The sequence below is a fragment of the Tyto alba genome, unplaced genomic scaffold (assembly GCF_018691265.1).
Source record: "Tyto alba isolate M040663 unplaced genomic scaffold, T.alba_DEE_v4.0 Super-Scaffold_17, whole genome shotgun sequence".
Lineage (NCBI taxonomy): Eukaryota > Metazoa > Chordata > Aves > Strigiformes > Tytonidae > Tyto > Tyto alba.
Genome location: NW_024881279.1, coordinates 5556377 through 5628465, shown reverse-complemented (window position 1 = coordinate 5628465; position 72089 = coordinate 5556377). Strand labels below are relative to the sequence as shown.

General features: G+C 40.4%; 2 protein-coding genes and 1 long non-coding RNA gene across 4 annotated transcripts in view; 1 reads left to right on the top strand and 2 right to left on the bottom strand.

Moving 5' to 3' along the window:
• LOC116964911 overlaps nt 1–16972 on the bottom strand; it is a 17364-nt gene extending 392 nt beyond the window's left edge. Inside the window, exons 1-3 of the long non-coding RNA XR_004409027.2 lie at nt 16900–16972; nt 15163–15252; nt 13423–13578 (exon numbers count right to left, since the gene is read on the bottom strand). This is a non-coding gene — a long non-coding RNA (uncharacterized LOC116964911). The remainder of the gene's footprint in view (nt 1–13422; nt 13579–15162; nt 15253–16899) is intronic.
• SMIM32 (small integral membrane protein 32) lies at nt 12851–14944 on the top strand. The gene is made up of 2 exons (XM_033006187.2): nt 12851–12937; nt 13769–14944. Exon 2 carries the CDS (start codon nt 14448–14450, stop codon nt 14766–14768), a length of 321 nt encoding a protein of 106 aa, XP_032862078.1. The 5' UTR covers nt 12851–12937; nt 13769–14447; the 3' UTR covers nt 14769–14944.
• Nucleotides 16973–26002: 9030 nt separating the features above from the next.
• On the bottom strand, nt 26003–53933 carry SMAD5 (SMAD family member 5). 2 transcript variants are annotated; one of them, XM_042790187.1, is made up of 7 exons: nt 53651–53933; nt 35363–36015; nt 33853–34104; nt 32548–32667; nt 31674–31895; nt 29004–29260; nt 26003–28071 (listed from the first exon to the last, which is right to left on the bottom strand). In XM_042790187.1, the coding sequence occupies exons 2-7, from the start codon at nt 35763–35765 to the stop codon at nt 27928–27930; spliced, it is 1398 nt and encodes a 465-aa protein (XP_042646121.1). In that variant the 5' UTR covers nt 35766–36015; nt 53651–53933; the 3' UTR covers nt 26003–27927. The 2 variants fall into 2 exon arrangements, with proteins under 2 accessions (XP_042646121.1, XP_042646120.1); XM_042790186.1 differs by lacking the exon at nt 53651–53933 and adding an exon at nt 45616–45776.
• Between the last annotated feature and the right edge of the window lie 18156 nt (nt 53934–72089).

Below are 72089 nucleotides of genomic sequence, written 5' to 3'. Positions count from 1 at the left end.
ATTCACCAGTAGAATATTTGAAATTGTGAATAATAAAATATTTATCAACCAAAGTACAGCAGATTACAGCCTTTTATTCCTAGAAGAAACAGTTCAGACAGCTCCTTTCTATATGCAACGATGAGTCCTGTAAATCCAAGTAAAGCAATATCATAAGTAGGCAAAGCATAATACAAAATTAATTCACGAGTACTAAGTAAAGAGTTTAAGCATTATTGCAAAGGGTGACTTCTGATAGTTTAAAACATAGAAGGCTATATCTTACTGTAACAGAATACTTCAGTACTGATCATTTGGGCTGTATTGTTAAACACATGGTCTATAAATATCTTGAATTTCACTCTACCACTCCTGTACAAATCATCTTTGTAATTAAAGACACACATTTTTTAAAATAATGGTATATATTATTATACAATAGTTCTATTTTCCAACAATATAATGGTATCCAAATTTCAAGCTGATAAATGTGCAATAAGACTGTAATGTAACCCAAAGTTCCATTTTCAGGGAGGAAATTACATGCTGGACTAGCTCCCAGAGAGAGTTTGTAAATTAATTCGGGGTCCTTAAATCACTATGAGTGCAAGTTGGTTTTCCAGTGCATTACTAGGTTTGACATTAGGTAGTTTAGGGGAAAAACAATTCCCTGTAAAAATTATGGGAGTGGATAGTCCTTCCCTCAACTTCAGCCAGTTCCCCTAGCACCAAGGCAGGCATGGAGACTCCCTGTGTAACAAGGGAAGAGGTTCCTCACAGGTCTGCTGAGCTGTCCTCTTGAGGAGCCCTGTTTGCTTGTGGATGACAAGCTGTGATCAGCACCTTTGGTTGGGACTTGCAAATGCACAGCCTGATGGACACACTCAAGTCTTTATATGAGTGCTGTGATGCTTAATGGAGATAAGACTTTGAATATGTAAGGGCTGCAGAACAGATTTCCAAGGCAGGTCAGCAACAGTCAGGTTCTTTAAAAAGAAATTCTGACTAAAATTGTGACAGTGGAAACAGCTACATGTTGGGTCTTCTGCAGACTTGTCCCATCCCACACACTGTCTTGTAGTGTCCAACTCAACATTCACTGTTGATAGGACAAAACATCCTAATTTTTCATTACCAAGTGATCTGTTCTGTCTGTAACTTTACAGATCTCCTTGCTGTAAGTTTGATCTACTCTGATGACTTCACCCCTAAGGAAGTATAAGTGCTTGTCTGATTTGGGCATAAAATACCACACATTGAGAGTAGGAGGATTTTTGAAAGTCCACAGCTTACCCTTCTGTCTTCTGACACACATTAGAAATTTTCTCTTGACTGCAACGAGAGCAGAGTTAGACCAGCACAGGCTTCCTTTTACAGCCAGTCTCTGCAGTCACACATTTGCAAATCATTCTTAGCTGTGGATATTTATGCTGCAAACTTCTCTTCTTTTATCAATAAACACCTTCTAAATCCAAGCCTTTACGATGTAACAAACTTAAATTCAACAAGCAGATTTTAGGCGTTTGTTGAAGTGCCAAAAAATATTAATATGCAGTTAAGGACCTTTATCTTTGGGAGCAGTCATTTGCCATCATTTCCCTTCTCTCTACTTGCATGTTTTAGCAGTGCTGCATGATTTTATGTCTTACATAACATAGACTGGATAACTACCAAATGTCCCATATGTTGCAGGTCATTCCCACGTCTGTGGGTGCTTAATCTCTTGTTTCTCCATGAGCAGGCATCTCACCAAGTTTTGATGCACATAATATAGTGGGTAGAGGAAAAGGATTCCTTTTCAATAATAAAAAGGGAAAGGTGGAAAAAAAAAAAAAAAAAAGGAAGGGGAGGGAGGGAGAGAAATGTTTTGAACTAGCAGAACAAAACATTTTAAATGAGTTGATAAAAAAAAAAAATCAGTCCAAAAAAGTATCAAAATCTCACAAGATAGCAAAATTTTTCCAGCTCTGAATTTGAGAGGTGGATGCTGAGGGCAGGCTGGAATCAGAAGCAGAGGCAAGAAATTATACAAACAACTGTAGGGGAAGAGCGGGTATTTACATGAGACATGATAAGCAGTGCAGTGCCTGACAGACTGATTCCCAAGGAAACCACTGCAGGACCGTTTGTTAATGATTGACAATTCAGATCCGGAGGTGAAGAATTCCTGAGGTTCCGACAGTCTCGTGTTTGGGGGAAGGTAATGAGAGCATTTTGTGAGCAAAGTAGGTCATGGCTCAGCAGGAGAGGCACGTTGTCACATTAAAATACGAAGATGCATAGCTTCCAAGAGAGTTTCTTTTTTCCTGCAGTTATTTCCTTTAGCCAAATATAATTCGTATTTTAAGGAAAACAAGATGGTTGTAATTTATGGGTCACCCCATTGTTCTTGCAACGCCTTTGTGAAAGAGGAAAGTGATTGCACTGTCTCACTACAAAAGATGGTGATTTGACTAAGTAAGCTCAATTGTCTGAACAATATTCTGCAAATGAGTGTAAAAAATTGTGTCAGAGAACAAAGCGTGAGTCACACAGAATCACTCAATAAAAAACAGAAAGTCAACTTTCATAGGATTTGGATAATGTGGATATCTCCTGAAGTTACGTTTAGCTGCAGCAGCAGTCATAGTGGGAACAAGACACACAGAGCAATAAAAATATCCAGTCATTTCAAGAGTGGTAAGTGGAAAATTTCAGGTGACAAAAAACAAACCAAAACAAAACTCAGTTACATTCTATTTCTGATAGCTCACATAAACTCTACAAAGTGAGCCCAGAAATTATCCAGAGAGGTCTGAGGAACTGTGATGCTTTGCCCACTATCCCGGCAGGAACAGGAGACTAATGACAGAAATGATTGAGGCTACATTTTGACACTTGAGAGTACATAGAGTAGGTGTAGAAAAGATTACAGTTATGCACACAGATGGAAGAAGTAGATCACTGGAGAACAGAAGTGTGACAGTATTAAGACAGATAAAGTAATTTATTTTATAGGAAACGATTATACAGTTGAGAATCATGGGGCTTTTTTTTCCATCAGAGTGAAAAGGAGAGAATATCTGATTTTATTCCACAAGATCCACAAGATGTGTCATGTGCTTCTGATTGTGTCAGAGAGAAATAAAATGGTTTAGAGAGTGGGAGAACATTTGGATTTCTACCTGATTGACAATGTGCAAGTCAGGGAATTGGCCCATCATCAATGAGTTTCTAATTAATTTTGGCAGTAAATACCACCAACACTGCAGGAAAATAGTCATGTAACAGGTTCAGAATCAATACATTGTCCTATATTTAAAGAGTCACCATTGAAATTCATAATAATTTTACTAATTCTCTGTCCCAGGTTTCCCCCTGTAGAAGCTGGAACAAATTCTAGGTTTAGGAGTGTTTTTTTTATCAGTGTTTCTCAGGGTTCATTTAATCTAGTGACCAAATATACAAAAACTACCAACATGTTGACTGTCACCCACTGGGAGTTACCCAGACCTCAGCGAGAACTTCCTCCCAGATTTGGCAAAATATGGTGTTCTGCTCTGAATTACACGATTTCATATTGCTTTGCAGCAGTGGCTCCATGCACAGACCAGAAAATATTCTGCATTCAAGTACCAACACTTCTGTCTTTTGCACCAAATAAAGGCATCCATAAAGCAAGATTGATTTCCTGATGGTTTGTACTCTGACATACTGAGGCCAAATCCTCTCTTACAGCCAACTCAGGAGTTTCACATAAACTAAAAGATAAAATCTGAAATTCTCTTAGAAAAGGATGGAAGAAAAAAAAATATTTAAGGAGGAGAAGCAGTTTGAGATAGCTCAAAATTATTTCAAAAATTAATTGACTTTGAAGTAATTGGCAATGCTATTTAGGCATCAGGTAAGCAATTATTTATTTTATAAACTAAGGGCTCTAATGGATGTTAAAAGTGGAGAGAAGAATACTTGTATAAAATATGTTTTTTCCTGCTAATCTTCCATAACATTATCTCTAAAACACATGCAGAGAGTAAAAAGGTATCAGAGCCTCTCAAAGTCTTTTGTATATTTTTCCTCCGCACATTAGAGATAGAGACATTAAGAGTTGAACGAATCATCAAAAGAAATGTATGTGCTTAAATTCTCTTTGTTTCAGTAGCCTACATATTTTCTGAGGATCCAAGTCCAGAGACACCAGATGGTCGTTTTTTCTCAGATATTTAGGCACCTACACATGCAAATAGGTGCCCAGTGGTATTTTCAAGCATGTCCAAATGCTTTGCTCTCTAAATAACCATTAAAAATACTGATGCAACATTTTCATCCTACAATATTTTTCTAAAATATCAGAGGGAAAAATACTTCTATAGAAATATGTCAGTAATTGAAAAGACGTGCAACTCCAGGCTAAGGAGTGGGTGCCACGTAGATCTGCGATATCACAGCCAAATGCAATACTAGACAAGGCAAAGGAATGACAGCAGCTCTAGGAATAACCTGGCACTGGAAGAGTTAAAAACTCCAGTTAAAGCTAGAGAAAAGAAGACAGGCAAATTTCTTTATATCACAACCATTTCGTTATCACTGGCTGTGCACACAAGGCATCTGCACTCCTGAAGTTCAACAGCCAAACGTCTTCAGCCCTCCCTGCTCTCCAGGATTCCCCAAAACAGGTGGGGACATATAAAATACACTTAGGAAAGCTGCTTTTAAGAAATTCAGATGAAATTTACCCTATAAACATTCAGCAAAGTGTCTCGAACCACAAAAAGAGAAGACTGAGGCAGATCAGAGTGGAGAAGACCTGAAGTATAAACATTAAACAAAAATAACAAGATTTATCCCCCACTTTCTATGAACATGGTTTTTGTGTACTCCAATGCCAGCAGAGCTCTCTGTCAAACCAAACAGCCTGTGCTGGGATTTATTAAAGAGTAATAAGGTCTTGCTCTGCTTCTTACGAAGAGTTTATGTTAAGAAAAATATATGACAGGTTTTGTTCTAGAGATTTTTTTTTAGGTTCATGACACTTCAACAAAATTTACAGCAAAATACAACAGAAGACTGTCTTGGGGAACAATTAAAGAGTTTTAAAGTGCAACAAAAAGTTACAAGGAAAAAATCTGTTATCTGTAATACATAGTTTTGTCTCAAAGGGAATTAGCAGCATTTTATGACTTTGATCTTCTAAAGAATGAGTTTCTTAACTTCATTAGTCATTTTTCTTAATTTTCAATAAGGATGCTATGAGATATAAAACCCCAGCATTTTAAAAGGGACAGTCCCATCTATATTTGTCAAAATTGCCCTATGAATTTCAGTTCAAAGGTTCAGTTAAAGAGATTTTATGGCAAACAATCTGTTATAAATAATGAGCATTCATAATTAAAGGCTAACCTGATGTGACCTTTGAGAAGGATCACAACCTTTCTCTTTAAGATCTCAATGTAACAATTTCTCTTTATGATCACAACCTTTCTCTACTTAAAAATTTAGCAATGGGTTAAATGATAACAAGAGTTAGATAATTCCTCTATTAACCAAAGTTAACTCCTTTAGCTTGCTGTTCTCAGAGACTGTACTAACTGTACTGATTATAAGGCATGAATTTTAATAACAATACCGTACTCTCTCACCAGCATAGGTTCAGAACTAATTAAAATGTATTTGCCTTTATCTAGGCAAGGAATATGACCAAGTAATATTATCCTCTTGCATTGCCTTAAAAAGAAACAGCACTTCATAACACCTCTTTTCTCTACAAAGTTAAAAGACAGGTGAAGTTTTATTTTACAAGGGGGTGGCCATTACTGAGATTTGAGGTATTTCTATTTGCTTTATGCTTCATGAAGTTTTCCTTTTATGAGCACTGCTACTGATGTGAAAAAGATAATATTGTTATCCTAACTGATACTGTTTTTCAAGCTTTTCACATTTATTTCCAAGAACTTATGGCAACAAAATTAAAACCAATTTGTTTGCTCCATGAAAGAGCAGATGTTCCAGAAGCAATAAGATTTTAGATTATTAAAATAACCCTTGTCACACGCTGATAGATTTTCTTTCTAAGTGTATTCAAGAAGCATAAGTTTCAGACCATCTTTGCTGAGGGCACTTTACAGCTTCCCTGGGCGGTGGCCAAGGGAGCACCAGTATGCTGCAGACTCAGACCAGCCACCACCCCACGATGGAGCACCTCTCCAAGGCTCCCCGAAACAAGGGCTGGTCTAGCAAGGCACAGTCCCATCCCATTTGGCAACCGTGGGCAGCGACCTTGTCTTGACTAGTAATAAATACAATCTTAGGCAGTGAGAGCCAAAGCCACCGAGCCATCAGAGTTAATGAAGAGGGTGAAGAGGACTTACAAGGTTGAGCTGTGCTAACAGGAGAACCAAGATGATGAGTAAGAGTGGTTTCCCCTCCAGCAGATGTTGCCAAGCCAGGATTGCTGCTCACAGATCTCTTTTCCCATCTCTGCCTGGCAGCTGTGCTTTCCTCTTCCTTCTGGCTTATACAAACACACAAATAACCTAAAGCAAACTCTGCTTTCCATAAAGGCCTGACCAGCAACCTCCCACAGAAACAAGGAGAGGGTGCCCCTAGGTTTATGGGGAGCCTCAGAAATCTGGAACGTGAGAAAAATTGACTGATTTAATCTGATTCAAGGCTGGGTATGCTCCAGTCAGGGATACTGCGTAGTCACTTATATAATTAAATGGAGCCTAAATATAGAGCGCTGATAATATATATCAAGTCCTTCTCCAGGATTCAGACTCCACCATAGAATAAGGAATAAACAGATACAGAAACCTGACATACAGGTCTATGAGAAATTTTTCCCCTTTTTTGGGAGAATATGTCCGGTGAACAGTGCAAAGCTTTCAGATCAGCTCTGCTGTAGGATTTGAAACTACAGCTTTACCCTTTTCTTGTACACCTGCAGGTGGTTTTGGAGAGCAGAAAGAAAAGAGGTGGTTTTTCTTATGGAAGGATTTAATCTAAAAAAATTGAAACAAATCCTTTTGATCTGCCACCCTACAGATAACTTATTTCCGTTTGTGAGACGAGCTCAGCTGACGGAAACCTTGGCTCTGCTGAGGGTTGACCATCCCTGCCATGGGCAAGGCCACTTGCTTCCAGAGATGCTCCATGTGTTTTACAGAAGGTTTCTATCTTAACACCAAAAAGACTTTTGAGTTAAAAACAATGAGCAATGTGATTTGTTGAGTCAGACTTATGAATGACAAAATAGAAATGATAAAACATTTTTTCTTTATCAAGCAGCACACAAACAAATTCTCCAATTCCCTGGCCTGCTGAGGAACACTGTGTTCAAATTTCCTTTATTTTTTCTGCAGTCATAGATGGACATGTGCCTTAAAGCAGTAGCCAGCCACACTGAGAGGCTAGTACTCCCCAAAATAAAGTTTACCTAAACCTCTGAAGTTTATGCCCAGTATGAGAAGGGTGATGTGCTGCTCACTCTCTAACCTGATCTGCTGTTCCTGTCACCAAGGGGCGCACACAGACCCACGAGTCAGCCCCATTTATACGATCAATGTTTCTCTGAGCCAACGTTGCAAGCAGGCTGAACTCACACTGAGCCCAGTAATAAATAACCAACCTTGAGCAATGTATTTGCTTTATTAACTTATATGAGTAGGGGAGCATATGTGCAGCAAACCCTGATGCTGGTCAGAGGTGAAGATTGCCTTGCTGGGGCAGAGGCACTGTGTTAGAGCAATGGGATGAGGGTTTAACTTCCTGGAGAGTGTCAATACCTATTAAGGTCTCAGCTCCATTACTCCCAGAGTTCAGGTCTCTCTTCCAGCCTGTTTTGGAGGGTTCTTTAGTCCTTTTTTACCACATCAGAGCACCTTGCCACCTTCAGTAATTAATCCTCCAGATTTTTGCAGGGAAAGGAAGTATTATCAAGTCCATTTTTCAAACTGGGAAGAGGATTGCAAAATAGACACCCTGTTATACAGAACCTGCTCAGAGAGATATCCAGGCTTGGCATGCATGCAGGGAGGCAGGGGTGCCCCTGGTCTGTAAAAGAAACTTCCATATACATGTCTAGGAGATCACTTAGGTTTAATAACTCACCCTCATTACTTGGTGTTGACTTCCCTCAAAATTTACAATCAATATGGACCTTAAAAAGACAAAGCAAAAAAATCAATAACCGGAGAAGAAAGAGGAACCCTGTCTACCCAACCCATCATCTGCTGTCTGATAGACACAGGCACAGCTTCCCACTGACAGGCCATGCCCAGACGCCTGCAAGAAAGGAGGAAAATTTTCTGACACCAGACAAGTGAGTTGAACAAGCAAGAATCCATGAATAAAGGCAGGCTCTGCTAATAAAAGAACCCTGTTATGGTCTGTGAAGCTTCCCGAACAACCCTTGTCTCATCCCAAACACATAATGCTGGCAAAATTAAGTTAGGGAAAAGCAGGGCAATACTAGAAGAAGATGATTTCTAGCTGAGAGTCCAACTGGTTCTCAAAAGATGATGGGGACACCCCAGCCCCTCCTGGTCTGAATTCCCTACAATGAAGCTGATATCATGGTTAAACATGAAGTTTTACAGCACAGCTGTGGAACAGGCAGGAGAAGGGTTATATATCCAGGTGGGATGTCTTTTGTGCAGCAGAGAAAGACACATTCTATTCCCTTTGAGAAGAGACATGAATAGTAGAGAGATGAAAAGCACTACTCTCACAGCCTCTTCAAATCCATTTCTGATGCCCAGAGAGTGTATTCAGGATGGGACAGACATTGCCTTTTATTTGTATTGCAGGTTGGTAAGTGATTGCTAGCACCAAAAGCAAAATGTATTCAAAACTAACACCTCACAGTGAGTTGTAGCACTTCATCCCTTCTTTTCTTAACTAAAATTCAACCCCCAATAATGGGAGTTAAACACTGGGAATACAGACATTGCCTACAACACGTAGCCCTGTTAATGCACATAACTCGTTTTGGACGTATCTCCCTGGCTAGCAATAGGCTGGGCCAGGAACCAGCCCCAGGAAGCACTGTCGTGCTGGAGACAGTACCAGCATGGGCCCAAACTGACACATCTAGGCAGCCCCTGGAGCAGCAGCCTCGTCTCCCTGAGGACTGAGCTGACACACACCCGATGACCTGGGCAGAGCTTTTCTCCTGCTGTCACAGAGCCCAACACAGCATCTACATGCCTTTTCACACCCAGCTCAGCTCACAAACCAGTGCCTCATGACTAGGAATCATTTTAGGTGTAAAGGAGGTACCAAAGACAATCTTCCTCTACAATTACACCTTTTGCTTTTACTTCCAAAACACCTTCCCGCTCACCTTCTACATGAGTGGATGGACTGATGCTGCATCCCCTGGATCATTACTGGACACCCACCTACACACTCCTGGCTGCATGAAACTCTGTCAAATAGTGATTTCCCTTCTACATACACCAAACAAGCCTTTGCAAAAAGAAAATGTGAGGGTTTTTTTTCAGGACATGGATAATCCACAGATCTACCACACAAGGACACAAAACCTTTTGCTATGGGTTGAAGCTCCGAGCACTGCAAAACCCCTTGGAAGCGGTTGAGCTGCTGCAGAATTCTGGGCCAGTGATGGGAGGGCAGCGAGGCTGGGATGCTGCCACCGCTCACCGAGCAGCCAGAGTTATTTCCCTACATGCACCCTAGCCATGGCAAAGCTTACCTGGATGGCAGGAGGTGCAGGATGCTGATTTCCTCTGATCAAGCATGCCTCGGTGAGTCATGACAATCCTCACAACCCAGTGAAGAACAAAGGATTCAGATGCAGCCCTGATAAAATGCACACAAGCTCCCTTTTTCACAGACTTACCTGGAAACTTTCTAAATGCTTCTGCTTCAGCAAATGTGCCCCAAGAAACCCAATGTTAGAAGGTAGTTTTAAATAGCACACACAAGCTTTCTTGAAACAAAATATTTTCAGGACATCTCTGCACCTGGGCCAATTTCTTCAGGCATCTAGCCTCATATTTAAGCACCGAAGATCCCCAGATTAGGTGTCTAGTGCTTAGTTTTATGACTCTGCATTTGAAAATATGGTCCTTAATATCTGATTCTCAGGTATCTGGAAATAACTATGTTCCTTTGGAGTGATTAAAAAAAGGAAATAATCTTTGTATATTATTTTTATTTTCTTTCCTCTATATGGTTTTAAAGGCTGCTTTTATGCAGCACTGGAAAGTTACAGCCCGTGATTTGTTACATTCTGGTCTGCTAACAGAAACATCTCCCTGACTGCTGCTCACTCCTAAGAGCAGAAGTATCGTAACGCAGATTGTAAATGGTTGCATTACTCAGAAAGATAATGTTTCTTTCCACTTTCATTTCCCTCAGTTGATATTTATCGTGGTAGGGGTTGTGTAAGCATATAAGAGAGAGATCATGCATTATTTACCAATCTGGAAATGGGGAAAGGCTCTAGCCTTCCACAGCACGGCTGAACCCCGAGTGATTCCCACCTGTTAAGATTTGCATCGTGTTTGGTGGTAGCTTGGCTGAAGGATCATTAAAGCAAATACGATCATCCTGCCAGCCCGGGGAGCAGCAGCGGAGCGGTGCTGAGGGTCACAGTCTCTGTTCTCCCTTCTTTCAGCTCTGAATAGTTTATGTCACTATTTATTTCACACTATGGCAAAACTGGGCCAACCTCGGGCCAGAACTGTCACTGAGTCACTGCGACCACTGATAAATTCCTTGGGGTCAGCTGGGGCTCCAGGAGGCTCCAAGACCTCTCAGACAAAATTTCTTGCCCTTGGATGTAGCTGGAGGGAGACATACCCATAGGGGAGGGTGGGATAGGAGAAGGCAGAGCCCCTCTCCAGCCCCACGATGCCACAGCAATGTTGACCCAGATTCCAAATGCACCAGGAAGTTGCAACACTAAAACGTTTATTATTGTTAAACTCCAGCCAGTGTCAGAGGCTCTGTATTTGTCCTTGCAGCACCAGTGCCAGTGCACATTAAAAAACTAACAAAACAAGTCATTAAATGCTGGAAAGCTTGGGGAAAAGAAGAAAAAAAATAAAAAGAAAACAAGAAACAATAACAACAAAGCTACTAAATAAGAAATAAGGTAGAGGAAAAATTCAAAAAGTTTAAGACTTTAAATGCTCTTCCAAATTAAGGAGAACAAAGAGAAAGGATCAGCTCTTATTTTTGAAATTAAGGTATTATTTATGTCAATTTAGCTTTTTTAAGATTAAGCCTGGATGTGGTGCTGCAGAAAACACATCTGATTTACTCCCAGGGCTTCTCATCAGTTTCTGTATCAGCTTCAGGCAGCTAAAAAGCAGGAGGAATCCCATGCACTCCTGAGCCTGTGTGCACACAGGGCGCTTGTAAAACACCCGGAGGATTTATCCCAGAACTGGGTGGTTGGACCGTGACCATTAGCAACAGTCCTCGACCCAAAGCGCTAGCACTGGAGCTGAACTACTGTGTATTCAGGGCAGGAAACAAATCTTACAAGAATGAGAGATAACATTTGTAGGAGCAGAAAGGAAAAAAATGAAATAAAGATTCTGGCTCTGTGTCTGCGTGTAACCCTGCATGTGAACAGGGGTGGAAAGAGGAGGCTCAGAGGGGCACCCCATGTTTGCAGGGAAGAGACAAGCAGCCACGTGAGGTCGAACAGAGGCACTGACCTGGCAGAGCAAACAGCCCCTTTGTCCCCTCCTGGCATTGAGGTGACTGTCCCGTGGACGTGACCATCCACCCATCCGCCTCCAGGGACACCTCCGACAGCTCGGGGAAGGGAGGGAGGTTGGAGACGAGCACACGGCCACCGAGGAACCAACCTGCAGAGCCCTTCCTTCTCCACCTCTGCCCAATTTGATGCCAAGCCATCAAGCAGAGCACCACGGGGCTGCCAAAACCACACTCCTGTGCAAGGAGAAAACGCACCCACCACTACGACATCCATGTGCATCCTTTGCCATATTTTTCCCCCCTCCTGCAGAGTTGGTAACATTTGCAGAGAAGCTGTTTATAACAAACTTCTTGCTAAAGTATGTGAAACATTAAGACTGTCCGCGCTATTTATAGGTCTCAGCCCCCAGATGCCTTCCTGCTTTTCCTACAGACTAATAAAACAAATAAAGTAAATAAATAAAAACGGATGCAAAGTTTGGTTGAACTCAAAAAACAGTTCAGGGAGGAGAGAGCTGAAGACGGGATGGTCCTGGGAAGACATCCAGCCTTCCAGACATCTGTGTTGTGCTGCTGCTCACGAACTCTTTGATTTCAAGGGACAAGGTAGGTAAAACAGTTTCAAATTATATTAGTTTTTTTTATGACTCTGTTAATTTTTCCAACCCCCGTGCTGGCTGCCTGCCTCGGTGTCCTGTTCTTTGAACCTGCACAGAGTAAATAGGTGTAACTACTGCGGCTCTGGGGGCAGGAGACATGTCCCCAGGAGGAGCATTAGGTACAGGCAGGGAAAGACCCCCCCAGCCATGGTGGGGAGCAGCAAGTGGAAGTCAGCTCACTTGGGAGGAAAAAGGTCGGGGGGCAGAGAAAAAAAAAAAAAAAAAAGATACAAAAATCAGGAAAGGCTTAAAAGGCTTAGAGAAAGAACTTGTGAATTCAAGAGGTCCCCCAAGACTTGGAGGTAAACACGCAGGTAGTGGCTTTTCTGAGAGCAGCTGCAGATGGATGTGAACAGGGATATGACAGCCTTCAACCACCCCAGCAGAGTTGCTGGAGGCACAAGGGACTTAACTGGGGCACCTGGAGCTTGGCAGGAGATGGGGAAATCATTGACCAGGGCCTCAGAGGGTGTTGCCCTCTAGCAACGACTTTATGTTATTTTATTTAAATCTAACAGACCAGAAGACTTCTCCTCTCTTCATTCCCCCACTCCCAGAAGAAACATTTATTATGCTAAGTGAAACGTTTAACCACCCGGGACTGTTGGCTGAAATATCTCATCGTAAGTAGCTTTAACATTTGCTTGGATCAGCACCCTGAGACTGAAGACTATGTTTCACCCTTTCCTCTGCCCAGTTACCAAGTGCTCCTCTCTTCATTGCTCCTCTTGCCCCCAGCTCTGCCCCCTGCCCTCTTTTTCAAGTTGCAATGTGTTAAAATAAAAGTATTAACAGTGCTTATCTGATGCATGGGAGCAAGAGACTGCAAGAGGGAGCTGGCAAGCAGCCAGCAGCTAATAGCAGCATAAAAGCAATTTGATGAAAAAAAAAAAAAAAATTAACATGATAATTGTCAGGCTGGAGAGGGTGCTGGGGACTGTATAGAAGGGGAAAAGAAAAGAGACAAGACACTTTCTGATTACTCTAGATTTTAACAATAAAGGTCTGAAGAAGAATGGCAGGTTCTGATGCAATTTTCTTCTTTTTGTCCCATTCTCTGCTACCCTCCCCCAGCTCAAAACCTCTAGCCAGAGCCCCAGGCACTCACGGGGTTTCATCAGAAGATCTCTTCCTTTTTAGCATCTTGTCACTGCCAGATGCACCACGGGCTGCAGAGCCGGTCGGCACCACCACGCAGTTCTCCCCTTCCCACGGTAGCCAGTGATGCTGCGGTGGAGCAGCGAGTGATGCTGCGGTGAAGCTTCTGTCGAGGGGAAAAAGTCATGTTTGACAGAAGCCTGCACAGTCCCACCTCGCAGCTCAGCTGAGCCGAGGACAGAGAGGAGGTTTCCAAGGCACTAACCCCCCTTCCATTTACAGGGAAGGTTTTTTGGTGATTCTTTTTTAAACAAAGGGACATTGACCAAATTTTTTTTTTTTTTCCTCATCAAAAGCTGTGACTGGAAAGCTCATCCTCCTAACGTTGACTCCACAGCGTGCCGTTAACTAGGACTAAGAAAGTCAACTACTGCTTCACAGCGCCAGGATTTCAACAGCACGGAGCCTCCCGAGGCAGAGAACCGCGACAGCAAATTCAGCAGGATCTCAAAGCAGCAGCCGCCTCTCCCTGCAGATGCCATTTAACCCTGGATTTGCGTGCATCCCACTTCTGAAAATCAGCTGGAAATTCATCGTGCCTTCCCTTCACGGAGAGTGAGCGCTGCCAGCCAAAGCCCTGGCTCCCCCCTCTCCCAGCACCGGAGCTGGGTTAGGAAGAGCCTTTTCCCATGCAGGGGGAGTGGGGCTCCCAGCAGACTCCCGGAGCTCCCAGCACGTCCCAGTTGACCAGCAGATGATCCAGTGCATTTCCCCAAAAGAGGTGTGCTGGGGGAACAAGGGCCAGGACACGAGGTACCTGTATCATTTTTGACTAATATTTGTGGATGAATGCTGTAAATATGAGCCAAGAAGATTTAAAAGAAAGTCACTGAGCCATGTAAGTGAATTAATTTGCCTTTAGACAAAATGCGGCTGGTTTTCAGCCTTTTACAAGCAGGAACATTATTTCTTTCTTATGCCAAAGACTGACCGAGTTTGCTTTACTTCTACTGTGGAGGAAATTTAAGCAAGAACATGTATAGTGAATTGCTAAATTCAACCAGCGCCACTGAAGCTCACCTTATCATTCAGACCAACACGCCCTACCTGAGCAGCACACCAAGACCCGTGAGCTCCTCCGCTTTTTACATGTCAACAGCCAGGGTGTTAAAAGAAGGGGAAATAAATAAGCCAGACCTGGTGACTTACATCATTCTGTTTTTCTTTCTGCTCTTGACTGTGACACTCATTGTGCTCTTCATAAACTGCCAGCTGAAAAATTCTTTTTTTGCTACTCTTCCTTACGACAGATCGCTCAGAGAGGCGAGGAGCCCGTGGAGGACACAAGCTGTCTGACACTGGAGAGCAACTATGTACTACAACAGTAGCAGGCACCAGAAACCCTGTGCAATACGGCGTTACTGCCATGTGCCAGTGAGTGGATGTGACCCTCCGTAGGAAAAGATTGCTGAAAAATATGCTGTATGCAAAATCAGAATAGCTGTAAATAAAAAGCTCTGTTATGAACTAAAGAGAAAATGCTTCAGCAAATTTATACAGTTGTGTGCAAAAAATTGCCCCATGATTCCAAATTAAGCTCACTGTGTATGCAAATGTCATCATCCACTCATTCAGTGTCCATACAAGGCTATTTGCATTAACAATAATCTCTGATTTGGGCATCTGGTGGAGCTTGTTACCCATGTTTATGAAACCATAGCATCAAATGTAAAAAACACAGTATATTTACCTAACGGCTCCATGCTGAGGATATGAGTTTACTTTCCAGACCCATTTCTCTTAGCTGCTGCTGAAACTGCGTGGTAATGCAGTGGGAGTCCTGCCAGGCAGGAGAAAATGAAAAATGTTTATTTAGACTTTTGATTGTGATTCTGTTAAGGGTGTTTTGATGCTTTACTGCATCGTCAATCAGGTTTTAAGTTACCAGTTACGTGAAATACTAAATACCTAAGGAATTTGTTTTCAACTTTAAGCTACAAAGGAAATTATTCTCAGTGGCATGAAACCAAAATAATCAGGATGAGGAGAAGGAAAGATAAAAATTATCATTAATAGTATGTAAACTAATGAAAAGGGAGAGCAGAGTGCTCTGAGTTCAGTACACAAAGTAGGTAACTTCTGAAAGCCATAAAACAGAGTTTTATAGAAATAGTTGCTTCAAGGCACAATATGCCCACTCCTCCTCTTTTATATAAATACAGCACAATTAGAACCATGCTTTATCATTGTGGTTTGATTCAACTTTGATCACTGGCAAAACCCATCATTTTAAATGATTAGCTATCTGATTTTGTCCTAAAAGCTTCTGCTTAACCTTATTAGCTTACATGCTATTTTATAGATGCTGATTTCTAGTAAACTTGCAGTTACAGCACAATTCCAGATCAAACTGCACGAATCCCAGAACAGTATTTGTATTTCCCAAAAACAGTGGGCAAAGGGCTTTTTTTCTGTCTGACCCCAGCGGCTCAACACACAACTGAATTGCAGCTATCCACAGAGTCCTAACCCCTATTTTTGCTCCAGTTTTTGCTAGTGGATCATCTATCAGAAGAATGGGGTTCAAGTGGTGTCAGAAGCTGTGCCCCTAGATCCATTCTTAGCATGCAGAGTACAGCAGAGGTGCTGTGTGTATATATGTACATAACTTATTTAATCAAAATGAGGAGATTTTGCAATGCAATTACACACACATACAGGCTTGCACTCAAGCACACGAACAAAATGTGTATATACAGGAGCCTGCCTTCAAGCTTTTTTACACAAAAATTGCAGTTGATAACAATTCCATGTCATTGTCTTGGTTACCGTGTTTTATTATGCTCAAGTAAGTTAAACTACCAGATAACAGGCTTAAATATTTTATTCCTCAATACCTGGCCAACTTTTACTTCCTCTGAACCAAATTTAACTGGTGTAATTCCAAGTAATTATTCTAATGTAGAAATCGAGAATAAATTCAAATGTGTTTATCTGAGCCCTTTTTGAATAAATCAAGTTTTATCAAGTCAGGTATTTCTTATTTATTTTTAAGTAAAAACAGCTTGGTTTTGGCTATCAGCCACCACGAGTTTGGTCTAAGAATTTCTGCTGGTGAAAGCCTCAGAACCTGATAAAGCATGTTGCATTCTACCCTACTGTACTTCATTTAAATATTCAAGAATAGCGCCAGAATAATCCTGTTTTTTTCCACAGCCTGATAGCTGGAGTAATACCCCAGGTTAGAGTGCTAGCTGATTTACTGGGAAAGCCTTTATGCATGCACTGTGCTGCTCTCATCAATGCCCAGAATCACTTCTACTGCAGAAGAAAGTTCTATTAATGACATTTTAACCAATGTATGAAACATATGTATAGAAAACATCGGATACATTTGCTTTCACCAGACCCAAAATTCAAGCTGACCATAAAAATTAACTTCCTGACCACAAGCATGCCCGAGAGGGACTGACGGGCATTTACTCACTTGTTGTAACTGGTTTATTAGGTGCCCAGCACACGCGGGGTCCCCAGCGTACAGTGCATCCCTTCCCCTCGCCTTCTGCCAGTCGCGCTCCTGCCCCTGACACAAATACACCATTCACCGTGTCTTTACAGCAAACCCCACTTTCTCAATGTGCCTTTCAAAACATCCTCTCGACACGCGCAGCCCTGCCGCAGCCTCCTGCCCGATGGCTTTTCTCCAAGGCAGGCTGGAGGTCGGTATCTAAAACACGAAGGACGAGGGAAACACCAGAGATCTGGGACATGATGCTGTGAGAAGCGGGGTGGTCCCAGCTCAGAGCAGCTCTTAATTATATGCTTTGCTTTCAGAAGATGAGTAGCTCCCATAACGCTCCAGAGAGCATCTGTACACTTAAAATACATGGTTATGTGCTCTGCTGAATCAGGACCTGCATGTTAAATAAGGTTTTAACTCTTCTTCCTCTGGGCCAGGGAAACAACTCATTACTTCCACCTGGAAGCAGTGAGACCTTTCACATCTGATGCCACCCTTCCAACAGATCACTATTATTGTTATATTTCAGTCCGCAGGCTTTCATTCCTTAGTCCACAGTTGATTTTGAACCCAGCTGTCTGAGCTGTTGGCACAGACACTGCTCACAGGGAATTTGCCGTAGCACTGGTACTGAGGAACCCAGGAGCTGCCACCCGTGCGATGCTCCTCTGCAAGAGCACCCCAAAGTTGGGAGCTCACTCATCCCATTACTCTGCCTGAACTCTGCGTTTGTTAAACATTTTGGGTATCCAGCAGGACTCATCTTTCTTCTCGCATTTCCTACCTGTAGGTGGGCTTTTCTATGAGCATTTGCTCTCCTGCATTTCCCTTTCATCCGATCAAAAACCAGGAGCTGAGCAGTTTCCACACCCCATGCCACATGGCCATCACAACTGAAGCCTGGAAAGGACTCATCTGTAGGACTCATAAGTCAGTCAAACTACACAGCAAGGCAAAAGGCAAGGAATAAAGCCCGAAAGCTAAATAGTTCATGTCTATTTGGGATGCCTCAGGCTGGTAAATACCCTGGTGCCACACAGCAAAGCAGAAAGCAAAGCTGTGTTGCATGATCACGCTCTCCAAACTGGTGTCAAACCACAAGAGCCACAGTAATTTGTAACTGCACTTGCTCTAATGAGTTTTCTTCTAGTATCCTCTTCAAAAGAAATGAAAAGCCCTTATCCCAGGACACCACTTCAAAACAGGAATCACCAAGATGAAGGCTCCTCTGCAACTCAGCTTCCATTAAGAGAAAAAGCTGAGGACTTACATAAAGCCATTAGCGACTGCTAACAAGAGCAAGGGTTTAGTTACACTCCTCCTGAGTTTTTTTCTGTCCTTCCGCTACTTACAGTTATTTCAGAGAATGGCTGAAGAGGCTGAGTTGGGTCTGAGCCTCAATTTCCTATTGCCAAGCAGCTACACCCAACTCATACGTAGGAGCAGGAGGTCAGACCGGATCCCAGCAGATGTGTTGGACAAGAGGTTTGGTTCTGCTCTGCCAAGACAAGGTGTCCCTCCCTGAACTCTGCTCTGACCACGGTCCTCGTTCTCCTAAACCTTTTAAAAGCCAGAAGCTTTAGCTACCTGGTATTCAGAACACTTAAAACACTGGCAGATACATCAGGCAGAAAAGATGAAAGGGAGACACATTCAGATTGTGTTCACAGCGCATTTGGCTTTAGGAGGTTGCTTCTTCCAAGCCTTAACTGGCAAGACCCTGAGCAAATACAGAAACTATAGGTATAAGCAAGGAATTTTGGTTTAAATCTACTAATCCATACAGAAAGTCTCTCAGGCAGCAAGTTGCACACACAGTCACGTCTTCACAAGTTTTTTTCCTCCTCTCTCCCACATTTTTTCCCCCCTGGCAGTATCAAATTCCTCCCTGAGGGGCTGAGTGTTTGCTCAGGCAGTGCTGGGAGTACCACTGCTGAATAATCTCCATGGACACAACCTGTTCACTCCTGAACTTGCACTTCCAAGTTTAACATACTATAATTATCTCCGATTTCTTACAGAAAACTTAAGGAGAATATAAAGATCTTTTAGAGTGAGACTGTTCATCAGAGACCTGAGATCTCACAACTCTCATGAAAACTAGTGTCTCCATTTGGTTCTTATAGAAAAGACCCTGTTTTGTCCGTTTTGCATTGTCTCTCAAATTCCTCCAATCCAGCTCTAAAGTCAAAGTCACCCACACAGCTCAAAGCTTTCTTGAGAGGCTCATGAGTTTGCTGACAGCAGTTTCTCTATCTAAGAGATTTCAGAAAATGAGATTTTGCAGGAGCAACAGGATTACACAGCACTTCTTATTTAGTCCTGGAAATAACCATGCTGTTTGCAATAGCAGACAGGTAATTTCAAAAAGAAAATGGAAAGAAAATATTTATAAAAAACAAAAACAAAATAAAGCTGGCCTTAGAACAAAAAGAGCCGTTTATTTAAAAAGTTGGGTTTGTTGTTGTTTTTGTTTTTTTGGTTTTTTTTTGTTTTTTTAATGTCTTACGGAAAGAAGCTCTGCAAGAAGCAGGAACATGGAATGGCTGGAGATGACCCAACAACTTCCACTCCCTCAAACCTCACCCCCCGAACCCCTCACCTCACATCTCCATGGAAGTGAAGGTGTTTTAGAGGGTTTGCCTTTGTGGAAGGGACGCAATAACTTAGCAAGCTTATTTCTGAACACAAGCTTGAATTTTATTTTCTTTTACAAGATTTAAGACTGGAAAAAAAAAGAGATTTCTCATTAATCTGCCGATATGTATAAAAACTCCCTATCATTTTGTCTTTATTAGACTTCTACTTTGCTTTAGTTGTCCTACATTGCCTGCAGTGGGTCAGGGCACCTAAAGCATTTCCACAACCTTGTCACTGTTTCTGAAACCACCTCCCCTCCAATCTGGGGCAGCCGAGCCCCTGGTAACTCAGCACTCCTTTGACAACAGCTTTGTCTCATGCCAAAACCAACTCATACCACGAGCAGGAGGCTGGTGGGCTCTGGCGATGTCCGGCCACACAGTCCCATGACTGCCCTTACACTGCTTTTGTCCTGCCTCTCTTCCCTCCAGAGTAGCACCAGCAGGCACCATTCAAGCAGCAATACAGGGAGTTAGTTAATTACAAAACTGATTGACATGGCATAAAGCTACTTTGAAGCTACGGCTGGTCTGGCTCCTTAGCAGTTTCCAGTCACTTACCTTTTAGGAAAACATTGCAGAAAGCACAGCAAAAAGTCTAGATTAAAGAATTAACAACGTGCTTCTCTCATATGATTTTCTATAGGTCTGTGTCTTCACTTCTAGCACTAAAGTGAGTACTTTCAGTGTCCCTTCTAGAGCAGAGCTCCTTCAACGGGGACATTCACGCAGAACTGCTCGCTGCGGGACTGCCCAACAGCAACCACTTGTTCTAGATCAGGTGTGACCATCGTGCTCAGAAAACAGGACACTGTTGGGACTCTGGCTTCTCGCCATCCTTAGAAGAGCAGAGGATTATTAGCAATCCAGCACGAACTTAAGGTAGTAGTGAAAAAAAATGTCTTGGCTGGAAAGGTATCCCTGCTGGGATAGATTGCCTGCCTCCAGATTTTTAGAATGAACTTTCAGACTGATTTTTTTTTGTATTTTCAATGTTATATGTTGTCAGCAGCTGCAATATTTTGCTTTTAACTGGACTCTCGCATACCCTATAACTGCATTTACCAGCTGATGAGACTGCAGTCGCAGGCTTACCTTTAGAAGCAGAGAACAGGAGGACTGAGAGAATCACAAGCCAGACCTTCCCTTGTGTTTGCACTCAGCTAGAGCTAAAATATATTGCATAAAGAAATATTTGTACAGCACACTTGAACACGTGGCCCTATAAGGCAGTTAACAAGAACAACAGATTTTAAAATAAGTTGATGCAAAGCACCTGGAAATTGTAGGACACTGAAGGACCTATCACACAGGTGTTGAGTGCGTTTGTGCTCAGGCTAAGTTGGCTTTTGTTATGGCTTGTTCCCTCTTTTTAATGTGAATGTGCCCTAAGAACTCAGTCAGCCAAAGGATCCTTATTATGAATGTTGAGGTCTAGTCCTTTGACTGAACTGGACTTGGAGACCTCTCAGGGTGGTTTTAGAGGAAAATACTGCTAAATGTAGAAACATGGGGTGGAGAAAGCCAGACTGGGTGTTTTAACCAGCTGCAACAAATGGCTCGCACAGACTCAAGGCACAACACACTGTTCTCCCCAGGATGTCTGAAAACCTGGGCACACAGTCCCCTTCACCTGGGTAGGGGACAACACACATGCTAAGAGGTAAAAGGAACAGAGACTTCAAGATTATGTTTCTTACGAGGCTAAAGGACCCTTCTGCCAACTTGAAAGCAATAGAAAGTCAAGGAAAAGAACAACTGAGTTGAACATCTGGGAGAAGCAGCAAGACATGAGGACTCGGAGAGTGCGGTCCTTTCAGTAGTTTTGGTGGTGGTTTTATGCTGTGGGAATTAATAGGATGCCTTTTTTCTCAAAAAATTTAGTTTCTACTTTGACTTTCGCTGTTCCCACAGCACAAAAAGAAGGCCGGGGACAGATGCTTGACAGCTTGCACGAGTCTCGTACCTCCACTCCATAGCTTGCGTAGGCTGTTTTTCAGCCCGGGTGAGCTACTTTCCAGCATGCAGACTTCTTCTGCTTTGCTATTAAATTTGTAAGTGGTTGGAGCGAGAATTCAGACTGCAGAAATACAGACAACCATCTCTGCTGTGTCTATATGACAAAAATACACATTTCTTTACTTCAAAGTTTATACACAGATATCCAAAAATAAAGGGAATGATTATTTCTGTTCAATGTTACCAACCCAAAGTGCTAATGCTGGCCAACTACAAAATGCTTATCAGCGTAAGCCAATTCTTTCACCAGTACTAACTGAGCATTAAGACAGTGTAGTGTCTAAAAGCATTCACTTTTACCTGAGTGGCTGACAATTCACAGGTATTTTGGGACTTTTTACAAATGCCTCAGTGCACACAGAAGACAGCTTGCTCTGCATCCTAGACAGTGCTTAAGATTTCAAGGGAAACTAGAGACAGTATCATCACTGAGCATAGTCCAATGATTTTTTTATGCTAGCAGTGTCTGGAAAACACAAGCTCTAAATCACATAGGCCAAAATACTCAATTTGACAAGTTAAATTAAGTCAGCATTTCCATGATACCAAGAGCTTAGTTCAAGAAAGCTATTTGGAAAAGCCAGATTAGTGCACTGATCAACACTTCAAGCACCAGTGTCCTCAGACCAGAGTATCTATAGTATAAGTAATTTCCCAAGTTTTCCTAACTTCTATGAAACACTTTTTCTAGATGAGTGGGATTTCCTGGGGTGGTGTCAGAGAAGGCACAGTCCCTGGCTACAACCGGGCAGGGAGCACTCCAGGACAAGGCAGGTTTCTCTTGGCACAGGGTATAGGACACCCAACATTACTTGAAATGCCAGTAAGATATTTGCTTTTTATGTAGCAGTGAACAGAAGTAGCCTCTGACTCATTTAACACACAGTGCAGGTTAGAGTGGGAGTGGAAGAGGCCCAAAGCTTTTTCCTTCTACTGAAAAACACATAAATGAACAATTAATTTCACAGGTTACTTTGGCTAGCTACTCAGAGATGTAATTATCAACTGTTACTGTACCTCTAAATTCCCCAGAGAACGACTAGTAAAATCAATTTAAAAACCCCTTTAATTCCATAAATTAAAGATTTAAAACTTCTAATAACAAAATTTTGGGTTTTACTTATATAGAAAACTATTAATACAAGTCCATATAAAGTTTCTGGAAAGTCAACAAGCCACTGAAACACTTAATTTGAGATGTTACAGATTAGAGACTGTATCATCTAGGTAATACTATCGTAGAAAATCTCCTGGGAACTTTACATGGCAATCATTGTTTTGGAAGCAAAAACATCAAAACAGTATCAGAAGATACATATAAAATAAATTACTCTCAGAGTGATTGGATCCTCCTTAGTATAGTGCAGTTGCACATTCAGAGGAAAAAAAGCGATTATTATTGAGAAAATGAGAGAACTTGGAGTATTACTGCAAGGTGGCAGCCTGCTAACCAAATTAAATCCCAAAGCCAGAAGCACAGACAAGATCAAGCAGTATCAACACTTGCTTCAGTTTTATCCTAAACAAATAATTAATTTGTCCTTTCTGTAGATCTTACCTGGATATCCTTGTGGAATTGGGATTCAGTATTTTTGTACTCATCCTGCCAAAAAAACCCCATGGGATTTCTTTTAATTTGTGCATACCACCAATTACTATTTCAACCTCTATTTCTGTAGTATCTTGGTAACAAAAAGTTTTTCTCCCCTCAATCTTAAAAAATAAGGCTAATAAACAGTAAGAAAACAGCTCACTAAACTTCTCCTAAATTTCTATTTTACTGGGACAGTACTTGAGTTTCAAGAGAGATTCAAACAGCCTTTATTTCAATGAAAAGGCTACCCGCCATCAGTTTAAAGCTCTACATGTTCTGACATGATGACAGTAGTTTAAAAATGTTACGGTCAACCACAATGGTAAAAAAAAAAAACCAAACAAATCCCAACCACCCCCAAACATAATAATCAGTGTTGCTGAAGTCTTACAGATACACACTTTTTTGTACTATAAATATTTTTATAAATACCAACAAATTGAAACGGGTTTGGATGGCTGCATTCTAAAAAAAAGAACTGTTAAATAAATTAATGAAATTATTTAGTTTCTGCTTCCAAGAACGCTGCAGCTTTTGCATAATCAAAAAGCTATAGAAAAGTATTTTTTAAATTACAAGATTGCATTTGTATGAGGAAGAATATGTACACGGTAAGGCATCAGCACCAAGAGTTCAAGAACTCAGAAATCAACTTTTGTAAACAAATATTTGAGACACATTGAGTTACAGATAAAGGAAATAAAAAATAATCTGTGGGTTTTTTGTTTTGTTTATTGAAATATGAGCAGCAGTATGCAAAAAATATCTTTAAAAAACATAACATAGCAAAACCTAATAATTTTAAAATTAACAAAATAAAAAGATGTTTAGAGTTAAATGAAAAAACTCATTGCTAGAACTGTGTTTCCTACAATGTAAACAAAAGCATAAAGGTTATGCTTGCAACAAACACAGAAGCAGGTTTATGGAGCAGCACAATAAAGCAACATTATGTTGTAATCTGATGGCTTGGTCTATTGATTTGAATTCAGAATGGGTTACCTTCCTAAACAGAAACTTCACAACTACAAAGAAGTTAGTCACATTTGTCTTTTGAAGCAAAACATCTAGAAAATTTTCTGGTTTGTTCTGTGTTTTTTTTTTTTGTTTGTTTGTTTGTTGTTTTTTTGTTTTGTTTTGTTTTGTTTTTTTTTTCTAAAAACCATCACTAGCATCACTTTGGGCAACTAAAACTTTATCCTAAAAAAAATTATTACTTCAAGCTAGGGAGAAAGCCTGACAAATTTTAATGTTCTTCCAGACTTACACTGCAAGAGTATCTGCCCAAGAATTGACAACTTTCGTACTGCAATACTGTGGGGAAAAGTAAAATAAAAATCATCGCTTCAAGCAAAAACCCAAAAGAATTACAATATTTTAAACAATTCTATGCCAAATCATAACACATGGGCTGTTTCATCATTCTTTTGACTAATAGGCTGTTCTGTTAGATTTGTCTCTCATCCATCACTCATACTGGAAAGTTTTAATTTGGTCCTTATGATACTATAACCCAGTGTCATCCCTTCACATACAACTACTTCATGCCTAATGCAACTAAATGAACGTAATACTTACGCAAGGCACTGGATTGACTGCCAACAAGACTGAAGCCCTCTAAAGGAGGAATACCCAAGCTACTATCTTAGTGACTATAAAAGCAAACCCAGAAAGAACTTCAGTATATGCCTGTTCTAGGCTCTTTGCTGGTATTGCCAAAGCTGTTAGTTAATGCTGTGGTTGGTGCAAAGTAGAAAGATGCCCAAAAAGAGGAAAGTACTTACACTAGAAAAGCCAAAACAGTTTTCACTGATGAGTAACGTTCAGCCTAAGCTGGGCTACACTGGAAAGGCTCCATCTTCCACTACCACACTACTGGCTGATTCAACTTCTCCATCCCTCCATCTAGACCAAGAAGTGACTTACAAGTATGCTGTGGCAGATGCAGCACACTCTGTCATCACTATACTTAAAACATCATTAGGGTCACACAGTTCTCATCCAATCCCTCCGTGCATTGATAATTGAATTCTCTATCAGCAGCACAGATGAACTAAACGTGATTAGAAACACCATGAACCAGCAGCACACATAATTTGCTAACTAGAAAGCTCTCAAAAAGTCCTACTTAAAAGGAACAGAAGAGTAGAACATAGATAAATCTTACTGGGTCTGCTCCTGCAAGCCTACCTGGCAAAAATCAGCAGTCACAAGGATATCCCAGCACTGCATATATTACAGTTCAAGAATATGTACACAAGCAGAAAAATGCCAGAGTACTTTAGTACTTAATGACAGCATCAGAAGTGGGTTAACTGGATATTATTGCAAAAATTATGGTTCAGTGCATGGGTAGCCAATCTAACCACAATACTAGCACTAAGCACCAGCTCTGGCTCATGAACACCCACTTCAGCACCCACTCTTGAGTCATTTAGTTGGCCACATCTAAGCAGACAAGTGAACAGAGATGAAGCCAGGTGAAAAACATTTTGGATAAAGTAAAAACTTGTACCTACAACTGAGATCTTTCCTTAATCCAATGTGCCATGACATTTATTATAAAAGCTACCCAAGAAAAAAAAATATCCTGTAGTGTCAAATATACATATTCAGCAACTCGACAAATGTCAGGCCTGGGGAGAAGAAAAATAGAAGCCTGATCCTGTGGCCAACTGACTTTGCATCTTGTTCGATCAAACGGTCCATTTGTGGGTTGCAGTTCCAAAGAATGAAAGAGAAGACCCCAAAGGTGAGCGGCAAATAATGTTATTCCCCTTCTCCTGAAGATGCACTTGTTTGTTTTTAAACACACTTGAGAAACTGTTTTTTTTAAAAAAAAAAAAAAAAAAAAACAAACACAAAAACCAAAACACCAAGTAATATAGAAATTCCTGTACAAGAGAACATTAGGGTTCTGCAGAAGTATTACAGTTTATTCCTTTAAGGCATTTCATAAGAAACATTTTAATGACATGTAAACAATTTTATTCCTTTAAGATCATTTGTTACTTAGGTACCATACGATACATGACTTCCACATCTGAGCAGAAACTGTCATTCAATAGAAGACACAAGAACTTGTGTAAGCAATCAATGTCTCAGGATTGCAGTAATTAACTGCAACACATCTTTTAATAGTATTTGTATTTTAGAGTTTACAGCCTCTCCCCCAAACACTGAACCCTTTTCTGAAGAGGTGTTCGGAAAAGAGAAAAAGGAGGGTGAGATGTTAAAAAATACAATAGGTCTTTTTCTGCATGCAAAGAAATTTTGTATATAATTCACTTATAATTCTCTTAGCTATTTCTTTCAGCCTCTTTATTATTTAAAGGGGAAAAATATGCATACGTTATTTAACTGATTTCTTTTAGTGTTTAGTACAGTGTTTAAATTCTCTGAGTAATACAACAGCACAGGCAAGAGGATTCCTTACATGTGAGAGAGAAATTTCATTGTCATATTACTTCAGTCCTTCAATCCCATAAAGCTGCCAACTACAGTTACAAGTCTTCTGATTGAACACCTGCCATCAGGGACAGGATCAAGACCACTGTTTCATGTAGACTACAAAGAAGTGATTACTTTTGGTCATTACCAACAGGTCTGTATTAAATTACATGATCTGGAAGTAAAAGCTTCTGCATTCAGTTACTTATTTGCTAAGCCACTCACAGTCTTCAAAGAGACTCAAACTCATACTGAAAGTGAATTAAATACAGTGTAGTCACTAATACTGCGTAATGTCTACCGAGAGATTAAAAAGGCCTAACACAGATCAATTCCAGACAGATAAAATAAACAGCTAGAACACCAAAAAGAAAACAAAAAACTTATTCCTTCCAAAAAGTAGTAAGCACTGCCATTTACAAATAGTAGTGTTTATGTTAAAATAGAGAAGGGTACCTAAAAAGAAATAGCCTTGGCAACCAAATCCAAACGGCATGAGTGTAAATTGAAGCAAAACAAGAATTACTACTCCAGAAACGTGCAAGATGTTTACCTTGTATCAATTACTATTTAAAACAACGGTTAAAAAAAGATATTACAAAACTGAAGTGGGAAAAGGCTAAGAACTGCTATTCTGCATTAATATACAGTGTGTTTATGACAGCATTTTCCAATAGACAATACAAGTGTTTTTACACCACTCCAATATTTGTAAAAAGTATATTTCATGTGTACACTTAAAAAAAAAAAAAATCACATTGCTGAATCTGAGGCAAATTAGCCATAATAAACTCTAATTTTGCTTATGACAGGTGTCAACCTTAAGATGTTAAACAACTATGCTGAAAATACAGCTTGTAAGCTGGAGCTGCATATGTTCAAACAGTTTCATAAAAGTAAAAAAAAATCCCAAACTATGATATGTATTTATTTTCTGAAGTCAGTCTTCATAATTCTTGTCCCTACAGGACAAAAAAAAAAAAAAAAAAAAAAAAAAAATTTCCAGTTAAGACATATGCCTGTTTAAGTTCTAGGGAAAGGAGGGGAAAAGTGTTCTGAATTTTTCAATAGACTTTTTTTCCATTAGGGTTCAACTGTCACTTAAGCATCACAAGAACAAATTGAAATGTAAAACTGATTAGCTATACACAATGGAATTGGTCACAAAGGGATTTAAAAAAAAAGTTAAACCGTAAGATCCATTCTCCATATAGCTCACAGTATCCACACTGGAAGTTTCTCTACAATTAGAATAAGTTCGCTAAAAACAAGGCTGAAGGTAGAATTTCAGCACTATGAAACAGATGAGATGGGATTAAGAGGAGAACCCATTTGTGTAAGTACTTTATCCAGCCACTGGAGGGGCCCATGAAGATGAATTTCTATCCAGCATGGGGTGCTTGTGACATCTTGTCGGTGATATTCTGCTCCCCAGCCCTATAAAAATGAACAAAATGTTATTGATCAAGGTGAGGACATGGTTGTCTTCCAAAATAACTGTACTAACAAGAAGCAGGAAATCATGTTCTGAGATACTTATCTGAAGGTAACTCACAATCTATCAACATTACTTATCTAAAAGAAAAAAAAAAAAAAAAAAAACACTGATGTTGGCAAGGAGTGGGAGGGAAGCTGCATCTGGAAGCCTGAATGAAGTCTTTTCTGCATGCTGCTGACTCAAGAATGACTCCTGACTATGGCCACATCCCTCTTCTGATTCTCCCTCTTGCTCCCTATCCACCACGCTCTCAAACTGAGCAGTATTGATCTTAACTGACAAAACAAACAAGACATCATTTGGACAAGATGCAAAAAAAACCCTGGAAGGCCCAAGTCTACACTCCATGCTAAATCTGAAATGTCCAGCATCTTGATTAAAAATTTCTGAGAAACACTACTGTGAGAATAACAGACAGTTTAACTTCATAAATTCAAATAATGTCTTTTTTCCATAATCAAATTTTATAAAAAATAATATTAAACTCCTTGAAGGTGTTGCAATTTTTTCTGCAATCATTTATGCTCCTCTCTACTCACATCCTTTCAGCAGTCTTGTAGTTCACTTTGTTCCTTCAAATTTAGAGCATGAGCTCAAATCTCCTTTAATAAAACTACAGCAACCACAATGATTAAATCCCTGTCCTGAATACTGAAGAACTAATCAGCCAACACTCAACACCGCGATCCATGCTTTTCCTTTCTTGCATCGATTTCCCTCTCCCCAAATTAACCATTTTCAACATACTTATCACTGAAAAGAACCACATAAGGTCAGAACAGCTTTGCTACGTTGTTATAGCTCTAATATAATTACTGCTGAATACCCAAATCCAGAATAAATTTAAATGCCCTCAAAATAATTTCTTTACCTTTACAAAACTCATTCGAATGGTGCACATTTTGGTGAGCTCATATACTGCTTCAAATCCGTGGTTGACAGACTGAGCTAGAAGCTGAGCGAACTCCTGATTGTTAAAAATTTTCAGACTGCATCCACTAGGAATCTTGCATACAGTCGTTGGATGAAAGCCATGGTGGTAGTTGCAGTTCCTGCTCTGTACAAATATGCTGCTATCACTTAAACACTCAGCATAGACTTCCCCACCAACATAGTAGAGATGAACTCCTTGAAAACAAAGATAAAAATGTTTGAAATTACTTTTTTTCAAAAAAATATAGTACTTAATACAACTCCCTCAAAATCAGAGACAAAGTAAATTTTCTGTTTGAGGAGCTTTTCAGAAAAGCTCTTTTCCCCACACTGTAACACACTATCATCTGAAAATACAGAGGGCTTCATTATACATCAGCCACTAGATGTCCTTCTCTCATCAATTACAGAATAGAACGAAAAAACTACTTCCACATGTCAACAGTTATTTCAAAGTTTTAGAAAACTGGTAGCTTCTGTCTATGGCGATTCCAACAGAAATAAGTGTCCTGGGAGAAGATGTAGTGACAGACGTGAATGAGAAAGCATATCCATAGTATGCTCTGATTTTCAGTGTATCTTATCAAGCAAAGGGAGAGGTAAGTCCAATTAGTTGCCCAACTTAAATACCATCAGGCTTTACAGACCTTGAAAACCAACAAAGTCCCTAGATTTATCACATCTGCCTGGATTCAACTATGTACACATGTGCTTCCCTCCCTTTATATTCTGAAGCCTATGCATCACTTACTGACTAAAAATTAATATATAAAAGCTGCTGATCCGTTCAGCATCCAAAACACAGATTCTCACTGCTACTTCAGTTGAGATACTGGTCTTCCTCCTCCCAGATCCCCTCCCTTTCCCTCACCCACCACTGTTATAAGGGCTGGGATACAGTTCAGTTTAAGTCTTGCAATACCCTGAGAATCCAGTGCAGACCATTCCGTGGTTTGCCAGATGAGGTTGCAGCAAGTCAACATATGCAAGTTAATCTTTCAGACAGCAGCAACTGTTGTGAACATTGCTACATCCACTTGGGACTAAGGTAGAAGAAGGTTACACAGAGGAACCATTGGTTTCATCAAGTATAAGCAGCTGGCAGAAAATCCAGGATGGGCAAGAATGCATTTTCACAGCACAACCCTATTTATTCAAAAAGACAGGGACCATCACTTGCTAGCTAACTTCTCTTCGGTAACGACCTTCCAAGATGTCTCTGAAGAGAGGGGCTGGATAATACAACAGTCTGAGAAGAACACAGATGCTTCAAAAATAATCCAATGCACATTGAGCAAACAAGTTCAGGTAGTTTTAATGAGGAAAAAAACCCCAAGATCTTCCAAATAAAAGCCATAAATAAATAGTATTTTATTCCAAAACAATCTTAATTGCTCTCAGAACTGCAAAGTTTTAGTTTAATAATGAATATTAAAGATGTAGACATTTTAAAGTTCAATGCAGCCCATACTATTCTACAACATGACTATGGATCCTTGTTACATTTCTGACTCTTGGCAGATGTGCAAGATTTCTCTGCCAGAACCATCAAAAGGGGTACGCCAAACTAAAAGAACCTGACAAACCACCCACACCTCAGAAATCAATCGTTCCCCTTTATAACATTACATTTGCTTGGACAACAGCATTGCAGAGCCAAGTTTCCAACAGATATTAATATAACTTGTGGTCTCCAGGTTATCTGCAAATTTTTGCTGTATTTATAGTACTTTCTAATTAAAAAACTGTTAAGCGACAGGATGGGTCTTGAAGATATATTACAAGCAACAGTGACTTTGATCAAACAAAACACTAGCTGTACCAAATGATCTTAGGTGTTAAAAAAAGGCCTGTAGGTATGTGCAATAGAAACTGGATTCTCAGGACTTAGTTACAAAAAAAGGAGACATTCAGAAAAGGAATACTACATTTTAAGATAGTCCAAACACATTCCATCGAAGATGAAAACTGCATCTATATGTGCTATCAGCCAAACAGTACAGGAAAACTAGAAGATCTTGCAAAACCTGCTGTCTCCAGGAATCCCTCCCACACACATACACACCCCATGGATTCACTCAGACAAATGAGCCCTTGCAGCTTTGCATTAGCACTTCAAAGTTCTGCTGCCAACTCATGCAAGATATTTGAACATGCTGTAGACAGCAGCGTAATACCTCACATGAAAAACAAAATAAAATTAAAAAATCTTTGATATACTGTAAAGTGGTATGAAGAAACTGATTTAAGAATTAGAATCAACACAGAATAACAGAAGTCCTGCAATGTTTCCTGGTGCTGAGATACAAAATTCTACCTAGAGACTATAATTAATCATAATAAGCAAGCCCCTGTGACAATATAGTTTGGTAAGGAAGAGGTAATATTTAATCTTTTAAATTAGTGCCAAAGCAAAATGTATACAATTCCTAGCCTAATTAGAATCAAACCGTGCCTAAATTGTCTTCTGATACTGGAGAGGTAGATAATATATCACAGATTACTTTTACTGTTCTTATCTGAGAATAATCATTGTTGCAGTACATAGAAGTTGAAATAAAACCAAGGACTTAGCTTCTTAATCACGTGTAACACAACTAAGCTTTACCTTTTCCAATATGTCGTCTAGTGTTCTCAATTGTCGAGTTGCGATTAACATTTGAGAGCAAACCTAAGCAGAACCGGTTTTTATTATTGGAGGGATCTGTAAACCCATCTACTAAGACACTTGTAGAAGATGCATGAAAAGCCTCCCCAACACGATTATTTAATTCATAATACACAATCGAACACCAGTGTTTGGGTTCTTCATAGGCAACAGGCTGAACATCTGAAAATAAGCAAAATGGAAATACCAGTTTACAATAAGTGTTAAAATATTAAATCTAAAACTGTAAAGCAGGCCTTCAAAATATCAATAGATAACTAAAAACTAAGTCTACAGCTATGATGAGCAAGAGCTGCCCTGATTAAGATCTTAATGATTTTTACTTTCATGCATTTTAGGTAGTTCGCTGATTTTATAACTATTTTCCTATTTTAAGCCTGATATTAAACAAAGGAAAACCCACTACACAAAAAAAAAAAAAAAAAACATAAATGACTATGATATCAGGTGAAATATGATTCTTCTGTCCACTTTTTAAAGATTTGTAATAATTGGTATTTTGGGACTTGATTTGCAGAACCTTTGTGCATATACAATTCTAAAGGTAGCAGAAAAGACTAATTCTAAGAAATTAAAAAAAGTCAACTTGTTGTAAGCCATACTATGCACCTGAGGCTTTGAAAAAAGCAAGAGATGCAAATAAGCAAGGCAAGTTTTATTTCTCAATTCATTCTGTTACAGCCACAGTTTGCCTTGGAGGACTGCTTCTGCTTATCAACAAGGTCTACTGTGCCATCTGAAGTTATTCGTTCAATTGCTTGTGAGTTTTAAGAAGCAAAAATACGTTAATTTTACATTGTACTATACAGCTTACCTCTGGTAGATAGATTTGGCATGATTTGAGGGATCATTGTATTGCTTGTGTCCATAGACTGAGAATTATCCTGCCCCATTTGATCATCAGGGGGCATATATGCAGGAGGTGGAGTATCAGCTACAAACATGAAAAAAGAATAAATCAGAATAAACCTCCACAACTTAGAACATTTATTTTTTCATTCTACAGTTGTAAACACACAAAAACACTCTTGAACAAGAGATTAAAACATCCGGACCCATTTGCAAAGTAACCTGAAGACAACCCAGCCAGCTGTCTTTACAGTAAACTCCTTCAATAACTGGATTCTTACCTCTGGGACTAATAACAAGACTGGACATTTGAGAAAAACTAAGATATGTGCTTTCTTCTTTCTGCCTTTTTTTCTTTAACAGCTGCATTCCTGCAACTGGACAAGATGACTACAGTTGCCACTTCTTGTCATACAAACATTAGCTTCCTTTCCTACCCTCTTCTCCGTGTTCAAAAAGAAATAATAGAGTAACTTCATTTGCCGTAGCACAACAAAGGCCTAAAGCAGTTATTTTTTTGCTGCTTCTGTAGGCAGAGTTCATTATAGAAGTGTGGATCTCTGCATTCTTCCACCAGCACAGCGGTTGGTGTACCAACACGCTATTATCCCCTATTTCAGAAATTCCCTCCAGGTACCACTAATGCGTCCATCCCAGCGATCACAGTACTTATCCAGGAGGAATATCCCACTGAACGGACACTTTTTTGCGGCATTGGGCAGCCAGAAAGAACAAAGATGATGCCACTGAGCTACTGGAAAAATAAATTCTTTAATCTATGAACTTCTTGGCTTTATAAACCACATTAATTACCAGACAGAGTCAATAAGGCTTCTCTCCTTTGCCCCTATCAATTGTTGTTTTTTCCCTATTTTCACCCAGATACGTACCTATCAAAAATTTGCTATTTTTTCCAGTTAAATACCACATGTGTCTTTATTCAGAGAAAGACATCAATAAACTTCTTGCTCAGTCTCTTACATCTTCTTTCTTTTCACTGCTAAATATTCTTCTGAAGTATGTATCAGTTATTCTACACTGAAGTCGTTCAAAATAACTCATCACTATTGCATCCATGACAAAAAACATTTGGAAAAATAAAACTGTAACAAATAACTCTGACTAGTGAAAAAACTAGGAAGAAAACCCCTTAAAACGCAAATGGAAAAGCAATTTATTTGCAAGTGTTACAAATTCCTGAGGTAGTAAGTCACAACAGCATGTGACATTTCTATTATTTTTATTAAGTTGACATTTAGGCTCTACTTACCCGGTAGCTGAAACGGACTCGATGGTCCAGAGCTAGCTGGGGAGCTTGGGTAAGTGCTGCTGGCTGGAGAAGGTGGGTAGGGACTGTTCGGTGAAATGGAAAATGGAGTGCTGTTGGGTTGCTGGAAAGAATCTGGAAATGTCGCGTTGTGTGGCATATGTGGTTCATTGTGGCTTAGGTTCCTGAACTGAACTAGTAGGCTGTGCTGTGGATTGAATTCACTATGTCTAGGCACTAATACTGGAGGTAGAACTGGAAAAAACAAACAAACAAACAAACAAACAAAAAAAAAAAAAACACAACAACAAAACCAAGAACCAGATAAATTCAGATTAAAAACTGAGATAGAAGGAAAGAGGTATAAATAATAAACTATTCCAATCATCATGAAAGTTTCAGTAGTAGCTGGGATGGAAAGAGCAGGGGATTCATCTGTCCTTTACCTCATCCTCTCTCCTTTACCTTTTTACATTACACTTAATTACTCAAACTTTACTCTTGCAAAGAAACAGAGCAAACCCACACTTGTATTTCATGCAACTAGAAGCAGTCCATTTTTAAAAAAAAGTTCACATGTGGCACATACCAAAGTACTGATTTGGAAGTACAAGACTCACTGTATGTGGACATTATCAAATCAGTAAAAATGGAAACACAGTCCATATTACTACAAACTATATAGTTACAAATAGTCCTTTTCATTGAAGACAAATAAAATCTATACTACAATATAAAACTATTGCTAAACTGGAGTTTTAACTTTTCAACTGAAGAGTGCTCGAGTCTGGAATTCAAGTGCTACAGTAGGACACTTGAACACTACACCCGGTTGCAGTAGTTACAACCATTTTGTGGAACAGATGTCACTTTTCACTATACTTTCCATAGCAACACATTTCATCCCTCCCATTTGTAACCACAATCCTTCTCACCTTCTCTCACGGCAACATGCCTTAACTGCAGACTTGCTACCTGACACAAATTTGCTATGAACCTTGCTCTAACTGATCACGACTCTTGGTTCTGTTTAACTCTGCTGTTTGCCAATGGGAAGTCCAGAGGGAAACACTACCTGTTAGAATTTTTTTTTTTTTATTCTCCTCAATTCATGTCACTCACTGATGAGGTATTAAACCTCTGAAAGAAGGCTACCAATCTCCTTGCAAGGACTGAGTTTTTTAAATAAGTTTCTCAAAGAAACGGAAGTCTTCTCATCACTGCTTTCTATTTTATTACAAATGAGGATTTTGCCACTAACTTTAAGGGTAGCAGGCTTAAGAGATCTGTGGGAAAAGCGTGATTTACCACAAAGAAAGACAGCTAGTACAGAACGGACAACAAAACTTCCCCAAACCCCACCTGAAAAGTATACTTTGGTAATTCCTCTTCCAAGCTCTCTTATACACCAAATGTAATTTGTTATACAGTACTGGAAAAGGAAAAGGGAGTGAACAGTATGTGGCTCCTGGAGATTCTGTTCAGTTTTTAAGACGGCCATGTTCAAACATACCTGGGCTCTCCACCCTCTTATAGTGGTATGGATTGATGCAGACTTCCTTCTGTTTAGATCCAAAAGGAAATTCACAAATATCCAATGGCTTCAGCTCGTGATGGCTTTGCAGATCAGGCCAGCGCCAAACCCGACAGTAAATTACATGGGGAAGGCCTTTTCTGTGAGAAACTTGAAGTCGTCCATCTAAAGAGCGAGGGATAGTAACACACTTGCTGGGCTGTCCTGGACTGCTCAAGGCTTTCTCCAGCTCTTCCATAGCACCCTTTTTCTTTTTCAGCTTTTTTACCAAAGCATCAACAGCTTTTTCTGCCCATTTTTCCTCTTCATCTCCTTGTTTCCAGCCCAACAGACGCTTTACAGCTGGGCTAGTAAAGGAGAACAAACTGGCCATTGACGTCATTTGACACAAGTCTTCAAAAAGGTTTGCTGGGTTTTGTCTGTTGGTTTTCTTTTTGTTTGTGTTTTTGTGTGTGTATGTGTGTGGTTTGTTTTTTTTTTTCCTCTCCTTTCAAATAAATGTCAGTATATACCAAAAGCAGTTATTGCCACTGATGAGATCTATTATTTCTTGGAGGCTGACAAACGAACATATAGATGTCAGTCATGAAGTCTTCACATCAGAAAAAACGATTGATTCCTCCAACTTAGTTCTATTAAAAAGATAAGTTAACAAGTAATTAATAAGCAAGTAAAGAATGTGGTAAAACAAAAAGGCAGATATTAAAATAATTCCTGTTTCAGCACTAGCCACTGCACCTGATTTTGTTTCAAAACAAAATCCCAGAAGTCCTAGGACCTCATCTCAAAGCTAAATAAAGTAAAACGTGATTAGTGTCCCCAATTCTTGCATTATTGATTAGTGGGGAAAAGGACAGTCAAGGGACAGCATGGTTTCTGTTCACAATGTTCGTTAAATCCATTACTTCCCTTCAGAAGACAGGCTTGGGGAATATGCTTTAAAACTGATATTATATCCCTGTCACAGTGCCTCACCAGGAGACTTAAACTCACTATGAAAAAACAGGGAAGTGGCACAGTAGAACCAGTAGTTCCACAGCCAGTACTGCATTGCAGTACTCAGCTTCTCAACCAGATCTTTATTTCCCAAAAGGAGAAAATACTAAAGCATCTGCTCGTTCTTGAGGTCTAATTAGATACCTCGTGGTTTTTGAAGAGCATTTAAAAAATTAGGAATAAACTGTAGGTAAATAAAAAACAATTAGAAGAAAAGTCCACTAAAAACCCCAAGCCAATCCTTCTCCAGCCACTCAGAAAGGTGGTCAACCTTTGCAGCTGTGGCTATTTTTATGCTGCACTTCCTTCTATCTTTGAAGAAGATTTGAAGGACTGGATATTTTTAGCCTTTGGAAAAGGAAAAAAAAAAAGTTTTCTCTTCCCCAGAAAAGAAGGGGGGAAAAGGCATGGCAGAGTCAGTACTAGAAATGTGACCTTTACTACAAACTGCCGCACAAAGGAGAGGAGCAGAACAACACTGCAACTCACACACTCATGAATGATGGTGTTTTCTACCACTCACCAGCTGTAATGCAAATCCTCCCCCCACCAATTTAAGAAGTAATGATGACAAGAGGAAATGATGTGCTGTGGCAACGAACTGATAAGAACTTGTAAAATCCCTTGTGAATACTAAATAAGCAAGTATAGACAATGAGCAGCTGGCAAAAAGCAAGAGCAGAGCTAAGAGAAAGGATGTCAATAACAAAAGATGCTTCCTTTCTTGCTACAGAGACTGACAAACAACATTGTCTCTCAACTTTTGATAAACCATGGTGAATTAGAACACCTAATATATCCCGAGACACCAAATCTGCACATAAGAGAAAAAGGGGTGTGTGTGAGGGGGAAAGCAAGATTTAAGTTCCTCTGTGCTGGTTTTCTTAGATTGCTACCTTTAATCAAGGGGATCTTTTCTCCTCCCATCTTTGACTACCTAAAAGTCATCTGATAAAGCTTTTCTAAGTGTCTAGGCACATTTACAAGCTCACTCAGACACATGGACGGGTACTTTCCTCTAACAGAGCCACATATTAAGCATTATCAGCCAAAGACACAGCAAACATCCCCAGAGAAAGCATTTATAATGTCCCACATGTAATCATCCTAGATTTTCTACTAGGGAGGTGGAAGGTGAGGAAAGCAGGGAACAAACCCAAGGGCACTTGGCTACAATGAAAAGTGTAAGTTTAATAACTTAAGCACCCTTTACATGAAAAAATCAATTTATTTCACACAGTTGCTTAATCCCATCGGTACTTCTTTGATTATTCAGCTTTGTTTCAGTAATATGGAAAAAAAAATGGGAAAAGCAAAACAAACAGAAAAATCGTTTGAAGATCTTTCTTCCTAAGCGCTCATGAAAAAAAAAAGTGGAAAAAAAAATATTAAGAGAACAGAAGTCTCCCACTGCTTCAGTAAGTCCTTAGATGATGATATTGAAAAAAAAAAAACAAAAAAAAAAACCAAAAAAAACCCACACAACAATTATGTATCACTTTATTTCTTCAGAAATAAAGACATGTCTGCACTTTAAGTATAATTTAGTTCCTTAGAACTATTACACATATGAGAACCTTTGCAGCCTTCAAAGTAACAGGAACTACATAAAGGGAGATAAACTTGGCCAAGAACACAGACTAAATGTATTCTTTTATTGAGGATAAAAGTTTACTGTTCTAAAAAGTAAAAGCTGTTTATAGTGACAATTAGCTTACTTCCAAGCCTTGCATACATTCAATAGCTGTAAGATACCAGCAATTGCTCACACCCCTAAAAAAGGAAATGAACCCACCTAGAACGTCTGACCAGAAAGAGGACAATAAAAAAGGCTCTATTTTTGTTTCTCAGCTATGCTTTCAAAGAACCTTAAGCATCATCAAGGCAGAAGGTACACTAAGCATTTCTATAGTTAAGTTGAGCTCAAATGAGATTTTAAAAAATGCCTCTTGACTCTTGCCACCCTGATCTATTCCACAACAGCCGCCTCATCCGTACTAAGCAATCAAGTCACAGATCTACAGTTCTGTTCTATCATCATGGGTAATTTTATTTGTATATATATATACACACACATACTATTTTGAACATAACAGTAACATGCATCAACTAGGAATGAAATTTTACTTGTATATCATTTCAACATCATTTACCCACAAATATGCTCATGGAATAAACAAGCTAACTAACAGCAAAGTTCTACTAAAATCATGCTCTGCAGTAACTAGTGTATTTGTAGGGCAGGCGTCATGAGAATTCTGATAAATTACCCTGTCCTATAAACTATGATTTTAGAAATAGTCTGCTTGAAGTAATATAATTAACTCTAAAAACTTTACATTAGTCTGAATAACTAGGAACAAAAGCAAAACATAGTAGAACAAGTATACCAGAAGCATCATAACAGAATTGATCAAAACTGTTTCAACTTCTTCAAAAAAAGTCTCCACATACATGCTTGCACTATAACCACTGAAAAACGAGACTGTTGAAGTCAAAATCTTTAATAACATTTACTGTAAATCCATTCTGGCCACCCATGAGGCTTTCAAGACTCTTCTGCTGAAACATATTTTTACCTGTTCAAGAAAAGCAAGGGCAAAAAAAAGAAACCCTGTAACAAACTACTAACAGACTTTGAGAAGTAGAAACGACGTGGAATTTATCTCATGATAGGCCTTTTGGAAGTTCATTTTGGAAGGCAAAAATACTGAAGATTTACGGCTTTTGCTTTTTCTTAAGAAAACAAGATAGAATTAAAAAGCCTCATGAATTATTTGTAGACTGAAAGTGTTTCCTTCTTTGAAGCTATTTAAGGTCACAAAGCAGTAGGTCCAGGTATTTACGTATAAACCAAACATTTTCATGTAGAAACTGCAACTCTTGTAAGGTTTTAAAATTTCTGAATGTGCAGCATAAACCACATTTAGAACATTTACTTGCATCTGATGTAATTTCAGCATCTAATTTTTGAAAGGTTTCTAAGTAATCATGACATCTGCTAGGAACATCTATATTTACAATCAATTTCTTCCGAGGCTTTAAAAGCGCACGTTATGAGCTGTGATTGCAGTACAACAGTGTGTCTCTAAGATTTGAGCACAGAAACAAATGCTTTAAAGAGTCACATTTTCATTCATAGTGTTGCACAAATTACTCATATTGTTGCAGCTCTAGATATAGGTGGTAACAACTTTCATGGGGAAGAACAGCTTTCTTAAATTTCCTTAAGAAGCAGAGGATCTATTATGCATTACCTTCTTTTATTAAATAACTTTTCAGCTAAGCTACAAGAGAACATTGGCTAAAACCCATGCTATTACTTTTAAAAACCAGTTACAAACACTCTTTAAATAGAGGGTGTAATGCATTGCATGGGGTAGCATGAGGGGACTTTTAATGGGTGACTATAAAAGGATCTGTATCAAAATTAGACTTTGGGGTATGCATTATTTATATGTTTAAAGTTCTTGTTAATAACCACAGCAAATGGAAGGAAGCTAGTTGTGTGAACAGGTCCATTGTTCGAATCCCTTCTTAGTACCTCACGCAAGTTAGATATAAACAAAGTTGGCTAACAGCAGAACTTACAAATTAAATTTCATTTCTGGAGATGGGAGAAACAGACTATTTTTCATCTACCGCCAAAAATACTAAGCAGCTCAACTACCTTTTGGTTCCTCTTCAGAGATTTTCTTAGCCTCTTATATCAAACTGGCAAATTTAGCAATTAATTTGATTCACTATCAAGGAATCTTCTGGTGAAAAAGGCCTGAGCAAGACTCACAGCAGAACAGATCAATATAAAATTACATATAGTGTATTTACTTTAATGAGATGCAATTTTTATGTAACATGTTCTGCCATCAATTCCAAACTAATTTCCCACCTGCAAAATCTAAATTTAAAGTACCATTAACCAAGCAACCCATCACACCAAGAAGCATGGCAATGAACGATGCTTTTCACAAGCATAAGAATAAAATGGGTAACAACTACACAGCCCTCATCCCTTCCTACTGCCAATACTAAGCTTCTATTGCACGTGTACAAGCACTATTCTTTTCCTGCTTCATTTACTTGTTTGCAAATTAAGAAAGCTTCCTGTAGCATATCCAACCTGAAATAAGGAACTGCTCACGATTAGAAGCTGCTCTGAGACTCAATTTCATAATATAAACAAACCACCAGTTATAACTCGCTACACAATTGGTAGTTCATTAGAGCTGCTGCAGATTTGCAGTTAAAACTGTTTTGCAGTCAGCTCTTGTGCTTAACTTTATTGCCCCTTCAGCCTCAGAAATGCTCAAGTATTTTGACTCCACACACACATTAACATATCATATATTTATACAAAAAGCTCAGAAACGCAATTACAGTATATTACAGCATACTATGCTATATTCAGTTATCAATATTTTCTTTAAAACTATCTAAAACTACAACCTCACACATCAATTTCACCTGGTTTTATTAAGGTCCTTCTTTCCTTATAAATTTCCTGACAGGAATTGTGCATGATTGTGCTTGGGTTTTGTTATCATTTTCCCAAGCCTAAAATACAGTCCCATGCATTAGAGCCTTTTCTTGAGGACAAATATAGCAGAAATGTTAGCTCCACAGGTTTTTTTCCATACACATCAAGAATAAAATGAATCCTAACGTTACACAGTGGTTAAAAAATTTGAGTAATAAACTTGAAGGGGCTACAGATTCCATACCATTGCCACAGCCTCTCAGCAGAAAAGATTTTTCTTCAATTATCCTGTGTAACATCTTAGTCTTGAAGAATAGTATCAGTAATACAACTCCTTTTTTCCTCTCATCCCCTTAAGGGTAAGCAAAAGACGAAAGGAGATTTTACAAACTATATCAAAAAGTAACTTGTGGTACTTTCATTGGAACTGGGCTTGCACATCCAAATGCACATCCAGTTGACCAAAACCTATGATAAATACTTTTATACTAGCACTAGATTTCTTTGCTTCAAACATGCCTTGTAAGGCAATATATTCTAACTAATTGTAAATGTAAACAAGAACAGAATTGTCTTGTATCTTCAAAAATTTTACCAACCGTGACCGCTTTCCAAACAAAAAAATGTATTGACAATTTCAGACATGGCTTTCTCACACAATACTTGTTCTTTTAATTTCCACATCTGTACATCATCTAACACAAGTTAAAAAAAAAAAAAAAACGAAGCATTTAACTCTGTCACTTGATTAGTATTTAACTAGCACTCTCTTAAAAGAAACATAACAAAAACTTTGAAGTCAAGCACAAGCAGCAAGTAAAACATTGTACATGGAATCACAAAAGCTCAGATAGCAAAAGTGATGCTTTCGTTTTTTCTTAAAGTCTTCTCAAAAATTACTGTTAAAAGAACAACATAAGTGATAGTGACTTATATCATAAAAGAAGTCCAGTCAGAAAGAGTTCACTAACAGAACTTCACTGCGTTTCAAAAGCACCCTCACTTCCAACTGATGCCAAGAAAACCTCAGAAAAAGCGTAACCAAAGAACAGAAAGTTTTAGATTTGTTTTGCACTACTGCAAAACTTGAGTTGAACTGTGATACAGGGACGAAGAAAGGAAGGGAGGGAGAAAAAAAAAAACAAAACAAAACTCCAAGCCTAAAGAAGTTAGTATCTATTTCTTAAGGCATCCACTTAGAACACAAAATTCCAACACTCACATGGCCCTGGTCTTTGCAACTACTCTAATTACTGAGCAATTAGCTTTTGTAGAAGTTCTCAAAAACTACAAATTCCGTCTTAGAACCAAAATCTCTCTGCCTTAAGTGTTTTGTCAGAACCCTGCATTTTCTCACACTTCTATTTCAGCTAATTGGCACTTTCCAACAGAAGCATTATGCTGAAAAATGCCATCATCAACAGTAGTCAGCACATCTGAAAGTCAGCCCTGAAACTGCCTCATGTTTTTAAGGTTATTTAAGATCTACTCTAACCACAACAGATAACTACAAATTAGGATCCACTTCTTAATTAAAATTACATACAAGAGCATCACTAAATTTCACTAAACATGAAAACAGAAGCTTATGCCTCTATTGGTAAGTTGGTGGACATGGACAAGCAAGTGGGTGATTAGGAATGACCTCAGTAGTACACCTGGAGAAAAAAAAAAAAAGGGAAAATAAAGGATATCTTGTACTTTTCAAACTTCACAAACCCTGAAGTACGTTAAAATATTAAAAAGCTGGACAAAGCCTTCCAAAAATGTAGATGTCCATATGCAAGTCCCTCATTAAAGAATGTGATCCTAAATACTGTCACTAAAAACGTGAATTGGCAACAAAAAGTGTAACCTGGAAGAAGGGACTGTACACTTTCATAAAACTTTAGAAGAGAGGAAGAAAATAAAGATATATATGTGTGTGTGCATATACACTTCCACTCCAACTGAATTGCATTAAGACTGTGACAAGTTTACAAAAGCTACAGGACTTGGAGGGAACACTGACAATAGTAATTCAGCAAGCTTTTTTTCCCCTTGCACAGAATGAATGAATGGCAAAGTATTCTAAATTTGTCAGTTTGTGACATCCACTGACCCAGAATTCAGAGACACTACCTCATAGTTGGTGGATCAGTAGCAGCAATACTGACAAAGATCCTCTGTCAAGGATGACAGTCCTGGCAGGCTCAACCTTGGTGGTAGGTCAGTAGGGATGCAGACTTGGCAGGCGGCATTCTGCACCTTGCCAACCCACACTGGTCAAGCATGCTGAAGTGCCAGCCAAACTTTTCTACGTGGTCACAGGAACATGGCTAAAAAGCCTTCCAGAAAACAGTGCAGGAACTTCCACTGCAACTAATGATAACTGCAAAAGTCTTAAATTGCTGTTGAACTTGCTTTTAATGAGTTATCACTTATCAGACATTAGAAGAAACTTGCATCTTAATAAGAAAAAAAAAAAATCCCACACTTTAACTGACAGGGAAGGAAGATATAGGGACTTGCATAGAATTGCCACAGCAGTATTTCTGCAGGTATGTAATTCAGACAAGAACAATAGAAGAGTTCTTAAAGTTTTCTTTAAAGAACTATAAAGAAAACACAGAGGACATTTTTATGAAATTAAAAGTATCCTCTGGAACATTAAAGATCATAACATAACTTGCAAAGACCGTTCAAATAAACCCAATAAGTTGCTTAACAGCACGCAAGCACCCCATCTTGAGAGACAGAATTTCTTCCAGCTCAGATAATATTCTAGCATCATGAAAACTCTGCACAGGAGAGCACCCACTCAAGGTGCAAGATGAAAAATTTGACTTCATAATAAGGACCAAATCGTACAGTGTGCACAGTTATAGTTTCTTCAGGTTCCATCAAAGGTTAAAACTCCAAACCTCAAACAAAAAACACTCACCACAGCTGTACACATCATCACAGCAGCACACCCTTTTGTTGTGATCTTCTGTCATCAAGAGAAAAAAATGCAGAGGAAGCCTCTCTTCCCCCTTTCCCATTTCTCATCCCCATCATGACTGTCCATCTTGGGCTTCTACTATGAAAGTTTTCTTTGGGAAAAAAAGAAAATCCCTCCCTCACGTGTATTTTCTCCACGTTGGAAGGAAAATAAAGGTTTCACAAAGGCAGGTACCCCAATAAGCACATGGTTTGTTGGGTTTGGTTTGGTTTTGCAAAAATAAGCATCATTAAGCACTTAGCAGCAATTTCAAGGCCAAGCGAACAAAATTTTAACATCAGACCTAAGCATAAACCACTATCAAACGGTAGGGATTAAGACATTAAATCCAACAGCACCCTACACAGACAGGGCACTCTCAAAAGTTACAACACTAATTACGAGACATCTTCAATTAAGTTATTTGCTGCTTCTATTAACTTCCACTACCACCAGCTGCCAATTTCATAAAGTATTACAGATTTTGATGAGCATGGGCACATGACTCCAATTTTGTGTTTGCACCTTCCCCCTCCCCCCCCCCCCTTCAATCAAATTCTGTGATTCCTCAGAATATCAGAAGGATATTCCGTGCAGAACTTCCATAACTGAGATATGTAACAAATGACACTGATGTCAGTTTTCACTATTTTAGACACCCATGGAAGGGAAAGTGTCTGAAATCAGCAAGGGAATGAAAACCAGCAAGAGATTAATCTAAAACAAACACATACTGACAATCTAATTTCCCAAAACAAGACAAAACTTATAGACTGATGCAAATTTTGACAGTTATTCTTTGAAGGTTTTGTTAAAGCAGAGAGCCCAAGTCATTCACTGAATAAAATCTCTAAATCCCTACAGCTTCCACCAAAAGATTCAACAACTATCAATGAACCTCTTCAATAATATATTCAATCCAAATACTGCTGAATCAGTTCTTCCCTACCTCATTTTACTGAGAAATACCTTCATTTAATTAGCTTAAGGTCACATCAGAAACTACACAACTGGAACAGCACACGGATCACTTGATTTCCAGTCTTGTGCTTTTAACCGCAAGACCATATTTCCTCTATTAAGTTTACAACCCGCAGAAAACAAAAATTGCCATTCTAAATCACTTAAGCAGTCCATCTGTTGTCAGGCAGCTGTCAGGGCTGGATGCACGCAAGAAAGGCCAAGGTGGACAAGTGTGTGTGTGCCTTAACATCACGGGAGAGCGACGGGTTTGAGACACGGGGAGTTGTTAGTCTCCCCTTTCGATCGGTCAGGCCTTACTCCAGTTAGGAGCAGAGATCCTCGTCTTAAAAAAAAAAAAAAAAAAAAAAAAAAAAAAAAAAAAAAAAAAAGAAAGAAAAAACACCGAGCCTCTTAGTAGCATTGCAACAGTTTGCTCCTACAGTTGCGTGCACAGACTTTTTTTTTTTTTTTTTAATCAGCACGAAGCGTGTTTTAACAGCCCAGCAGCGCGATCCCGCGCTCCCCTTTCCCTCCCCGGGCTGCTCCTTCTTCCTCCTCCTCCACACGCCGCCGCCCGCGCCACCCCCCCCGCCAGCCCCAAACTCTATCACCACCGGGGCCGCGGAGCGGGGTCGGGGGGGAGGCCTCGACCCCTCAAACTTTCCAAAAAGGCCCGTTTTCCCTTCCCCCCTCCGCCGCCTTTCCCTCAACCCCGGGAACCCGAACGGCAGCGCCCCAACGCCGCTGAGGAGTCGCCGCGCTCCCCCCCCCCAAACCTCATCCTCACAGCCCCCCCCCGCCCCAATCCTCCCCCCCGGGCCGCCCACAACCCACCCGGCACGGAGCGAGGCGGCCGATCCGTTAAGCTGGAGGAACCGGCTGGGCCTCAGCCGCCCGCCCGCCCGCTCGCAACAAAACTTTATTGGGAGCCCGCGGAGGGGACAGCGGCGCGGCGGCGCCGGCGGGGCCAGCGCCGGGACCCGGATGTGCGCGGAGGGGAGGGGAAGGGGGGGGAGGGGGAGGCCTGCGCGCCGCGCATGCGCGCTGCTGCCCCGGGGAGGAAGCGGGCGGAGCCGGGGGCTGCCGTGTGGGGATGGCCACGGCGGGAGTGCAGCGTGTACCCGCAAAAGGCAGGGAAGTAAATGTAAAAAAAACGAGGTGTTCGATGTGTGTTGTCAAAAAAGTAATTTACCTCCCAGGCGGAGGAATAAAAAAAAGTTAACTCACGCTGAGCGAGCACCCACAGCGATCCCCCCCCTCATCTACCCCAATGGCAGCCCACGGGCCTGGGCCGCGGTGAGGTGCCCGGCGGCTCCCTGGGGCTGAGATCCAGCGTTTTTCTGCCCGGTGCTTTGTGCTGCCTTCCCGGCGTCTGGTAGGGGCCCGCCGGCCTCAGCCCTTGCACCTGGGGGTTGCTCCGCGGCACTGAAGGGCGGCAGGGGTCCTTTGGGTGGTTTGTTATTAAAAATGCATGGTAAAGCTTCAAGAAAACACATCAGCAGCTTCAGGAATGACCAGAAAGAACTCCATGGATGAGGATTTTCATACTGTACGTAATGCCAGTATGGAACAAATTCCTACTTTTCTCACAACTGGCCTCATCGAGTGAAATGGAAATGACCATGGTTTCCTCAAAGCTGTTTTTCGAACAACATGGAAGAAAATTTCAGAGAGGTACCAGGCCAAAACCACCTCCAATGTGCCACCACAACACCTGAGCTTGATTAAGAATACTACAGCCATAATTTTTCATTTGTTATCATTTTTAACTAAGTAAATTGATTGATCCATGGGTAAATTAAAGAGGAATTGGTTTCCATACCATGACATGGTGTCAGAATGTTTTAATTTTTTCAATTGCTTTCAATATACAACTGACTTTTGGAACTCCACCTATGTTTCCACTAGATGTGAAGAATGCTTACTTCCATTGAAATCGATAATAAAAATCAATTGTCCTTTCAAAGGCCTCTCATTATAGGGAAGGCCTGGCAAAGTCTTGTTTCCCTTACAAAAGACAAGATGCCTTAGAGCAACACATGGAAGGCTGAGCTGCGTTCAGCTCTGCTCTTCACTCGCTTCACGAGCAGGTGGAACTGCTCACCATGGAGTATGGTTGAGGCCCGAACTCCGATGGCATTGAGAAATTTAGCTTTATATAGGAAACAGGAACATCCACAATTAGGGGAAAGTATTTCACACTTTGGCCCACAAAGTGATTTTAAGAGGAAACTTCTACAGGATGATTACTTCATAACGCAGAGGCTGCTGTCCTCTGAGGAAGCTGATCAGAGCCTGTTGCAGACACTACTGAGCTAAACTCAATCCAAACCTAAGCCACTACAGAAATTCCTACAGGGGAGTTTCTTCCCCTGACAAAAAAAAAAAAAAAAAGTAAGAACAGATATATGAGGCAAAATCATCATTTGTATGTAAATTTGTATCTCTGTTGTAGGACATGTAACTACACTGTCTTGCAGCAGCTAAAAATCTGGCATACCAATTGAATCTGGCGTTCCAACAGAATCTTGCTATCAAACAAATTCCTTTTGGAAAAAAATATTAGAAACAAGCAAATGTAGTGAAAAGTGATTTTATAGGTACGTATATTTGTATATATACAAATATATAATTAAGCTAAAAAGAAACCACATGAAACCCCATGTTTTATTTGTGTAAATTAAGGGTAAAACATATTAAAAAAAAATCAATGTAAATATTGTAGAAACTGGGAAAAATAACCAGTGACCCAGCTGGAATTTTCAATTTCAAATATATTTGAGCTTTGAAGAAATTTTCCTCTGGTTCAAAACTATTTGGCTCTTGATTATTTTTGATGTGAATAGAAGTTTTTAGCACTAGTGTGCTCTGATCAGATCTATACAGAGGTCAATTAATAGCCCAACAGGATATCTTTACTGAAGTTCATGACAGCAGTGAAGGAGCAAGGCTTTGGTGTAATTTAGTCAGAACAGAGCTAGCCTTTGGGGACTCCTATGTATCTCTGCACCAGCAATTGTTCTGCTTTGGCCAGGCAGTCCAAAATACGGGACAAAAAAAAAATGTTGGTCTTTTTCCAGATCTTTTGTGTAACTTAATTAATAAACCAAGTAACAAACAACAAATTGGCAGCAGGCATTTTAGGTGTTGTTCATGTGCCAGCCATCATGTCTCTACGAAACAGAATGTTCTCTTATTGAGAAGTTACAAAACAGTTGTATACTGTCAGATGAAGCTACAACTCAGAGCTGTGATGTGCTTCTTCCTGCAGTGGTTTTAGAGTTCCAGTGATGAGGAAAGCTGAAGGTGTGCCTGCAAGTGTATGGGGGAGGACAAGGAAAACTGTAAGTTTTCCCAGATGGTCTCAGTTTAAAACTACAGGCAAGTTAGACATGTCTGCTTGCAGCACACCACTCCTCAGAAAACAGTGATTCTTAAGCACAATATACAGACAATTTTGAAGTGTGGTAATAATGATTATGATCTACCAACTGAAAAATAGTTTTCCTCTTTTTGTTTCCATTTTGTCAGAGGCTAATGTTGAATGGGCAAACCCCAAATGTCTAAAGCCAAGTTATCACCTTCTAGTCCATGAGACACTGAAGGACAAAGTAAATGACATTGCCTTCTAATGAGTCAAGTCTGTGTACCTTTAAGGTCACAATAAAATTAACACCATTTTCACCACAGTCTACTTCATTCATGGTTTCCATCACTAAACTCTAGTGCCATGCTGCAGTGGCTCCACTCTAATAAGTTCAATAAAGGGCTTGCAACAAGGAGACTCAAGGCATCCTGAGCACAGTTTCCAGAAATCATGTGATTTCACCAATTCATGAATTTCACAATTTGAGGAACCAGCAATCCTCTTTTAGCATTATCAGCCCTGGATTTTCCAACACATAGACGTACAGCTGTGATAATCCAAGGAAAAATGACTAGCTAAGCTTCTACTTATCCGAATGTTTTCATTATTAATTGTGTGTTCAGATTCTGCAGAGACAACTGCACATGAATATATTTTTGGTCCTGCCTTGTAAAGTCAACTAAAGTACAAATACCTGTCTCACATTCCTTTGTGCACAGTCTAATGGCAATGAAGACAGAAAACTGCCTTCTCATAAACCTGAGCTACTGTAGATGTTTATGTTGGAGCTAGCTATAGCCTTACAGTCTGGTAAAAGTACAAAACAACAGGAAAACTACCACCAGTTTGTATCAGGCCTTGCATGGTTGAGAAGCAACCATGAAGTTCAACAAGTATCTTAAATTACATTATTTTGATTTTTCTCTCCGTATTTTGAATATGATCCCTAGATTTCTTAATGAGGTTTTTTGTTTGGTTAGAAATGAATAGTTTGAAAAACAAATATATTGTTTGAATTATAAGGAAATAGTCTTGAAAAAGAGTTGCTTTATTATGAAACTTCAGCCTTCCTGTGACTTCTAAAATGACTGCATTGTTCAATTTAATTCCCTACCAACTTTATAAATTGGGGGGGGGGCGGGAGGGGGGGGTAAGGGGCAGGGAGGGCAGAGCGGAGAATGTTGTTTTAAAATAAATAAATAAACAAATAAATAAATAATATCTAACAGTTTGCCATGTCTCTACCCACCTTAAACATTTGCAAAGCTACTTTATAACTATTCCTGTAGTGTGAAAGATGACTTGGATATTTAAACCAAACCTAGCTTAAAAACAGAATGGGGGAAAATGGATAGGACAGCTCAAGAAAGTTCCACTCTCACAGCTGTCAGCTGAGAAGAAATGGGGGAAGGGGGAAAAGCTGAGAAAGGAATTTTTTTTTTTTTTTTTTGGCAGTGAAGAGAGGAACATGCCATCCCTGTTTGAAAAGTTTCAGGGTGGGAAAGGCTAAGGAGGGGCTAACATACTATACATACCTTTACATATATTTTTGAGGTAGAAAAACAGTGTTATGTTTGAGCAGAGTTCAGCAAGTGGGAAGGGAGGTGGCATTGGTTCTGGCCATTCGGTTCTCTTAAATAACCCTACAATTTACAGCACACTGAGAAGAAGCACAATAGATGATAAGTGGCTGCCTCATAACAAGAAGGCAATACAAACATTGTGCATGTTGCATCACATATGTAAGAAATTTTTTTTTTAAAAAAAAAGGTTTAGCCTCTGGAGGAAATATATTGGAAGTGTTTATCTGCAAGGCCCTTGGTGGTGTGGACTCCTGTGAAGTTACGCTAACTGTCGCACAGCTTTTGAATTCTAGGAGAATAAATTTTGTACCCTGTTATTGTTACAGCCACACTTCTGGGTACCTTGCATGACTCAACTCACACAGCAGTACAGAGAAAGGGAGGGAAGAATTAGTCTTGTTTCCTGAAGCTACAGATATAAGATGTTAACGAAATTGTAGACCAGGGGAGGGAAAGGCAAGGCAAAGTATAGTTCCCAGCAAGTTTATAGCTGCAAACTGTTCTTCCTAGACTGAAGGAATAAATGAGATGAGACGTAACTGAATACCGGTACATCTGTGGAGATGTTAGAAACAAAGGCATTATGTAAAGGTTTTGTAAGTGCAGCTCACCAGTGTCTTTTCACACTCTACAGAATAAAAATATGAATCTATTGGGGATGGTATATCCAGCTGGTCAGATCTGGGAGTCAGCTAAGGGTGAAAAATTGAACACACTGTTCAAGAAATAAACGTCTGAAAAAAACATAAAAAAGGCAAAATCCTGAGAAGGGAAAAAGGACACTGCACAAAGAGTAAGATATATAAGTAATGAATAAGAGAAGCCGTTGCCTGAGAACCATCATGAAGTCCACATCTTCCACTGACACCTGTGGGTAGAGTCTGGTCAGGACAGAGTACTGCTAGATTGGATCTGCTTCTTGGAGCCGGGGGGTGGAAACCTTCCCGGAGGAATGGAAAAAATGTCCCAGCTGATTAACACAAAGTAACACACTGCTCTCACAGAGGAAATGATAAAGAAAAGAATTTTAAATGGCATGATTACTTTGAATATTCCTCCAGTGTTACTATTTTTCTAAACCATCCCCCAATCACCACTGCATCAGCAGTAAAGAAACATGTAGTACTGTCATTCTTCTAAATCAGTGATTTTCAACTATTTCCAGAACGTGACCTCACATTAGAAGAACCTTTTCTGGAGTCTGACACCCACTTTTAAGCTCAGAAGAAAGGTGGCCCCTGCCTCCTAAAAGCTGTCTGCAGCAACCTGCCCAAATGCCTGTGGCCAACAGAGAAGTTGGGCCACTGCAGTGGGGTAGAAAATGTACAGAAAGAGAACGAATCTAACACACAGATAACTTCTTTCCACGGACCATAGCCACATGGTCACTGGGAGCTTTATTCTGTTATGAAAATTGCTCAAAATTAGACATGAACAAAACTCTCTTATTTTCTTAGATTTACTCGCTTCCCTACCACTTGTTTTGTGTCCCACACCATTACCCAAACACGGAGCCTCCTGGGTGTATTCTTCAAGGATATTGCCTGCTTAGACCCAGTTTTTCCTAGAGCTCTTCGCTCCCCAGCCCAAGCACTGCCCCCTGAGAACAGTTTCGGAAGGGACTGGCCTTTGGGTGGGACACATTCTCGTTTGGGACAGTGAGGAGATCTAACATGCAGCCTCACACTCAACATAATCATGTGTTGACACAGTCATGAGCTGGAATTCCATTTCTTGTAGCAATAGTTGGGACCAACATCCACAATAACTGTGCACTGAAAACTTGCATTTGTGGCTCCATGGCCAAAACCACAGGAAAACTATTTTTAGCGCAACAGAGCTCTAAATAGTGGAAGCACTGAAAATTTAGCTCACATCATGGGCCAAATTCTTCTCCTGGTTACACCCACCCTGTGGAGAAGCTTGAATATAATAAACACTCCGAAACAGAAATTAAGGGAAAAAAAAAAAAAGAAACTTTTGCTTGTGAGTAAAATCAGTATTTTAAACTTTAAATGAAGAAAGGAACGCATCCTCCAGCATTTCCTCTGGAAATAAATAAAAGGAAAAAGGAACAGTTTGAAATAGAAGCGATCTATTACAATAATTGTACCTATTGCAATAAAGATAATTCATCCCACAATATATGTCTGAACAATACCCATAGCTAAAATCTCTCTCCATTCATTATGCAGATACTTTTGGCTTAGACCAGTGAAAAGGACACTGAGTTTATCTTGAGAGAAGACGCAGCCGATGAGTGTAGCCTGAGTAACAAATCAGGTTTTAATAGCTAGACCTACACTTAATTACTCACAAGCCAACTTTCTAACAGCAGTTTTATCACCTCAGGATTTCACAACACAAAACAATTAGTGATGGCAATGCAGAGTCCTCAAGCTTTCTCAGGTAGGAACCGACAGGACCTGACTTTCTCCTCCTGGCTGTATTTCTGCCAAAGTCCCCAAGTTACAGGATGCTGGGCCTTTACAACTTGTATTTAAATTTCGTGGCACACTTAGGGACACAACTTTTTTTTTCCACCCTCATGACCACATAGTTGGGTTTAACGATTTCCTCTGCAGTATCAAGATCTGCATATACAAGCACAGTAATGTCTATTATGAAATTAAAGTGCTTTTGGGCAGAGTGTAGTGCAGGTTTTAGACAACATGTTGCAAAGTATTTGCTTTTCTTTGCAAAATTTCCACAAAAATTTTATTTTTCTTTCTTTGTTTTTTGTTAGGAGAACATGGAACTGTATCATTCTCTAAAAAATTAAAACATTTTGGGGAAGCCAGTAAGATGAGAAAATTACAAAATAGGTTTTTTCCTCATAATAATAAAAAATGTTAGTTTTCATTCACTATTTTATCGTAGATCGGTTTTCTTCCACTCTTCAAGCACTGCCCTATGACATGTTTTAAAGTGAAATACAGGAAGGAAAATCAAGAGGCAAACAACACATTTTCAATTTTGGTTACATTTTTGCAAATCTTAAATAAATTAGGATTATTGTTATTGTCTAAACATCTTCATATGTCACACAGTAAAGGAAAAAATAAAAAGTTCATAAATGCCACAGCTGCTTAGATGGGCCCCATGTAAGGCACTGTCACTAAAATAGTTCACAACCCTAATTACAATTCACCACATCTTGGGAATGACATTTAGGATTCTCAAGGCGCTTTTAGATAATTTTTAGACTCCGTGTAGAAGTTCAGCTGTCACGAAGTCGGTTTCATTTTGTAACAGATTTTATCCTTTGGAATGTTGTGTTTGGATTGAGCTGAAGATATGGAAAAATACATGCAATATAGTTTGCTTACCCCACTGAAATATAACTCCTAAAACAAAGCTGAAAGTTTTTGTCATTTAGTGTTCATATTCCAGCCTGTGCTTGCCTATAGCTATTTAGACTGGGGGGGGGGGAAGGGAAGAGGGAGGGTAGGACAAAATACTCCTTTACTGCATTATTCCAACTCCATTAGTGTAGTCAGAGAGCATTCCTGACCTCTATCCAGTAATTAAATAAATATTTTACATTGCAGGATTTAATTGGAATCCCCAAAGTTAACAATAGCCTCTGCTATCGGTGTTGCTATCTCAGGGGTTCTGTTTTCACAGGCGTATATTTAGATCTCGGCCACATCGCCCACTCGCATTATGAATAGTAGAACACCCCCCCACACACACCCCATAAAAAAAGAAAAAGAAAACAAACAAGAAGCTCAGTAAAATCTGGAAACTTTTATAAAGTGACGCCATCTCCACGAATCTCCTTCCCCCTGCTGCAAAACGTACTTCAAAGCTTAACAAATTAAGTGGCGGGCAGGCTCTCGTGAAAAAACAAAAGAAACAAAACAAACAAAAAAAAAACAAAAAAAAAACGACCAATAACAAATGAAGTGAGCTTTACCTTCCAGCAACTTACTGCAGCTCCATTTTCTGACCCTTTATTTTTTCACTAGCTCCCTTCCAAGCGATTTCTGTTTCTCCCTCCGTGTCTGTCATGCTGGCGGCGGGGCGGCTGGGGAGGAGCCCTGCGTGAGGGTCCCCAGCTTGCCGGGGAGCGGGGACCGGATCGGGTAACACACCCAGCAGCACACCCAGAGCTGGCTGCAGAGAATTCAAATTCCCACTTTAGAAACTTTCTGCAATACTTGTGTGTCAAGTCTATTTTTGTTTCCTTCCTTCATCCTGTAATAATGCTCTTCGGTCCGATGCAACGCAGCCATCTTTTGTGCCGTGTCTTTCCTACAATCCATAGATCAAAAGAGTTTTGCCGGTGTAAATCCTGGCTTTGCCAGAGCTGGCTGATCCCTTTCAGTGAATAATTTATCTGGTTTGCAAAATGGGAGCAACTGCAGGCACAGTGTATTGACTCTTTGCCTTAAGTCTCAGCACAGAAAGAATACCTGTGATCTGAATGCATTTGATGGATATAAATGTGTATATACATGTATAATACATACAAATATATATATACACATATGTATACACATTTAAGGCATTCAGATGTTATGTCTATGTGCACATGCACACACACACTTCAAAATGGGCCAGTTTAATTAGGATAATGGTGCTTTTCATTAAAAAGTACAATTATAAAGTACGAATGATCTTCATACCAGGCCTTCTGCATTTACGTTTTACCAGGCTGTGAGTATATACAAAGATGGCAAAACCAGAGAGTAACAATAATAAATGAGAGTGTAAGTCTACGAAAGACAGATCATTCTCTGAATCTACTGAGCTAAACACGATAAATGCTGATGAGTCTTGTTGACAACAGAGTTCATAGAGGTTTCAAAGTCCGGTTAATAGGAACAGTCTGATAGCTGCACACCCTAGAAGAACCTCTTAAAACAGAAAATAAAATTAATGTGATTAGATGCTTGCAGAATCAAAGCATTTCTTAGGAAAATAAGGAGATTATTATCATTGTGTCTGATCATTGGCTGTTGGTCTTCATGAAGATGACTAGGGTTGTGTCTAAATGATCAGCTTAACCCTCTCATACCCTAGTTCATGAGAAACCTTGTGTCTCACTCATACCACAAGCCTGGGTTCCCTTTCTGGAGCTCCAATTATCTGTCAAGATTTGAGCCAACAGTAGAAAGGAAGGTTCAGACACCCGCCATGAGGCATAGAGTGGGGAAGGATGAACATGGCTTGTCAAAGGAAAGTCGAGACTTTGCAGATCACTACTGGATTTCTTTGAAGGATTCAGCCAGAGTGTGAAGATGATAATATTTTTGGTGTTCTACCCAGATTGCTAAAAGACTCTTGGCCATGACTCACACCCTTCTTAAGAAAGATAATCCTCCAAGGAAAAAGAGGTAATGGTCTCCTGAAAAGGTGTAACTACTCGAAAGACAGACAGCAGAGTGGCAATATCTGGTTACTTTTCACAACAGAGGGAAGTGGAATTTCACAGGCACGCATGTGCACATTGGTGCAGCTCAACGTATTGCTAAGTGAGCTGGAGAAGGCACTAAGATGATCTGTGGATAACGAAGTTGTCTAGGAAAATGAGGATGAGGACTCAGTGTGAAGAACTGAAAGAGTTCACCATACTGAATAGGAAACAAAAGGCAGATTAAATTTGGTGTAAATATAAATGGAAAATTGCACACATGGGAGTGAAGTCACATCCAAGATGACATGCTCTAACCTATTATTACTCAGGGACAATATTTTATAATAGTTCGGTGCAGGTGTTGAGTTCATTTTTGATCACCAAGGAGTGCATTGAATGTCAGGAATTGCCACAAAAGGACTGGCAAACAAAGCAAAGATCACACTGATGCTGTGAGTTCCTGGTGCACCTGCATCTCAGGTTCCATGCAGAAGGCCAGTTCTCTGTCTCAAAAACAAATGCTACATCTGGCAGAGGGACAGACAAGGTCAAAGAGAGTGATCCAAAGCATCAAATGGATCCCATGAAGGGAATGTTTAAATAGTCTCTTCCATCTGGAAAAGGAACAGCTGAGAAGGGATGTTACTGACAGCTGCAAAAAGCCCAAGTAGAACAGAGAAGGTGAAAGAAGACTTTGTCTTCCAGTTCTGGAGGAGGTGAAAGGAAGTTTAGCTGCAGGCTTCTGAGAAGACACAAAGTGTAATAAAGGGGTTCAAATCTCTGCCACCAAACATTGCGGGTACTGAAAGTTTACATGCGTTCAAAAACCAAAACCAGCAACAGAGCAAGTTCACAAAAGAAAAACCCATTAAAGGTCACGAAATATAAAGACACCGGCCTCTGGCTCCGGAAGTCCCTTGGTTGCAAATTGCTGGGTGAGTATCCTGTGCCATTGCTGTTTGCCCTGTACTTACTTTCTTCCTCTGGGCATCCTCTGTTGCTGGCTGTTAGACAGGACACTCAGCCAGCCAGGCCTTTGATCCCACCTGGCAGGGTGATACGCATGTTCTTCACATGCTGTTAGGAGAACTGCTTTTCACCCTGAAGCTCGTATCTCACTGCAGCCATATTCTGTTGTCTAAAATATCACAAATTCTGGTCTGCAATCTTTTCAAATTCTGTCATATTTCTCCACCATCCTACAAATACTGTTACGTATTTACAAATTACACATATAAATGCATCTGTTAATAGGAATAAAACTCTTCCAGGCAAAAACTGTGAAATTGGTTTTGTTTAGTGTACCACTCTGGCTTTCTCAGCATGCTCAGGAGCAAAGCTTCCAAAAAGTCAGTAATGAGTTTACACTATGTAACTCAAAAATGCATTAATTATTCTAATCTACATTAAGAAGCTATTATTAGGATCTCCACATTAAAGGTCATTTGAATAGAAGCTTCAATTTAGTGAAGCTTCGGTATGGTAGAGCACCACTGTGCAGAGCTTCCAGCCCAACGCAGATACTAACTGAACTAACCATATAACAGCTTTTTGACCACAGTTTTATATCGTTATGTACAACAATTAACGTTACATTTTGAAACAGACAGCTGGTCCCTTCCAGTGATACTAGAGCTATGCAATAAAAGGAAACTTCTCTTCATGACAAACAGGAAAAAAAAAAAAAGAATTTTACATTGTCTGTGAAGGGAAAATGGTAGCAAGGAGGACAGTCATTTGGCATTTGAAAAGTTGTGTTTTGATAGAAAAAAAAATTCCTTTTAAAAGAGTAATGCAAATGAGGAGCATCTAATGGAAAAGTAACTTCCAAAACTTGTGTTTTGCCAGTGATGAGATGGGATTGCAGCTGAACCTTTCCATCTGTCCATTCTCCTCCTTCCCTAAACTAGCGGTAAAATGCAACATATTTCTCAAGGTATTTTTAAAAATCTATATATGTCAACGGGACAGATTTAGGCCAGTGTTTCTTTGGTCCAGCCCAAAAGGACAGCAAAACACTTGATAAATATTTAATTATTACCCATTCTAAGAGAAAAGCGTTTTCATTCCCATTAGCAATACAAAGAAAACCAAGTTCAGCTAGAAAATGCCACATGTCCAAAATCAGTCAGATACATCAGTGGCAACTCAGAGCTGAAATTTTTAATTCAACCCCCAATTTTGAATTCCAAAGACTAACCTGATACAGAGGATCTTGGGTGTAAAAACACAGAGCAGCTGTAGTTGCACTGTAGTTCCCACTGTCCCTTAAATACTGACACTTTTGAGGTTTCATAGAACAGGGAGGTGTTTCCATTCTAGATTACCAAGGATGTGTTTCTGAGAAAGCCACACAATTCAACTCGAAATAAGCTCTTTCCTGCCTTTCTTATACATAACTCATCACACCCAGATTTAAATATTTGTGTTCTCGTTTCAAACCTACTCTGCCAATTTATTATATAAGCGGCACCTTGATCTTCATTCTGTCGAACAAATTTCATTGAAAAAGACTGACTTTGGTGCCAGTTTTTATTATTTGTGTAGTTGGAACTGCTGATAGAGGGCTGTAAACCTTGATTTTAGGAAAATACTGATCAGTGTTTATATTTAACATGAGAATAATCTCCCATCTATTCAGCAAAGTATTTATGGCTATGCTTTACTTTAAGCACATGCTTAAATTCAATTAAATTCATTTTAATCATGGGCTTAAGTGCTCTGCTCTCTGAGAATAATAAGACCATTGGCATTTCATGTAGCTGGCTGAGCTTGTTTTTAAGTAAATCTCGTACTCTCAAGCACAAACTGACAAACATGCAAATAAGAGTTACCTTTTTGCCTAAAGACAGAAAATGATAAACCGAGTAGTTTTCCAGTCCATGAGGGGAAACACCTAGGCATGGAATAGATTTTCATTTCCCTGATACTATCATATTAATTGTCTGGTAGTGAAACGCTGCCTTGCAAGAAGAGATTGTGCCATCTTTGATCTCCTTCTGTACATGAGCAAGGAGAGACATAAGCATTATTTTCCATAGAAATGAAGAACGTTTGTTTGCTTGTTTGCTAGACAAAAGCAAATGTCTTTGAGACATTGTGGGCCATAGCTTAACTTGATATAAATTGGCACGTCTCTTTCATTCCAGCGGAATTACACTAATTTTACACCTCAGAGTACATCTCGGAGACTTTCCACGTCATGTATAAACTTGAATAGAGAGATTCTGTATCATGAGGTGAGATCATAATATACAAGTGTTTCACAGACATAAAACTATGAGGTCTGGGAATGCTTGACAGTAGCTAATAAATAGAGTATGGTCTGGTCATTAAGTGGGACCAATTGTTTATAAGAATAAACCAGTTGGTAGTCAGAGCCAAAAAGCAGTTTTCTCTACCATGCTACTCCTAATTAATAGCTTTTCCCCACCGAAGCAATAAAATGCAAAATTATGGTTTTATTAAGTCTTACGTGGCTCAAAAACCCCCTTTCATACGTCATTAACATTTGATCCTTTCACCAGAGAAGTGACCATTTTAAAAAGAAGTAAAAGAATAATTGAAAAATTTGAACATAAGCCAGTTTACACCACTGGCTAGAATATTTCTGATGCAAATTGAGAACTGACATAAGATAATGCCAATTTTACCACCACTGAATTTTAAAGGAAGTAAATTGTGTTATGTTGTCACGGTTATTTCAATTAACATAAAATAAAAGATTTTCAGAATTTTCTAACAAAGTTAGTGTTTATGGAACCAGACCTAAAGCAAACCCAGCAAAATCGGAATTTCTGTTTTCCGTAAAATTGCTTCTATGAATAGTGATATTAACAAAGGCTTGATATAAAAAATACATTGAATGCATGTAGCATACTTCCATTTTTATCTTGTGAACATTACTGCAATTACTTTCATATACAGGAAGAAATATTCCTAGAGGAAGAACAACAATGCTGAACGGATATTGGGGAAACTTCAGACAGGAAACCTGGTACCTTCAAAATCAAGAGTTTTGAAAAGATTTGAGTGATTCACGACCAGTTTAAAGAGCTGAGAAACTGCCACCAGCTGCTCTTCTCCACAAGAACTGGAAGGCGACTGTGGGTGCAGCCAGGGTGCTGGGGGTGCCAGCACCAGAACTGCCACACGCAACCTTGAGGATCTCACACCGTCACCGGCCCAGGGCGGTGGAAGGAGGGTGGACTTGTCCTCCTGCAGGCCAGGATTGCTGCAGGAACTGAAGGTGAATGACAATGAAGTGAGACTGTGAGGAGCTTGCAGTGAGTGTTGGGGGTTTTCTCTCAAATTACAACATTGGTTCTGCTGCTGGTGGCTCCAAACTTCTTGGAGAACAAAAACACTGAGTAGGATGGCTTCCCCAGGCCCTGCCCTTCACCTGACTGACCAGTTTTGGTTTGCAGAGGGTTTTGTTTTGGCTGATTGCTTCCCCTGCCTGCCTTTTGTCCTTTCCACTTAACTTTTGCAGGCTTTGTACCGAGAAGAGCGTAATGCCATGTATCAGCCCACAATATATTATCTAGTCCTTTCTACTAAAAGGGAAAAAAAAAAACCATCCAGAGGCAAAATGATTTCAGGCTGTTCAAATTCCTGACATGAAAAAAACTGTGGATAGTCAAAGATAATCCTGTTATTTCCATCAGTTTTACAACACTATAACCATCACTTCCCATTGGGTGGTTATGAAGCTACATCAGTGTGAAGTGAGAACAAAGTTAAACCGTCCCAGTTTCTGAGTACAGAAAGGCTTTTGGCCCTCCATAAAAAATCACTTCCTTGTTACAAATTACAATAATTCAGGACAATTCTTCCTAGGTTCTTTGCATTTAAACATCAAATAAGATGCAAGGCCTCAGAAGAGCTTTCAATCTGTACTGGGAATCAGAGAAAAAAAAAGCAATAAGAGTTAATATCTTATTTGGAGCAAATTATCAATTACAGCCAGTTCACCATTAATGTATACCTGAGCAACCACTCTGAGTTCATAAACTTCAGTGAATTCAGTAAAATTTAAATGAGATTATTTTATATTAAAGGTCAAGCCTTATGGGTATTTTATGCAGGCAAAACCCTCACTGCTTTCTTTCTGAATAGGGACTGATTAATGACATCAGAATTCAGCTCTATGTTAATGCACCATTTAGTGCCCCACTTTTGCACACTGCGGTGCTACATCTGTGCCCATTTCATGTTCCCAACTAAATTATAAGCAAAAAAGAATAGATTGAAATGGTGCATTCCGAGTATCTATCACATAGTCTTGCTCATAAGCTGAATGGCCCTTTTTGTAACCAAAAGGACCAGAAACGGCCTTCTTTCCCAACTGGAGGTCTTTTTTAAATCTGGCTTTTAAAATTCTTTATGGTAGCAGAGAGAAAAAAAAACATAGTCTATGTTGATGCTCTGCTTGCAGATTGTCCTCCATTGCAAGAGGCACAATGTGCTTCCCTGGCCGATGCATGGTTGCACGAGAATCATCCATTTTTATCACTTTCAGTTATTGTTTCCTTCCGTCACCACAAATATTTCCCACAGTGCCACTGTTTTCTCTTGGCCTCCTTACTCATCCAAGCTAATAGTTAGGGGCACACTGGGCATTTTGTTATGCTTTTTTTTTAATGTTCTGGTAGGCATGAAAACACTCAGTAGGGACTCCATTATGTTTTAACACTTGTGTTGAAGGGTGAAATAACTTCACAGCCTGTCAGAGGAGTGATGCATCATGAATAGTTCCTTCTTTATTCTACATATTTTTATTTAAACATTCTTAAGCATGTTTTGTAACAAGCTGCTTTCACTGTACTAGACTGTCTGGAGGAGGAGGATCTGTTTTAACTTTCAAATGACCGTGAAAGATTGGAGAGAGGAACAAACAAGAACATCCCTGTATTAAGTTATCAAACTTTTTCTAGGGATCTGAGGCTTGAGAGCCAAATGTTAACAAAGAGGTTTTACCTTTGTTCAGTGTTTTGCTGCCTTTGTTTTCATAAATTTGCATTGTTTTCACCTGGGTATTGATTTAATCTCAAACTTTGTCAACTTTGTCTCTTCTGTGACTTCTTTGAAGACTGAATGCATCAGAATTTACATGGGCAGAGCAAAGGACAAACCAGTGTCAAACCCCACGACGTCTCTGCTCCCCACTGCCACCCTTTTACTGTTAATCTTCAAATTCTTGTCAACAACTCCTACATTTCCAACACCAGAAAATGTCAGATTTTCCATTTTTACTGCGCTACTAGAACTCATCTCATTACCACATTCAGCTAAATAACTGCACTAAGCCTTTGGTAATAGACATCTCTGATGAGTTTATTTTTGTGAAACACCCAGAACTCCTTTTACTATATCAAATATGTGAAGGTCGTTTAGCCTTAGCGAGTGGCCCTGCCTGGAAGGGACTGTGACACAGGTCAAGGATGGAACATCATCAAGGGAAAAGAGGAAAGGGCATTTTCCTCCTCAAAGCTCTTCACAGTGCAGTTCAAGCCAGAATTTACTGAGTATTCCTGACTCTTCCTTGGCTCTTTAGAACAAGTACATCAGCAATGGAAGGATTTTGTATACTCACAAGATGAAGTCAAGTCACAAAAACTCTTCTTAGTCTGATAGTGTCCCTCCAACTTACCGCAGCTCCCTTTTGGGTTTGCTTTTTGAATCTCTTGGGGGTTGGCCAAAGCCACCAATTCTGATGGCATATCAAACCAGGATGATGCATTATCAGTAGTACAGCCTTCATTGTCTTGCCTTATGCACTAACCTGTGCTCATCAATAACATTTCTTAAATAAGCCACGACACGATATGTTTCTCCAGATGTCCACCTTTAAAAGCAGTCTAGACACTAAATTCTAGAAGGTGAAGTTGAAAACCTAAGAGCAATTTCTTCACAATACTTCAGTCAGAAGCATCTGTTGTTGCTTTGCCTTAAACCCCACTCATGGCGAGCAGGACATGTGCTGCCTAGAGGCAGGCTGAGACTTAGATCATGACTCAGTGTTGTTAATCTTCCTTCCTTAGGGTTTCCTTCCTCCCTGCCTCCAGGACATGGGTCCTACACCAGCTTTCTGCCTGGAACAAATGGTGGCCTCACCGCAGCATCTCAGGCTAACCTCTTGCAGAGGAAAGGCGTTCGCTGCATACTGACCCCCATCAGTTCCTGCTGACATCCAGGGAAGGGACAGAGCTGCCCTGCTGAAACCACTCACTTTGATGCTACTCCTGCTAGTAGTATCAGGGGCATCAGGCCATCGAGCCCATCCAGGGGTCTGCTTAGCAAATCCAGGCCTGGCCAGGTTCAAGCACTCTGCACAAGGTTCTTCATTTCACTCAGCATCCACAGTACCAGGATGCTGGGAGTCAGCAGCTGTATAAAGCAGGGTCATGAAGTACAGAGACTGTAGCAGCGTGCTGGTTTCTGCCTTGCCAGAAGTCACAGGCAGTGCCCATCGCACTGTGCACCTCCAGACATCGGCGGTATCATGCCTGGTGCCACGCTGAAAGCAAAGCTCTGCTTCCCAGCCAGTGCGCTGTACCAGCTGCAGCCTGGCCTGTACAACAGATACCAAGTTACATACAGGCAATAACAAGCTTCACATCCTGTCTTCTGCCCCTAAAGTAAAAAGCAGAGGGGGAAAAGAAGCATTTAAATCAGTCCGTTACTCTTCTAAAAAGATGGCAGTGAACTGGACTTACGTAGCCTGCACAGCAACGGGAGACACGAGAACCCTCTTTCTAAATCTCTGTAGTTCTCTGCTGATTTACAAGACCTAAAACCTAAAAGTTCATTAACAATATTTCCCTTATGGCTTGACCTGCAAAGTTTTTTTTCACCTTGGCCAAGAATATATCCTAAGATATTGACCCATCAGAAGAAGAGTCAAGACAGATTAAAATGGAGGGCTGTACGGATTCAGTGGCATAGACATGCAAACTAAAGTGCTAGCACCAAAATAATATCAAAAAGCTTTAAAAAAGTAAAACATGTTCGATCTGTCCTTAAGCTGAAATGTCACTGTTTTACTATAATAGAAAGAGTTGAAAGGAAGCTTTAGCCTCAGAACCTGTAGTGAACAATAACAAGGTTCCTGCAACATGATGGCAAATTTACACAAAATAAGGAGAAAATTTTGGGAAGTTTTGCAGCATGAATCTAGGGTGCCCTTTTTAGAAATACCGTGTAGTAGCTGGGGTTTGCAAAAGCAGTTTAGTAAATTTAGCAGCACGACGATAACAGTAGATTGTTTTTTCATCAGTTCCATGGGTTTGATAACAAACTCCTTTCCTTTGTTTAAATTTTCTGAGAATTTTGAGAAAACCTTTTTTCCACTTTGTGAAAATAAGATCAGCAACTTTTTTACTGATTCATTTATTACAGGAATAACTCTGAACTGCAGGGAAAAATTGCTGGCTGCATGCAGCTTGTGCTTAAAGGACACAGACCAGACTGCGTGCTCCCTCCTGCTTCACAGACATTTTATCAGCTGGAAGAAAATTAATAACATCCCAGCACTGATTTGCATTCACGCGCTCAATGAAAGAGAGGCAACACAGAAAAAGTAATCACACAGGAATGTACAGAACATTAAAACCAGCAGCAAAAGATAGTGTATAGTCAAAACACAGGTGCTTCATCATCATATTTTCACTCAAGTATCTGTATCCTCAAATAACCTGCACAAAAATCCCTGGAAGAGGTGGTGGTGGGAGGACTCTGGAGGATGAAGGAAAAAGTCTGAGGAGGACATGGAGCTGGCGCCAAAGGATCAGAGGGAGCAGGAAGGTTCTGGGTTAAACTTCTTCACATCAGTACAAAGGTGCCAGATCACAGGCTGGGCTCTGGTGGGTGACCTGCTTTTATTTTCTCAGGAGGACCTGTGAGTTTCATGTGTGATAGTTATGGTGGTTTGTGAATATAGAATAAAGAAAATACACCCTTTGGGTTTTCTTGTCTGTGAATTTAACAGCTAATAGTACAGCATCAGGTTGAGAAGCAGACCCTTGCTGAAGAAAGGGAGAGGAGAGGGCAGTGCTGGACACTGCAGTGCACAGAAGTGCCAGCTGCCATGGAGAGTGGAGTTCTTGCTGAATACGCTGAAACTAAATCACAATAAATCAGATACTGTAAGTCTAATAGTGTCTGCGTACAGGTTACTCTGGTTACACGCTCCCATCGTTAGGATCAGGAAGGTGCTTGAACAGCCAGAGCTGTTGAAGAGCAGATGTCCCATACACTTTTTTTACCAATTCTGGTCAGAAGAAGGAAGGAGAGAAACCATGTATGATTGCAATTATAAACCAGGGGCCTGATCCAGAGTCTACTGAAGTCAACAGAAAGGTTTCCATTGACGTCAGCAAGTGCTGGGATGGGCCCCCAGAGCTTCCCTGCATGCTTAACAACATCTTGACTGTTGTCAGCTGGAGCTTTGCTGGGTGACTTTCAGGACTGGCTTGGATGCCCAGGTTTCCTCTCCTTGCGCAAAGGGTATAAGAGCAGACTGCAAGCATGGGGCTGCAGGTTTTAAGGCTGGTTCTAAACAAGGACCAAGCTTTAGCATATTGTGCAGCAGCCTTGGGCTGTGCTAAATTAATGCCATCTGCTACTGGCCTTCCTCCCCTCGCCTCCTCCCACCTCCTCCCTCAGGGGGCTTCTGACAGTGGAGAATAGCTGGAGTACAGTCACAAGCATCACGCCTCTTCCTGTCCCTAACACACCCTTTACACCCTTTGTTTCTCTCTAAGTGTCATGGGTGGAGTAGGATCCTAGTACGCTGGCTCCACACCAGCTGGCAGCATCTGGCCAGCTCAGCCCCATTTCTCCCGGACTTGGAGGACCTGAGGCAGGCAGAGCCTTCGCTCTGCAATCTCCAGGGGTTAATGATGCTTTTTTTTTTTTTTTCACTCAGGAGAGAAGTTCTTTTCAGTGACATCACTGCCCTGGTGGCTGAAAGCTTATGAACTTTCCAAATTCAGAGCAGAATTGCAAATACCGTGTGAAATCTCTTCTCGCCCTACGTTGAAACCTTTGCCAACAGCCCTTTCAAGGGAAGGCTCCCACCGCCAGTCTGAAAGTTCAAAAGGTAGGAGCCATTTCTCACCATCAGTGTTTGTAAAACACAATTGAAAGTAAAGATCCTAATTGCATTTGGCATTTCTAATAGTCAGTCTCCCGCTAAATAAATGACATCATTTGTGGCATTGGCAGTAAAAGAGCCCACTGTAAGAGACTGTAAACAAGAGTCCATCCAGCCTCATTCTGCTCGAACAAAAGGAAGGGGAGAGGGGGAATCTTGCTAAATGACCACAATGTTTACATTTTTTTAAAGTATTAGACATGTCCTCATATCTCTGCAAAACAGTTTTGGAATGAGATAAAACATGCTCAAAAACTGGAATTTTTGGGAACCATAAAGAAAGCACGGCACTCAGCAACGCGCAGCCACTTAAGTTGGGGCACAGTCACCCCTTGCCTTTCTGGATCTGAATTTTATGCATGTTAAAGATCGGTGAGGCTGGATTGAACCTCCTCCTGATTATTGAATGCTGTATTTGACATTTCTATGTGATGCATTTTTGAAAACAGGACTTATATTCACAATTCTTCTTGGAGAAATGGTTGCATGTCATTGTTCTCTCTTCCTCATACCACATTGTGTGCTCCTTGCCCTTCACCTGTGGGTGTCACAGCTCCCACCTCAGTTAAAAGGGGAAGAGATGGTTGTATTTAAGACTAGAAGGAGCAACCTTTAGAGAGGAGCAAAGCGGCTCTTCCCCAGCAGGCAGGAACTCTGCACGATTTTGGTGTAGCAGTGTATCAGCCTGGCCTTTTGGGGGAAAAGCCAGGATGCAGAAGCTGTGCACCAAATCATGATTAAGGCAACAGACAAAAATCCCTTCCCTCCTTCAAAAAAAAAAAAAAAATCTCAGAGTGCTGTATTTCAGTCTCAGTTTATGTATTTCCTAGATTGTCCCTGTACAGCAGCCTGTCCCACGGCTGGCTGGGCATCAGCACAATGCCAGCTCGGAGTGGCCTGTGCTGCCAGCACAGGAGGATTCTTTAGAGCTCTCCTTTCCTCCTAATGATCCTGCTCGACTCTGCTTAGTTTGTGATATTTGAGGGCATCGCAGCATGAAGTGGTATGAACACAGACCATTAATTGTAACAGGATGCGGTTAGAGGCTTTTTGATATCTACATGCCCGTAACTGTAACCTGCATTCAGCTATTTTCAGCCCTTCATGCAAATAGAAGTCACATTTGCATTCACATTGCCCTTAGTGCATAGATGTGTTGGATGATAAATTAAAAGTACAGTGTAAGGGCAATACCCATCTGTTCCATGTCAAATATGTATTATTTTTTTTTTCCTCACCAGGTGCTGTGGATGGATGGCCTTTGCCAGATTTCTTTTTAGGCAGTTGCACTCCCCACTGAAAAACAACTGCTCATTTAGACTGTGAGTCGAACTACGATATTAATACTTTCCTCGTGCTCAATTTTTGAAATCTTTCCTAGTCTTAACTTAAGGAAAGATCCTTTGCAGAAGTAAAATACAGGATACATTCTTGATCCAAGCATATGGAAATATCCTCTTGCCTAAAAAGTGAGATGGGTTCATAATGTTCCTTTCTCTTATTAATTTAGTTGCAAGTTGCTCTCTGAATCACTCCCAGTATCATCATGCAAACGCTTTCACGGTAGTTAGGCTTTATTCATAGGAGCACTCGCCTTGTGGAGTGTGAAAGAGGCTATTTATGCTTAATAATGATAATAACCAGCAGTTAGAGACTGGGAAAAGAAAGGAAAATAAAACCCCGCAGAACCTTACAGGAAAGGACATTTAGTGTTGCCAGGAGGGTGAGAAGGTCAGACATCTGGTGCTTAGTCTCGCCCTGGATTGCAGGCAGGAATGTACGGCTGCGGAGGTGGGGCTCATGGCCGATGAGACTTTAGGGTGGCCCAGGGTGCTCCCCGTTCACACGAGACCTCTTTTGATCGGGAGTACAGAGCACAGAGCGGGCTCATTCTGCACAACCAAATTCCCAGGGAATGAACAACAAGGAGGAGAAAAGCATGCCCTGAAAAAAATTTTTTGAGATGAGATACCAGTGGAATATTTATGAAATCCTCCAGAAAAAAATGTCACATTCATCTTTGTTAATCGTGAAAAAAACAAAACAAAACAACAAACAGGGATCACAGAGACCTGTGAGCCTTCACTTGGCAGTCCCAAACTTTCTGGGCATAGATATTAATTTAAAAAGTGTATTTCAGAAAGCCAGCTGTAAACCACCTTGCCACTTGTAGATTTTTCTGTAGAGGGCCACAGACACTGCTGCTTTATTCCACCCTGATAAGGCAAAAACACTGCAAGTGTGATGAAACTGTGATTGTCAAAACCATGCAGTGTCCTTCTCTGAAAACAGTGGGATGGAGAGATTGTATGGTCAGCTCTCACTTGGCCACAAGTCAGTGACATATATACAGTAAGGGGATCTACATTTTCCTAAAGTCTAGAATAATGCTCAAGTTTAACCTTCAAGAGCTCAGCAGTGTCCAAGAAAGGGAGTATCTTATTATCAAACCCTGTAGGATCTTACAATGTTTTTCCTTCAGTGCTGCAATTTCAACACCCCCAGCATTTATTGTAAGTTATCTCAGACATTCACTGTGTTCAGTTTATGTTCATCTCCATCTATTTTTAACAAAAAGTAAACTCAAATGCATACTGAGGCAGAACAGTATTTCTCTTGAGTATCATAAGACTGCTTGATCACATCTTTTCCTGGCACTTAGTCCATTGGTTTATGAATTATTTTGTTACACTGAGTGCATAGTTGATAGTTTAATGGCTGGAAGTGATTGTTCTCGAAATATGGATGGAGTTGTCATGGTAATACATTGCTAGGAAGATTAAGGCATGCTTAAATTAAGGCATGCATTGAATTCTCTGTTGTTTTAGCTACTCTTTCCTTGCCATGTTTGGAGAACATCCTATCTAGTGCAATCCTCCAAGACGTCTTACTGGATTCCCCATCAAGTAGTGACTAACCCGATGCTTTGAGTCACCAATTTGCCATCCCTGGGCTCTGGCCAGTCCCGTGCAGTGTGCGTAGGGGCCGGCGGGGCAGCGATTGGCCTCCAGCACCGCCTGTTTTGCAATACCAGGAATTCCTTCCAGCCCCTTTGAACTAAATCCTGAACAGACTCATACTCTGCCGGAGCATTTGGCTCCAAGATACACAGGAAGGTTTTCAAAAGCACAGAAGAGTTCAGACAACAATGACAGCTGGTTTTCTAGAATTTGATTTTTAAGAGTTTTGAAGGAATTGATAGCGATAGATGCAGCCCAAAGAGATTTTCAGAAACTTCTATTGAAAATGGCACCCCTGGGGTTGCTTCCCACCCGCCCCACGCAGCAGTTTGTTCAGAGAAAGACACCATAGCAATTCCTATCAAACTCTGACAAAGAAGATTTTAGTCAAGTATTTTGGTATTTCTGATAGACCGATAGCATTTCTGGCTTCTGTTGAAAGAGATCAGCTGACACCAGTTAAATCTCTGGTCATCTGTGACCTGTCACTGAGGATTTTTTCACACAGCCTCACTGACAGAGATGTGTGTGGGTGGGAAGGGAGAAGCATCATTTCCCCCAAAACAGCTCCCTGTAGTCAGCCCACTTCTCAATGTTCTTGGTAGCTTTGGTCTGTGCCTCCCCATCTACACATAATGAAGAAGAATATATACTAAAACCTTATCTCTGAGAAAACTTGTATGGGAAGGGAGCATCACTGGCAGTCCCATGCAGGGTCTCAAATCCATGCTGGTGTTTGAAACACAAACGAAGAGAAACCTTCAGACATTGGAACTCAAGGAAAAAATAAATAAATAAATAAAATGCTGATCTATGAACATGTGGAAATACAATTTTCAGAATTGCCTAAATGAAACAGAATGAAACGAAACATTTATCTCTGAACATCGTATTGCGGTGAACAAAGCAAATCCACAGCAATAAGATTTAGCAAAGAAAATAGTTTACTGACATGGAGTAATATCTACTCATTGCAACTGCAGTCAACATCTTTCTTGTAAATCCAGAAAATAAATATTCACTGCCCTGTACGTGATCTGCAGCTTGCAGCAAAGATGACCCCAAGCACATGGGAAAGGGATCAAAACAAAAAGCACGTGATTATTCTTAACAGAAACTACATTATCCATGGAAGGGACAAACACACATGGCCTTCAGATCCGTGTAAAACAATACCAGGGCTGCAGCAGGGCTGAAACTGGGAAAAGCAGATGCTGCCCAAACCAGAATCTGCTCGAGAAGTTTAACATGCACAACACATACCAGGAAATTGGAGCACTGTCGTGTGAGCAGAGAAGAGCTCGTTGCAAGCTTATTTCCAGCTAGCATCAATGAACCAAACGACAGAGAGACTCAAGAGGCAGAATTCAGACCAGGATCTGTAAGTTCACTCGGTCTGGTTGAGTTAGCTCTTGTATTCAGCTTCTTGCAGAGACAGGAGCCAGCTACACAAATGAGGCCTGGCTTAAGGTCAAGAGCTACTGAAAAACATAGGAACAGTTCTGCAGCATTTCCCCTTAAGAGACGCTATTATCCACAGCAAGGAGCAGAAAATTTCAGCTGGTGCTCATTCATGGGAAATTAAAAACTCACACAACGTATGAGGGTCCCTGAGACACGGCAGCAGGGAGGAAATCCCCCTCCCAAGCCACATGTTTTTGACTTCTTCAAAGGTGCATTCAGTTTAACCTTCAAATCTATAGCTGTTTCTGCAAGTGTAAGAAAACCATCTTTAGCTTTAAAGAGATGCCAAATCCATTGTTTTGGCTAGAGAGTCAAATTAGCTTTGGGCCAGTGGAACGGACTAGATGATTTACTGAAGTCCCCTTCACAGTGTTTGTCATAATTTTATAAACTAATTACAACAGCAAAGAGTTTTAAAAGCATCCAAGGGCAATGTTGGCCTCTTCCTGCAGTACAAACGTGTGCAGACTGCATGGAAGCTACCAGCATTGCTTCTAAGGACTAATACATCTTAATTCTTGTAGTTATTCCCAATTCACAGTAGAAGACATGGAAAATTTACACCATTTTTTTGACTGATTTAGAATTAAGACTCAATTTATGGCTCAACCATGAAAAAGTGGTAGATAAGTCTCGTCAAATAAAATGGACAAATATTGGTAGTGTTCACGTTGGTTGAGTAACTCCAGAGTAATGCTCTCCTTGAATGGTCCCAGAGGAAGGTGTAGAACTTCATGTGTGTACGTGCAGGTGGGAATTCACTTTTTTCCATGCACACAGCTTGCAGCTGGGAGAGAAAGAAACCTCCATATACAGCTTCAACTGCCTACACAAACAGGAAAGGTCTGTTCCCCACATTTCAGGTCCTCCGTTCTCTTTCTACACCAGGGTATTTGCAATCAAACCTTGAAGTGCTAAGGCGGCAGCAAAGACCAAAGCTTTTCCTCCTCTGTCGTTACCAAGCATGAGAAGGTGATGCTCAGTCTCAGCAAGGAGGTGCAGGTGTGCTGCATCCATGGTCCTCATCACAGTATCACTCCCAGCCTCCACGGATCTCCTGTGGGATCTTGTGGAGGAACTGCAGTGCCGTGCAAACATGGTCAAGTGAACGGCGAAGCTCAGGCCAAAAGTGACATTGGAAACAGCTGGGTCCCACAAAAGGGGGCTGGGTGCAGCACCAGGTTTGCTGCTGGCTGCACACCCTGCCATGCACCCCATCTGCAGACCAGAGCGGGATGCAGCTGCCCCGTGTTCGGGATGTAAACTGAGCCTGTCAATGTGAAGGAAAAGCAGCTCATGCCCTTCTTCCTTTCTAAAAAAAACCAAAACAATCTACCCCAAAACCTTAAAGATAATTAAGAGCATGGGGATGACATTCCCTGAGAGGATTTTTAAAAAATACTGTGTCTTTTCAGAGTGTTATCTTAGGGAGAGTTATCCTATAGGCAACGTACCAGGCTAAAACTCCCCTCCTCAGCAGGGACAAACATCCCTCGCACAATTAGCACAGCTCTGGCACTGGTGTGCAAGCTGCCAGCCAGAGAAACATGCAAAGCAGCCACTTGAAAAACAAAATTCCCCACTTTCTCTTGCATGTGGAATGAGCATGATTTATCTGGGAAGGAATTTGCCCTCTGTGTTGATGTCCTTAAAAGAGACGGTAACTAAAATAGCTACAGGCTGCTCAAAAATTAACCAGTTGTCATGTGCAGTGACTTTCTGATCTTTTCCCCTTGTCCTAAACCCAGACTCTTATCCCAGCATCCCTGTCAGTACTTCGTTAGCCCCTATCCCACAGCAGATGATGGCGATATTTCTGCACGGGGCAGAGATTGTTATCTTTGTTGGATGATTGCTAATTTGGTGGAGGAGCTGGAAGCCTGGCTGGGCTGGGCTGCTGGGGCAGGAGAGCCATTCCCAGCTCAGCCCAGGCAGAGAGCTTCCCCAGAGTGGGAAAGAAGAGTGATTTGGTAGGCAGGGAAGAAGCCAGCTGACACAAATTGCTCACCCAGCCAAACAACCAGGATTGCAAATATCAGGAAGCAGGATTAGAATCACAATTTGTTGGCACAGACATTATTGGCTTAAAATTGTTTGGGAAACCTAAAGTGAATTGGTTGGGGAGGCGGGGGGGGGAGCAACCAACCAACCACCAAAAAACCTCCCATACAAAACAGTCTGTCTTTTGTAGGTCCGTGTACAAACTCTCCCACACAGACTGGGACCAAGTTTTGGATCGAGGCCTCAGCTTGGCTTTCACTTACCAGCCAAAAACAACGGACCGGATTTACGGGGTGGCAGGGCTGGGTGATGTGAGGGAGGTTGTTATCTCCTTGGGTTGTCTGGGCTGGTTTATGTTTCCTTGTCTGCATCCCAGCTGTAGCTGCCTTCACATCCCCACACGAGGAGGGAGATC

What these genes read in the sequence shown, in the direction of transcription:
- SMAD5 (XM_042790187.1), bottom strand. Translation starts at nt 35,765, where the DNA reads ATGACGTCAATGGCCAGTTTGTTCTCCTTTACTAGCCCAGCTGTAAAG. An exon ending in TAGACGACATATTGGAAAAG is followed by an intron (nt 29,261 to 31,673) that starts GTAAAGCTTAGT and finishes TTTGTTTTCAAG; the next exon opens with GAGTTCATCTCTACTATGTT. An exon ending in TTCGAATGAGTTTTGTAAAG is followed by an intron (nt 28,072 to 29,003) that starts GTAAAGAAATTA and finishes TCATTTTTATAG; the next exon opens with GGCTGGGGAGCAGAATATCA.
- SMIM32 (XM_033006187.2), top strand. Translation starts at nt 14,448, where the DNA reads ATGTATAGTGAATTGCTAAATTCAACCAGCGCCACTGAAGCTCACCTT.